This window comes from Diadema setosum, chromosome 2 (genome assembly GCF_964275005.1).
Source record: "Diadema setosum chromosome 2, eeDiaSeto1, whole genome shotgun sequence".
Taxonomy (NCBI): domain Eukaryota; kingdom Metazoa; phylum Echinodermata; class Echinoidea; order Diadematoida; family Diadematidae; genus Diadema; species Diadema setosum.
Genome location: NC_092686.1, coordinates 10101616 through 10173704, shown reverse-complemented (window position 1 = coordinate 10173704; position 72089 = coordinate 10101616). Strand labels below are relative to the sequence as shown.

Sequence of the window (72089 nt, the reverse complement as noted above, 5' to 3'; positions counted from 1 at the left end):
CAAGGGGACAAGCGTTCAGTTTCTCCATTCCCCTAGCTATCTTCAAGCCACCCCTTCCCATCCCCCCCCCCACGCACACATACCACACCAACACAGACACCACACTCACTTACTAGTATTGTTTACCTATCTTCAAAATTCATGTTTGCTGCCCCAGTTTATTGATTGTGTGTACACTTGCAACACTACCTCAAAAAGTTTAGACACAGAGAATTGAGGGGAGAGACAGACAGACAGACAGACAGACAAAGTACAACATATACACAAAGCAGAGAAACAGAGAGAGGGGTACACATAATATACACAGAAAGAGGGGGTATGTGTCTGGCTGTGCAGATGTGTATGTGTAACAAAAAGAGGGGCTTGTTAGCTTGAAAATGCAAAAATTATCAATCAATACAGACAAAACCTGTGTCAACAATGTCAACACAATAGTGCGTTCAACAGAACATTTTTTTTTCTTTTTACGAAACAGCCTTTTCCTTTCCAAATTGAGCAGCTTGTTATGCAAATAGGAGTTCCACGCAAGAAATCATGAAAATTGGCTTAAAAATACAAATTGCACACTATTTGTTATGAATCCATTTCCATGGAAACTATTCTGATTATGTCCTCATCATCAATATGATGTGGTAAATTTGATTCAAGTTAAAAATCAGCTAACCTAGTTTAGAAATTCAGGAAAACAAAAATGTCAATACTTCCAAGTTTCCTAATTGGTCAAATTTGGCCGAGTACTGTCACTCGAAAATTAAGTATATAGCTTCCCAATTATTTCATGATTCACATAATTTCACTAATATTGAACTGGTCACCAAAACTTGCCAACATTCATGACAAGTGAAGCTGTTCACTGCTAAAGAAATGGCTCACTAACCCACATAATCTGGGATTGGAATCTCTATTAAAGTCGGTCCACTTTCCAGGCGTGGATCACAAACCACTGAGCCTTGTTAACAAAATGGGCTTAATGTCAACGTGGATCAGAGTATCATCAATTTACAAAGCAAAATAGCAAACTGAAGTTTTTCTTTGATCATCCAGCACTTGGCTAAAAAAACTGTCCTTACATATCACGCACCATATGTTATTTACAGGGAAATACACTTTGTATGTAATTGACTTTACCAGTTTTTTCCTCTCTTTTGCATTTTTTTTTTTTTATTCTGGTTTTGTTTTGTTTTGTTTTGTTTTGTTTTGTTTTGTTTTGTTTTTGTTTTGTTTTTTTGTTTTTTTGCTCTTTTTGGTAACTCTTCCAAGACCATGGGGATGAATTTTCATTGCTTTCCTTCCCTGGATAAAAAAAAAAAAAAAAAAAAGAGAGAATCTAATTTGAGTGGCCATCAATATAAGCTTGGATTTGATGCACTAATAAAGATGCATGCTCACGAAAGCCATGTGGTTTCCGCCCCAGGACACACTTTCTCTGCATCACATTTTAAAGTGCACTCTACAGGACCTATTGTTTTCCCGTCTTTGTGAGGGGTGTCATAATGATGAAGAATAAAGGCAACACCTATGTGGAAATCCACTCCGTGTTGGGTAACTTTTCTTAAAGAATCAGAGACACAAGAGGTGAGGGATGTATTAAAGTTTCATTAAACTACACAAAAGAGTAAGAAAGTCATGCAAGTTTAAACTTTAATATGTTTTTCACAGAGTGGCGAGATTGGTCAATATGACACATTTATAATGCAAATTACATGAAAGGAGAGGAGAACCCGATTTTACAACACTCCCATTGATATGTACAAACATATATGGAAAAAAAAATATCAGTTATTCATCTTTGAAATACACCATTCCCTTTAAAAAGTTGTCACTTCAAAACCTAGAAAACTCCACTGTAATTTGATGTCATGGATACAATACCTTTTTTCTCTAATACAGTCAACCTCGCCTACATGTACAAGTCAACATTGTCAGGCCTGAGCAAAACACGTTGATGTACACATGTGTGGACTTGTGCATATGTTGAGATTTTGTCATCTTATGCACAATTGGATCGTGATTCAAATCACAATCAAAATCTCACTCTTTCCGTTGTTGGAACATGCTTACTCTATCTTTGTAGCAACGATCATATTTAAGTTCATGCATAATCAAGCGCGAGCTACTGGTAGCAATGCACCGCTAGTGAAATAAAGCAATTTTGAGAGAGTGGGATTGGCGACCTGGGCCCCGTTACAATAAATTTTGCATTTAAATGCAACTTAAAAAATCAAATGCAAGGCACCAAAAAAATTGCATGTTACTTTGCGTTCAAATGCAAGTCCGATGCCGAAAAGTTTTGCTTTTGACTTCATAATCAAATAGCCATGTGTGAACAGTGGCAAACAACGTTGATTTTTGCATCGTGATATGAAAACTGATACTCCTCTGTGCGAATGTAGCAACTCTTTCCCCGAGACAACTTACTACTCACTTCTTTGAGGTGCTACATACATGTAAGTGTTTGCCCAATTGCCAGGGCAAGTGAAAATCAAAGTCAGGCAAGTGTTTTGGAGCAATGAGACAAAATGCTTGTCCGAGCTGGGCAAGCAAAAAGTTTTGAAGCCACCTTTTTTTATTTTTCCCCCCTTTAAACCCATGAAGTCAAGTATACAGAAGCCCAAAGATAACGACTGTAGTGATGCAAGGCACTTAAATTTCATTTCGGCAACTTTCCATCACTTTGTATGAAGAATCACCAATGCAATGAAACACTGACACTCGATCGAACCAAGTTTGTTTCCCCAAAGTGTTTAAGTGAGTGAATCAATGCATGCTGTTTGTTTTAACAATTTTGTTTTGTCAAGTCCTTGACGTACAAGTGATTTTCTGGATCATTTTCTTATATTTTAGGACTTTCTTTTCGGACAAGTGAAATTCACGCTCGAGCAAATGTTCTGCAACAATTGAAGTTATATCTGCTTGATCGACCTGGCAAGTGGTAAAAAAAAAAAAAAAAAAAGTTATGTAGCATCCTGCTTCTCTCGTGACAACTGTAGCCAAGAGGGTCTTTGACAAAGGCTAATGTTCTGGCGTGACAAACCATCCCAAGTTGCAGTCTGCGTGTGCGCTTGGTGTGTGAACTTGTATGTTTTCCTAAGTCTACTAGCAAAACAAAAACAACAGCAAAATGAAGAAGATGAAGAAGAAAAAAAAGTCAAGCCACAAATTGACCTTTGCGAAAAATTTAAGCTCTTTCTTTGCAGCATTCCCTTCACGCATCGACTCATTCTCTGGCGGAAAAGATGAGTGCCTGCATTCTGCTCTTTTCGAGAGAGAGATTTTGCAGTTATCAAACATTCCCTGAAGAAAGGATGCCCCTGTAATCTTAACTGTGCCCTGCATCTTTAGTCATGCGGGCCAGCTCCCAGGAAAAAGGAAGAAGAAAATATCCACCTTCAGAAATAAGTATGCTGAGGAGGAGACAAAAGTCTTTCTTGGAATGTGACTTGCGGGGGGGGGGGGGGGGGGGGGTTACCCTCTATGTATATGCACAATTTTGTAGTTAGCAATGTTACATTTGAGCAAATTTTTGTATTTACTTTTACTACAAAATCACCACCTATTGCTGTAGCTTCTGACCATCCAAGCATCGAGAATTTAGGGTTTCTGGGACGAACACTGAACTAGGGCTTTCTATAGCTCAGTCAGTAGAGCACCGGGCTCGCTCTGGAGATCTCGGGTTCGAATCTCGATGGAATCCCATTTTCTTTGCTCATTTTTTTCACTTAATAAGTCATAATCACATTACAACATGTTCACCCTTCTCAGGTCTATGATATTGAAAAGAATGATCACAATTAACAAATATTAATGTTGCCATGATAACTTATAAGGTTGGGTTCTCGGGTTCGAATCCCGATGGAATCCCATTTTCTTTGCTCATTTTTTTCACTTAATAAGTCATAATTACATTACAACATGTTCACCCTTCCCAGGTCTATGATATTGAAAAGAATGATCACAATTAACAAATATTAATGTTGCCATGATAACTTATAAGGTCGGTTTAATAGTAACATTACCACAAAAAAAAAGACGTAAGAAAAAAATCATTGTCTTAAGACAAAAAGTTTGCTAAAGTGTAAGATACTTCAAACAAAGTGTCACATTAATTTCAATTATAGCATCGTGACAAATGTTCTAACAAATATTTTTAGCAGTTTGATCGATAATCTTTAGCTGTAGACCCCAAAAGCACAGCTAATCATGTTACAGTAAATAATGGCTACATTTGTCCACAGGAACTCCAATCCCACATGTACATTTTAAATGATGGTTCCAGATCTGGCAAAAATCAATGAAAATGAAAAATAAAATACTTACATTTGTAAATCAAGGTTTACATAAAGAGGCACATTTCTTTTATTGATGTCATGCCCTGCTAATTACAGAATTGCCCATATGTGGATATAGCTAGTTCAGGATTATTAGTTGAAATATCTGTGAAATTCAAGGAAAGCTGGACAATCCATTCAAACATTATGAATTTCCTAGAGTTTGGGTTTAATTCATGTGCTGTCATTGTTAGATGAGAAGGTTCAAACAGTTTGTGATGTCACATGAAGAGAATGATACAAAGAACATACACTGTATACAGAGATTTCCACATTTTTTCATTTTTCAAGCATATTGAAAGAGAGCACTTGATTTGTACCTCCTTTAGAAGGTAAGGGGTGTTTTGTTATGCTTAACATTAAATGTCAGTTACAATTTGATTAATGTGTTGTTTGTATTAAAAAAGATGAAGTATAGTTAATACAAAACATCCCAGCAAAAATTTAAGTTTGTGGCACAACATCAGCACACTTAATTGGAATGCATGCTCCAGTGTCTTTCTATCTTTTTAAGTCTTTCTATCTTTCAAAGACACAATCTGGAAGGCAGAAAAAAAAGAGAGAATTCAGATACAGACGATCTGGTCAGGGCCATCTCCAATTCGTAAGCTGCCGCATCGTTACCATGGCGATGATGCTTCAAGTAGGAATGTTCCTCATGGTACTTGACTGAGGAGGAATGGGGCCTCAAATATTGGGGAAGCTGGGTAAAATCGTTTGTATTGATGAGAAGCCAGCGGTATAGATTTAGTGTCATCTGCGAAAGCATCCTGAGGTGTCCCATGAACAACAACAAATGTATTAGGCTCTGTTTGAATTCAATACTATTGATAAGTACATGTAACTTCATTTCTCCTCTTCATACGGGGTGTACATTCTAGATGTATTCTGGCACGAATGCACGCATACACACACAAACACACACACATAATTGCTACATGCCTTCACATCAACATTCATTCTTAATTTGACTTTATTTATCTTCTTCATCTTCTGAGGGGTGTACAGTTTAGATGTATACCAGCGCACATACACACAGAAACACACACAAACACACACACACACACACAATTGCTACATGCCTTCACATCAACATTCATTCTTAATTTGACTTCATTTAAAGGGAAGGTAAACCCAAAGAGCAATGTGGATTGAGTGAAAGCAGCAACATTAGTAGAACACATCAGTGAAAGTTTGAGAAAAATCGGACAATCGATGCAAAAGTTATGAATTTTTAAAGTTTTGGTGTTGGAACCGCTGGATGAGGAGACTACTAGAGGATATGACGTATGAGTGGACAACAATACAAAGAAAATATAAAGGATATTCAACAAAAATTCACTTTTCTAGAATTATGAAAGAGCAGTGGACCAACTGCTTTCAGAAAGCAGGGGGAATAATTGCTACCCTTAACATATGTCAATATCAAGTTGATGGAATTTGTAATTTTCATGAAAAATTGATTTTTGTAGTATTTTCTTTATATTTTCTTGATATTGTAGTCCACTCATACGTCATATCCTCTAGTAGTCTCCTCATCCAGCGGTTCCAACACCAAAACTTTAAAAATTCATAACTTTTGCATCGATTGTCCGATTTTCTTCAAACTTTCACTGATGTGTTCTACTAATGTTGCTGCTTTCACTCAATCCACATTGTTCTTGGGGTTTATCTTCCCTTTAAATCTTCTTCATAGGGGTGTACATTACAGATGTATACCAGCACACATGTACACACACACACACACTCACAAACACACACACACACACACACAAACGATTGCTACATGCCTTCACATCAGCATTCATTCTTAACTATCCGCTCACTGTATACATTCATCCCCTGCAGCACACAAACAAACCGTAATGATGATCAAAGCTCACAAATGTACTGTATCATGCAGAGATCATTTCCAAGACAGCTCCCCCCCCCCCAAAAAAAAAAAACAATACCCACACAAAAAGAAGTTGATGGGACTTGTGCATTATACTTCTCACAATAATGCAACATGGAATTATTGTGCCATGCAGACAAGATAAATTATTCCAGTCACTTCCTCTTATAGATGTGCTCGGTGAAACTCAAGGACATTAGCACATCACGGACTCGCAACAGACAGTCGTTACGAGATTCTACGAGGAGTCATTTGTTATGCTCCGGGTCATTGACTTCTTGGATGAAGCCAGTTTTAGCCGTCAACCCAATCTCACTGCGTCATTCGGGCACTGCTAATGTGCAACATTGGCAGTATCTGTACCTGATGAATGGGAATATTATACTACAAAAAAAGAAAGAAAATACTGTACCTGCGTTTGTATGTGTGTGTGTGTTATCTTTCCTCACTGCCTTTACAAGTGAGAGATGTCCTGAACAAGACATCCAAAAGCCTACCTGAGCAGTCTATTCTTGTGATTTCATATCTCTACAAACAAAGGATTTTGTTTTCCACCTCAATACATGCAAGGGATGTATGTGGAATTTGGGATTAAGTGAACAAACTGGCATATGACACAGAATTTGTTTTCAGTGAAGCTGCCGTCACTGAAATCGGAGAAAAAAAAAATGTAAAGTTGAATGCTGTACACGAAGGCAGAAATTATGTTACACACAAATTATACAGAGAGAAAGAGAGCAGCATGAATATGTAATTCATACATGCCCAGATGAAACAATGTTACAAATGTAGGGATATAACTCAAATATACTTTAGCAAACGACAAAGTTTTTTCTTGTCTTTCAAAGCTTGGAGGCCAGGCTAACCCAATTTTGACAACCAGCTGTAAACAAGCTTGTTTTTGCAGTTATTTGTTATTACTACAGCGTACAGGCAATCTTTGTTAGCCTGCCACTGTGCTACGCAAAGCCAACCTGCTGATCCACTCTTGTCACAACCAGAGAACTTATTTAGAAGGATTATAATGGTAAATCTTTTGTGTCTACTAACAGACACTCCCTGGTATTCAGTAACTTCAAACACCCCTCTTTGTTCCCAGTCAGATAAAAAGATACACCAAACAAACTGCACTGGTACTAATCCTATGGGATACTCTTTGATTGTAGAAACCACAGGACTTCCAACCAGCCTCAGTTCCAAGACTCCAGAACAAAACAGTCAGGAGTGGGTCAGAGAAATGTGTGTTAGCCTTGATACAGTGTATGTAAACTCTTGTTTTAACCCCTTTCGTCTTCACTTTCCTTAACAAACAAAGCATTCAACATTAGTCCTGCCAATAATAAAATTACAAATAAAAGGAAACATTTCACTCTTTGCCAAAACCTACTTTTATAATCAACACAGTAAATTCAATCAATCTGACTGGCAGGAAACAAGTTTATTTCAATCAAACACCAGACGATAACTCTGTGGAGATTTGAGATTTCATATGTTTTTCATGAAACAGAATTATTAGTCACAAACCACATACATGTAAACGCAAAGAAGATGAGCCTATGGTATCATCACTCCATACACTTCTCACTGGTTAGACTATAAAAACAGTGAGAATTAAATTGTGGGTTACTAATCATTAGCACGTGCAGTACAATCCCTCACCTTGGAATTCATCATTGTCAAGTTACCACGATAGTCTTTGACAAGTAATCATACACAGACCAAAATATATGTCATCAGAAGTATGGAAAGACAATGCATTTACAACCACCATCCAGTTTTCTGCAAGACCTTTCTTCACTCAAATATCGCTTTGCAGTACTATCAATTTCTTAAGGCAACTCTTCAAGGTCTCCATAAGGTACGACATTCAAGATTTGTGTGCCTGCATTACAAATTGGGCCATGACATATTGAATAGTGAGATATGGTCGTTTTGATCTGTGATTCTTTTCGACAGTCACAGGAAATTCCTCACAGTTTCAGGGCCCTTTCCTCTACCTTTTTGGATATTCTATGGGAGGAACCCTCCAAGAATCTACAGAGGGTGGCACATCAAGTTTGAATTTAAATTTTAAAAAACCACTTCTCAAATTCATAACTTTTTTGCAGTCCAATTTTCCTAAAACTGTCAGCCAGTATTCCACTAATCTTTCTGCTTCCCGTGAATCCATGTGTATGGGGAAATTTCAAGTTTCTGAAGAAGGTGAAAACAAAAGAGAAATAAGAAGGCAGGTTTAAAACTAGTAGGTGGCCTAGAAGGCACTAAAGCATCTCCTCTCCTGTCTCTTGCCTCGTTCCCTTCTTCCAACCCCATCGAACCCCTTCCCCACCAATCTATCTTGCAACAAAAGGAAGAAATCTCCCCATGTCAGGATCTGAATGGTTTCTTCTCACAGAGATGTCAATGAATGAATGGTCCCACTGGAAGAGGACAGGATGAGTTAATGCAAGGGTGGCGGTATTAGACGAGTTACTCACTGCCTCCATTCCCTTTCCCAAATCCTCTCACAAAAAGGAGTTGTTTTTGTCACAAATGTTTTTGCTTGTGAGGGATATCATCGATACCAGTCAAAAGTGATTTTGAGAGACACTCGGTGTATACATAGTATGACTTGCTTTGAGAGAGGGAGATGATGATACGGAGGCTCCAGCTCTCCCACTTTGAGACCATTGTCTACAAATCTCCCGCTCGAGTTTGAATTTCTGCCACTCAAGATGTAGTTTCTCCTGCTCCTGCATAACATTCAGCTTTCTCCTACCCAACTTAAATTTTGACATAAATATGCCTTCAAAAGTAATGCTAAGATAGCCACCAAAGAGCATCTATAACCTCAGAGCTTGCACCCCAGGCACCAGCTTTGCGCTTGTGATGTGTTTGCTAGGGGGTCCAGGCCCCCAGGAGAATCTTAAGTTTCAAGGAGATGCTAGAGGTTGGAGAAGTCTCTGTATACAGTACGCCTCACTTCTGCCTTCTGATTAACCTAGTCACCACCACTGGCAACCGCTCTGTGCACAGTGTCAATGGCATTTTGAAGTCGTGGATCCGAGAGAATTAATCTTCTTTCTATTGCTCTATCACTGAGCTTGAAGGTACAATTTGTATGTGTAGGTCCCACATACCCAATCTTTCAAAAATATATCATACCTGGAGATGGCATCTCAAATTGGAAGAGTGGGAGATAAATTAAAATTCTAATTACCTGATGGTTTAGTGCCGTGTAACAGGCAGAAACAAATAAAAGGTAAAGTTTCTTTCTAACCGACAAAAACCGGACTGACAATGTCAATTTAGCCTAGAAATAAGGCCAAGTGTGTTTTGCTGCCCGAAATGAAATACACATTGATTGATTGAGAGCTTTTACTTCACGCAAAGTAAATCAGTAGTAGGAATTTACAATGTCCTTGAATATAAGGGATACCTTCTTTGTATCTTCTGTCAAAGGGGTGGGGGGGGGAGGTGAGTGTTGGGATAAGAACTACTGTAAACTCTTAGGGGGTGATTTATATAGAGCATTTTAACAAGAGAGTAAATCCCATTTGGCTGTTTGCTCACAGATCAGAATCCAGGCACAGCTTAGAGTGAGGGGGCATTTCACACCAAAATCTTCATCCAAGATTGCTCAGACTTGAGAGAGGACACTAGTATTTAATAGCACAGGAGTTTTTTGACTTGTAATAGCAATATCGACAGCTTAAACAATCCTGTCACAGCTATCAAAATCATGCAAGTGAACTAGATTAACATGGGTACATCATCAAGTGATGAAGAAGGGAGGATTGTAAGACCCCACTGCAATGATCTCTCCTGTATTACATGGCAGTTGGTCTACTCATCAAATAGCCTCCATCTAATGCATAGGTGCTCTTCACACAATGATAGTGAACTGGTCACTCACCCTCCCTGAGAGCAGTCATACACTGATCAGTGTGAACCACCCCCTCACACAGTGTTGGCAAACAATAAGTGGCTTTCACTGAAAGCTTCCTTTCCAGTTACTTTCATGGCAAAAGAATAGCGGTGGGGGGGGGGGGGAGGAGTTCTAAATACAGGAGCATCGAGGTGAATGGACACAAAGAAAGGGGTGACGACCGCCATACACCGTGATTGGACTTTAGTGGAAGAAAAGAACCACTTGCTAGTGAATAGAAGGACCTCAATTGTAGAGGAGCACCTTCTTCACAGGTATCTAGTCCTCCACCAACCCCCCCCCCCCCCCCCCCGGCTATCTCTACCGGACAGATCATCAATACTGCTAAGATCTTCTTCTGAACAACTCTCTTTCCTTGCTCCAAATTACAAGCTCCCATTGAGGACTTGCTCGTAAAGAGATTAGGGCCAAAATGGATCCTGTCTTGAACACACACTCACTCACTGGTGTTACTCCACAAACAGAAGCAGGGAGGAGGGGGGGGGGCATCTTTAAGACTTCTATGTTGACAAAAAGAACTCAACTAGGTGTGCAAAACCCCACAGACAATGTGCCCTGCCAAATATACATGCTACTTAATTTGAACCCACTTGATGTACGTCACAATCAATACAACTGTCCATTTCATGCATTAGAAAACAGGCTTGGATCCATCCATCACATTTATTGTAGGAACCAGTGCATTAATCCTCATTACGCCTTTCTTTTATATCCCATTGAATACAAGTCCCTGAGTATACTCAGGCAAGTGTCTATTGGAAATGTGTGTTGTAGCAAAATCAGCCGGTCCTCAACGGGTAAAGGCAGCTTGGCTCAACTGAGGAGGTATACCTCCTTGGCTCTACTCTCTCTGCAAATGTACTGAAGGGAAAGGGAGTGGGTATTAAACAGCAGGTTACTGTCACAAACATTGATTGTGAACAAATGAGAGACTGACGGAATCAAGGGCTCGTGAAGGAAGAGGAACTGCCGGATACAAAGTTGCGTTAGTTTATTAGAAACGGCACGACCCCGTCCCTTCGTTAATATGCAATCGAATACTGCATCCTTCGGAAGAAAAATAAATTTTGCACGAAGCAAGCTGATCTCCCACCCAAATGAACAAAGGATTGGGGCCGAATTACAGAGAACCATTCCCGAGCCTTCTGAATATTGAGAGATATCATGTTTGCCAGATGGCCTTGAAATCCTGCCTCCGTGAGTTGAATTCTTATTGATCACCCAGCGAACTGCACAGTCCGCATCCAGTAGAGGAGCTCATTGGTTCTATTCCACTGGCTCTGGGAAGCAACAATACCACAAGTTTGCACAAATACACACGGGAGTAAAGATGCCCCCCTCATCTACAGATGAAGATTTTTTTTTTCCCAAAAAGATACCTCCTCATCCACAGATGGAGGATTTTTTTTTTTCCAAAAAAGATAATCATCTCGCACATTGGAGCCAGCAATTCATTCCAAAACACAGAAGGTGTCATACTATGTTGAGCAATACCCTATTAAGTTCCCATTTCACGAAGGAGAGGGGCGAGGGGGTATGTTCATCAAGCCCCATTTGGAGGACTGGCATCAATAATTCCGCAGCATGCTCCCTGCATTACACATGCATATTTCCAAAATGATGCGGCCCTGCATCTGATGCCAGGCACCATCTTCCCGTTCATCCCCATCCATCCTGCGGCCACGAGCCAGTCGGGGGTAATCGATCCGTTGTTGGCTGCCGAGCGAAGTGGGCAACAAAAAGTGGTACAGAGGGGGGGATCAATACCGCCTCTCAGCACCACACAATTGGTAGAATGGGTGCTACATGCTCACCATTACGTGATTACAGTAAACAGATGGCCCTGTGAAAGAGACACTCGCCAAATAGATTATGCTGATGAGGGGAGGGATGTTCCCTTTTTGCTCTTACTTTGTCCCTTGTTCTGTCTGCTACTTTCTCATTTCTCTCTCTCCATCTCTCCTCTACCCCCCCCCCCCCTCTCTTTCTCTCTCACACTGGTGAATGAGGTCTAGATATCATTGATTTGTCATAAACATTACACATATTCCATGAATGAATGGCATGCTCCTGCTGTGGAAAAAGCTAGTTTGATTACAATCTGCATGGGTGCAAAATTTCTTGTTGGCTGATGTCATGGTATTGTTTTCCCCCTTCATAACTTGGAATTGAGTTTTCATCCCACCTCAAAACCATTAAAAGTCTGCAATAATGGCAGTTATAAAATCATATTAGCTACACTGATCTATATGTGCAAAGTGCTAAATAGGGGTAAGTGCTTGCCTGATTGCCCAGGACAGGTGAAAATCCAAGTCATGCAAGTGTTTTGGAACAAAATTTTAAGCCACCTTTTTTTTTTAACTTCTCCCCACCCCCACACCCTACAAGCCCACAAGTCATCCATACACAGGCCCATTTATGCATTATAATTTCATTTCAGCAACTTTCCAACACTTGCATGATGACAAAGCCCCGATGCAATGCAACGCCAACGCTCGATCAAACCGAGTTTGTTATTCCAGTGTGTTAAAGTGTGAGAGTCAATGTGTGCTGTTCATTCATATGACTGTGTTTTATAATCAAGCCCTTGACTTACACATGATTTTCTATATCATTTTATTATGATATAGAAGCCCCAAAATTATATTTTGGGGTATTTTTCCTGCCCATCTGAATGTGTCCCTAAAATGTAAACACACACACACACAAAAGAAAAACAAAAACAAAAACAAAAACAAAATCAACATTGATTTTTCAACATCTACAAGACAAAGTGCCAAGTGCCAAGTGCCAAGTGCCAAGTGTGTCAATTCAACACCAACACCACCAATGTTTCCTGTGTTCTTCCACCCCGAAGTCACTGGACTTGTCACTCACGAACATTCAGTCCTGAACATTCAGTCATGCGACCCGAACAAAGAACAAATTTGAAATTCAAAATTCAAATACGCATAATTCTGGGAGGAAATCAGCCATTCTTCAGAGTGAGAAATTCCTCATCAGAAATCTGAGCCACTTTCATTTTTCCTTCTTTTTTCGTGCGGTTTTTTTCCAGACCACGGCTCCAGTATGTGGCCGGAGATTTGAAAGGATAGTCTCTGCTCCGGAAACCGAATCTTGCCGGCTAAATCCCGACCTCAAGTCATCATCCCTCGCGCGAAACTCAAGTCCGCGTCTTTGTGTTCCACGCAATGAATATGTACATATTGCATGTCATGATGCATTTAATGTCAGATGAAGTGGACTATGGACTCTAAACTATCTAACTCCTTCCAAAGGGGGGGGGGGGGGGAGGGTGAAAGAGAGGAATATATTTCATGCCCCTCCTGTAACCAAAGGGTCCTCTTGGCAAATTAAAAGTGGTAGTCCCATTCCCCCCCCCCCCCCCACAAAAGTAGAAACAACAATTCAAAGAAAGCAGTGAAGCAAGTACAATATTCAGTGAAGATTTTTGTAAATCAGACAAAGTGTGTGTACTGAATAAATAATGTTGTGTCCAAACTGATGGGACACTGGCAACCAAATATCAAAATGGCATCCTAGTAATTAGATCATGATGTGACTGTAGAACTCTTTTGTGAGTGAGAAGTCTTTAAAGGCAATCCCCAAAACATTCATGTTTTCAACAACAACAACAAAAAAGCATGATTAAAGGGATGGTATAGTATTGGTTGAGATGAGGATTAAGCTTTTAACGTTTTGCAAGATATTTAGAAACCACTCTATGAAATGTTAAAGAGCATACAATTCTAAGAGGAATTCAAATTCTATTTGATGAAAATCCATGTTGAAATGGCTGAGATATCCAAAATCTAAGTATACAAAGCGATCGTAATAAAAGCTGGGTCCCATCTTTTATTAGGATCCCCTTGTTTTGGATATTTCAGTCATTTCAAAACCTTTGAATCCCTCTTAGAATTACATGCTCTTTCATATTTTATTTGAAGTTTCTCATTATCTTTCAAAAAAAAAAAAAAGGTTGGAAACCTGCAGCCCCATCTCAACCAAAAGTATACTATCCCTTTAAGCTTCTGTTGAATCTTTTATGTACTCCCTTGTTTAATAATTGAGTAATAAAAGAGTATTCAAAAATTTCCCAAGCAGGAATGCAGAGGTCTACTGAAGGTGACGGCATAGAAGTATAAAGCTACAAAATATGTGTACTTGAGATTTTAGAAGGATGACTTTGCTACTCCTCAAATATTGTGCAGTAATGCTTACATTAAGTGAGGACTGACTATACTGAAGATGATTTGTGTTAAGATATAAGTACTTCTTTTCCCACAGTTAACAAATCCCTTGATGGATTCTGTCTCAAGGCTTCAATATGCTCAATATGCTCCACCCCTTCCACTTCAAACACAAAATGCATTATGGATCAGATTCTTTTTTTAATCTTCTTCGCATCCAACACAGCCTATCTGTCTGCAAAAAGCACTTACCTGGGAGACACCTAATTCCGGGTAATGACAATTTTTTTGTCGTTCAAACACAGGTCTTGGATTTATCAACTCTGCGCAGTACCAAGGTAACACTAACAACACAAAGTTCCCATATCAACCACATAGTTTATAGAGATCCCCCCTCCAACCACTCCCCCCCCCCCACCCTTGATGAGGTGTAAGCAACTGATGTACTACAAAGAACACTATTCTTCTTTGTCATCAAGCCCATATGACATTTATTTCAATATGCTTATTTAAGGTTCATTTCAACACAAATTCATGAGATCGTGCCATCCAAACAAGGCATTCCCACACCTGTATGCACACTATAAACATGTATTTTCCTCCTATATTTTTTCTTCTAAGGCCACCATCCATGCTGAACACAACTAACTGCAAAGGTCTCCTGCATATTTCTGCTACAAATACTTCATAATTTATCAGTCATTGTCATGCAATATTCATGCACTTAAATAATCTATGCAGCATCAATATTGATCTGCCATTCTATGTCTCGGTTTCATTTCCACTAAATTAATATGATTTTCAAAGATGGGATGAATGGATAATGAATGCTGCGAAGTTGAAAAGCAGGATCCAACCCACACCAATTTGATTCATTTCCACAACAGCTGATCCACGTCTAGCAATATTGGCAATTTTGAGAAATGTTGAACACAAATAACCACCCCCCAGTTATTGGACAGAATTTAAACTCCACATCAGGAAAACTCTAACCCTTTGATTGCACTTGCCTGCTGGCAAAATTTGTCTGGATCACTTCACAACAAAGTGCTTCAAATCATCATTGATGATGCTTATCAATGATTTGAATAAAAATTTTATAAATGTTATGGCTCAATGTTTGGCACTGGAATACGCATTTCGCTGCATGAGATTTCCTTGAAGCTTTGCAGGAGAAGGATACTACTAATAATGTGGAACTCACCATCAAGAATTTACTCAACCACATACATAATATTCAGATTATATGCCATGATGATGTCATTGTATCTTACCACTCTTTCACTGGTTTGTGTCCAGGAATTTCATTACAAATATTGCTTTTTTTTTTTTCTAAATGATCTAGCTAACATAACCCCATCACCTCTAGAGGTCAACATGGTCAGGTACCGTACAATACAACAATGAGGAAAATTCAAAAAAACAAAACACAGAATAGTGAAGATTTGCATCGCAGGTCAATGTGTGACTTACGAAGGAATGACATAATTACATCTACTATTTGCATATTAGGTACAATGTGTATGTAGACTAAAATTTGACACCCTCAGATGTAGGCCTACATGTAGAACAAGGGATACCCTACATTGTATAATTGCAACATTAACATACAGCTGTAGCAGTTGTTGGTTTGTTTCTTTTTTAATTCACTCAGAAGTAAATAGGGAATGACTCATTTTCAAACTATGCAATGGACACTAAATACTCATTATGAGACAATGCTGGTAATGTGGTATCTTTCCTCAATATCAGAGCACATCATCCTGATCTTGAGTCAAATGTTTGATATCAATAGCCCAGAATTTTCATTCATCTTCTTTTGGGGGTGGACACTTTGATAACAACTGGCAGTGGTTAAAACTGTATTGGTGGGTCATGACTTCCACATAAATTATACTGTACTATACAATTTTATGACCATAATAATTATTATTGGTATTATTTTCAATGTTTCATTATCATCATTATCATTGTCATCATCATAGGCCTATCATAATAATTATTATCTTTATCATTACATCATCACTGATACAATACATGTACAATATGTACCTCACGGACAGCATCGTTTAAATACCAGGAGCAGGACTGGTGGCTCCCTTCTGGCAGAAGTTCAACATTCCAATTCAATTCAATTCCAATTATTTGAACCAATCATTTAAATTATTGATTACCTTATACACAGGAACAACTATGAACAGTGTTGATTGATAATTTGATGCGATAATTAAATAATCATGCATGTTCAGATGACAGTAACTGAATGATGGTTATGGACCCCAAGAAGCACAGCTTATAATTGGGGTCCATTAACATACAGTGCAGTACATTGGAGTATTCAAACACACACTACACAGATTAAAAAAGACTCACAACACAAATACTGAGGATGCAATGTAGACACCAGCTCTTTTCTTTTTTGTATTTTACAGAAACCTTTCCTAATTAATTGTTGAAGCCGAAAGTGATGAAAACATCACGGAAAACTTGATAAAATGAATAATGTGAGAAGGGTTTCTGTTTAATACACCACGACACATGTCATTCGACACCAGCAAAAGCGTGAAACCACTGCACTAAACTCACCCTCCCTCCGCCTGCCCTATTCAATACCCATCAAAAGCAGGTGGGTACGCCCGGGCGAGTAAAGGCAGGGTGTGCACAAGAAACCCGCTGAATGGCTCGTAGGGGGTAAACGCACGTAGACGAAAATGCGGTCACCCCGCCAAGTTCATGTCAAGTCGACATGATTATGATTGACATCAACAGTAATCAAAATCGCTGTACAGCACACACGTCAAACTTACCACGTGTTCTCGCAGAAAATGAAACTTTCAGACACAAGTAAGAGTAACTGTCAATGGTCTTGCTGTTCGCCTGATACCTTACCGTAGATCCTTCTCGGCTCGTTCGGTTATTACCCACACCACGGCACTTTTCTACGACCCGCCAGTAACACATACAACACGTGTAGCGCTTGAGTTAATTTGGGTGTTACGGCGCACAATACGCGTGCAGTCTGTCTACGGCTACACGCCTACCGCACAATGAAGTTGTGTAAACACTCTTTTTGTTGACATTATTGCCCCTATTACGTCCGGGCTTCGCTTGATAGACCACCATCAAAAGGGGGTATAGATTTGCGCCTACTGTCTTCATTTCCAGTGGCTTCGCTTTTGCACATCAGGTTGACTCTCGCAGAGTAGATGCCCTCCGCTTTGGGCAAGGCGGTTTAGCTATAGCGATATCATCATATAATTGTGGAATATAGAAGACTACGAACCGAAAAAAATAAAAGTAAACAACTGATTACGTTAAACCTTGGAGTAAACCGTACCCATTGTAGTGGAGATGACTTTCGAAAGGGAGGCGGGGGGGGGGGGGGAGGTTGCAGGTACAAAAAAGAAGCAAGTCGTGCTTACTAGTAAATATTGTGATGCATCCGTAAAGACACAAGCACACAAAGAATGTTAAAAAGAAAAGAAAAGAAAAGAAAAGAATGCAAGGTGAACAAATTAATAGCCTACGTTACTTTGTTTCTAATCTCCCCAACTCCCGGTGACGATGAACATCTCTTCCTCAAATCTCCGCCTATTTAATGTACATCTGTGAAGGAGGTCTGGTGTATGAATTCAGACAATTGTCTTGAAGAAAGTTGACTTGTTTATACTCCACCAATCTTGGCTGTAAGGACGGGTTATGTGTGAACTATAAATATACAATGTATCTTGCTATGGTACACTGTAAAAACATGGGTGTTAGATTTAACACCACGGGTGTTAAATCTAACACCGATCAAACTTCAATAAAGGACCACACCCACAGGTGTTAAAAATGCACTGTGATGGTGTTGAAAAGTGTTCACCTGACACTGCGTGGTGTTAATTTGACACTGTACCTGGTGTTATTTTGACACTGTACTGGTGTTAATTAAAAAATGACACCACATGGTGTTGATTTGATATTTGTTGGTGTTAATATCAATGGTTTAACACCCGTCCAGCTTCAATAAGGGACCACACCAGCTGGTGTTACTTTGGTGTAAATTTATTTTCACATTTTTTCAAAAATCTAGTATTTTAATGTAAAATTCTTGATCGTCTTGTTTAAATTAAAAATCAACAAGAAGTGCAGTTACTAAGAAACTCTTCAAAAAACAGTTTAAAATTTGGAAATGACACCCGGGGGTGTTAATTTAACACCATAAATAAGCACCGAAAATTTAACACCAGCTCGGTGTTCACTATTTAACACCGGACTTTTTGCAGTGTAGGACTAGTGAATCACTGATGGAAGCTTAACATTATCGTCTATCTTAGGTCGAAGTGAATTTTATGTTTAAAAGTTTGTTGTTGCAAATCAAGGTTTCATGAATCTCGTTTGAAACAGACAAGAGGCAGGGAAATAGAGGAGGTTATTTTTGTCCATCATATTACAGCATTCTAAAAGAAAACGAAATGACTAATACTTATTACCAACGACTGGATAGCGCTGTAACTGAGATGATATTCACAAATATCTGTTACGGATAGATGTATTGCTTCGAGTAAATTACAAAACAAGATATTGTAAACCGAAACATCAATATCCTGACCGCGTTAAAGGACCCCGCGAGTGCGATTGATATTGAGTTGCGGCTAAACGGATTTACGCCATTTTTTTTTCTCATGTCGCGCGAGAGACCGCGTCCTCCGTGCTCCGCGTGCGCAAGCTCAAATTTAGATTGAGTTACTGTACGATGCGCGCAGTAAAATCAAAACAATCTGCGCCGAGGTTTGTCGATTCAAAGGTGTGTATTACTTTTCTCTGAGCGAAACAACCTCGAAAAATCGAAGAGGTGTAGTATATGATAGCATACTCTTGTCTGACCTCGCTGTCATGTCACAAAAGGCATCACTGCGAGAGAAAATTAACCTGAATCAACGACGACTAATGAGTTCGCAAGCAATCGAGTTAATGGAATGGCTTCTGACTACAATACTTCTTTGATGAATTAATGCATCACGCAAGAACCAAGCCGCCGAAGTGATACCATCGACTTGAGTATGAGGAAATTTAAGCAAAGAAGTAAAAAAAAAAAAAAAAGGCAGGACCGCCTCGCCCATTTTACATTCTCATTGTATCACCTTGCGACTTTAATGCTCGTAAATCGAATTTTGGAATTATGAGCTCACTGTGTTTGGTATATTTAAGTTGAAATGGAAACGCTTCCATTCTACCAGCGCTCCCCGATATCTTGTAGTCATGGCAGCGGTGCACACCGCTATCTTTTATTCTTTCGTTCCCCCATCTGCGCGGTAATTGATGTACGCACATCTCGAGTCACGCCCCGTGTTTTGTTTTGTTTTGTTTCGTTCGCGCAATGACTGGGGTCTCCAGCTTCATCGAACAAACAAAAGGAATGATGTGGTCTGAGATTGATTTCGGATGGGCTGCCATGGTAACGGGGTGGAGTTTGTTTGGCATGAAATGCGTTGAATAGGGCGAGTCGAGCGATTGACAAGAGAAGTGATGAGGACAGAAGGTGTTGGCTGGATATCCACCAGTGGTGACGTGATTGATGTTCATCATACATCATTTCGACGGCCACCGAGGGGCGCTATAAGGATGAGAACCTGATGGTGGAGGTATAAAGCATGATGAGCAATTTAGGTCTCTGCAGATATTACCTGCATGACGATATAAGCGGAGGCAATAAATGATGATGATGACGATGATGATGATGTGGTGGTGGTGATGGTGGTGGTAGTAAATAAGACTAAGGTGATGCCTCGTTATGCTGAAGGTAATGTGACATGCAGTGATGAGGAGTGCGGTGGAAGGGACTGGTATATAGAAATCACAAAAATAAGGTATACAGGGTTAAATTGTGATAATGAGAGAAGGAGAAGAGAAAGAGAGAGAGAGAGAGAGAGAGGAGGAGGAGGAGGAGGAGGAGGAGGGGAGAGGATAGAGAAGGAGGGCGAGGAGGAATGAGAAAGAAAACCGACTCCCAATATTATGACGATCCTCTTCATCACACCTGATACGTGGATTTTGTATCATTTCCATTATTCACGTTGTGCTTTTTTTCTGATTAATGACGAATGTGGCAACTTGATAATGATTAAAATCGTGATGACGACGACGATGATGATGATGACGACGACGACAATGATGTTGATGATGACAATGATGATAACACTAAAATGGTATGAGTCAGGAAACTTAAAGTACAATGATGTCAATGATAGCGGTATTTATAGTAAAGATTGATGCGACAACGACAATTACGACGGTGATGGTTACCATGGCAACTCATCCTCCTAATCAATGCAGTGGTGATAATGTTGTATGGCCACGATGGTGCCAAATATAATGTATAAGTGTATTGATGATGGTGGTGGTGATGATGATGTTGATGGTGATTATGATGTTAATGGTGGTGATGATGTTGATGGTGGTGATGATTATGGTGGTGATGATGATGTTGATGATGGTAATGATGTTGATGATGATGGTGATGTTGATGGTGGTGATGATGATGTTGATGGTGGTGATGATGATGATGATGATGGTAATGATGTTGATGGTGATGATGATGATGGTGATGTTGATGGTTGGTGATGATGGTGATGATGGTAATGATGTTGATGGTGATGATGATGATGGTGATGTTGATGGTGGTGGTGGTGATGATGATGTTGATGATGGTGATGATGTTGATGGTGATGTTCGAAATTCTACGCAATTCGAAGACTTTATCTCTTTATGTTTTCAAGGATCTCTGGTATCCTTTGTTCATTGGAGGTAAATTAGACTGCAGGTACCTGGATGGAGGGAACCCCGATACAAACTAAGAACACACACACACACACACACACACACACACACACACACACAAGGCAGACAGACAAGAGATAGAATGGCGCATATACTCACACATAATACACACTCTCCCTCTCCCAACACAGCTCTCTCCCCCACCCCCTCTCTCTTCGAAATCACAAAGCTTCTCACGTCTTTCATCGTAGATAGAGGAGTCACTTCGTGCAAGTTCAGGAAAATGACTCCTTTTGCAGTTGGAGAGTTTGCATGGTTATTCGCGGTTTCTTTTTTCTCTGGCATTTTGTTTTGGTACTCTCCAGATCTTTGTCCAGTTCAGTCAGTCAATGTTTGGGAGTAGCATAAAGCATGTCACGTGAGTGTTTTGTCGTGTCCTTAACCGGTCATGTGACGGGCATTGAATGTGACGTCAGAATCTTTATGACTTTATAGTTTACTTTGTTAGTCAAACGATCCATGGAGGTCAGTGGAACGGGAAGTCAAGACGTTTTCCTGTTGCTGTTATCATGGACCTACAACATTTTTGTTGTATAGGTCCATGCTGTTATACAGCAACGACCTCGAATAGCTTTTACATGGTTCAATGGACAGCAGAACTTGACAGTATAGCGAATGAATCTATTACACCGTTGTCTGCAGAAAAGTTCTGTAACTGTGAATGGTATAATATTCCTCTTTCCTTCCATTAAATTTCGTTGTGATTTGATTCATTCGCAATTAATTTCTCTCTTGATATGAGAGGTGTCTCTGATGAAAATAATGGAACAGCTATCTTAAATTTTAGTGTAAAATGAATCTGAGTTTGAATTTGAATTTGAATGAACAACAAGGTATGATGATTATTACAGGGTCTAGAGGTAAACCATCTCTCTTTAATTTGCCTCTAGATATGTTCCATGATATTATAATGTTATATATGCATTATAGAAAATATAAACAAAGATAGATATACAAAGAGTGAGAGCTTAGCCATATAACATTTTCCGTCTGAAAGGACAAAACACACACACACACACACACACACGCAATCAATAATCGTGCAGCACCTCTCTATTGAGGTCGTAAAGAACGTAAATTACATGTACTTTCATGCGCATTTCCTTACACACACACACACACACACACACACACACACACAAACATACACACACAACTACACACACACATAAAATCCACTCACATCGAAAGTTGGATGACACCTCAGTATCTCATCTAAAAACGATGAGTTTCTGTTTTATCAGATTGTATCTACAACAGCTTCGCAGTTTGCGCACGCGCAGACCAATGTATTGTCTTGCTAAGACAGTATCGCTATACATGTAGGCCTACCTAGGTTGAAGTGGCGCCAAGGGGAAAAAAGTTCACTCAGCGAGCAGAAAGGACACGGTGGCTGCTACTTACAAGCCTGGCTGAAACCGGACTTGGTCAGCGGTAGACGACATCAAGTACTCTCCAAACTTGAGAGATATCCCTATTCTTCGCCATAAAAGTGTTCTAAAATTTAGAAAAGGAAGGAAAAAGAGTCTAGAGAGAGAAGGAGAGAGTGAAGAAGACCATAGACAAAAAAAAGCAGAATTAACTTCGAGAAGAAGATGTCCAGAAGGATGGTGACCGACATTCGCTGCCTTCTAGACGTCCTTTCACGATTGTCTCTGTTGTTTGTAATGGACACCCGTAATTAGATCGAAGCATTATCGATCCCCCCAAGATCGCCCTTCAACTTGAAATTCTGACCAAGCGCGACGAGCGTCCACTTCGGGACAACCTCCCCCAACTCTTTGGCGTCATGGAGATCTCATCGTGGGGGTCATTTTTTTTTTCTCTCTCTCTCTCGAAGAGAGGGTGCAGACAGACAGAAAGTGCGTGTGACGGTGAATGTGTATGCGTGTGTGTGTGTGTGTGTGTGTGTGTGTGACAGACAGACAGACATGAGAAACCGTTGTCTTGATATACAGCCTCGAAATAGGTCGACCAAATGAAAGTATTTCCGGTCATGATTACCCACTCGACTCGAATCTGAATAATACTCGTATTTCGTGTTCAGTCTAGCCAGTGTGGAGTTTCAGTTAAACCGTCACATAGCGACCACTTGTCTACAGTGGCCACGTGGGTGAGATGCCAGAAAATGCATCCCTATTACCATCCGGACAAAATCATGAGCGAATCAAAGAAATCTGCCATTCTGGGTGTACTTGTATGATAGCTGCGAATCGCTGGGATCTATACTGTTTGTTTATCACGAACGCTGAATGTTTTATTTTGTTCGATAGACAAACAACTGGAAAATTTTGTACGAAGGAGATATATACCAGATTTGTACACTGTTGTTCTAAAGACACACTAAGAGAACTCAATATATCAATCAATCGCTATCATTTAAGGTAATAGAATGACAAACCTCATATTAGAAAAGAAATTAGCCAGTTTACAACAGCAAATCATGCGATGTCAAGACATCAAACCCATGGTCACGTTTCAAAAAAAAAATGATAATTGTGGTTAACTTCAGCATGGTTTGAATAGTCCATGGTGCATTATTTCTGTAATGTAATAATTTTCTTCATAGAGCAGATGACGAGGATAGGATTCTCTCTAGCTGTGTCTTGTCGGAAGCCTCTCTAGTTTTGCTCTTTCTGATGATACTTCTGTAAGCCTTTTGCGCTTATCTGTCAATTCTGTCACGATTTGATTAATAATAACAATAATAATAATAATAATAATAATAATAATAATAATAATAATAATAATAATAATAATAATAATAATAATAATAATAATAATAATAATAATAATAATAACTAAATGAATAAAGCTCGACTTACAATTTTGGCCTTTCCAGAGACAGGCTGTACCCAAGACTATAAGCTCGAAATTTAATACTGCTTGAAGACCATGACATGCTCAAGGAAGGCTAATGTTATATGAAGTGGTGCGAAAGAGACGCGCCAGGGTCACGGAGAAAGGAAATATGGAGGTTGCAAATGATTATCTTCCTCACCCAATCTTGATCCCATCCTATATTCATTAACTGTAGGAATCATCGACTCTATATCGAACCGACCCAGCGTCCACGCTGCTCCGATGTGAGGTAGTAAACATTAAAATTTACAGACTAACACACTCCACATGCAGTATGTGTATAGCTCTGTTGTAGTTGCACTCTTTCGTATAAGTTTCTAGACCCATTTCTTTAATATAATCATCTCATGTATGACACACAGACTCACATATTCTGTGAACACACAGTATGTATAACTCTGTGGTTGAAAGTTACATTTTTTATCATCTCTATATAATATGTAATCTATTATTTGCAAACATAATGCACATCATCGTTATACTTTCACGTCAATTCTGGTCAAATGTGAAACTCTGCACAGTAATAATAACCTTCTGATGCCTCATCTCCCCCTCCTCCGTTTCTTGAAAATATCAGATGTAAGGATACGTGCATTATGCATTATGCAATGACAAATCTTGTACAGATACCTATCAAGTGCCAAGTGACGGTTTGTTCAGTTTGTTCTTAAAATCTCATGCATACACTGCAAAAAGTCCGGTGTTAAATATGAAACACCGAGCTGGTGTTAAATTTCCGGTGCTCATTCATGGTGTTAGATTAACACCTCCGGGTGTCATTTCAAAATATAAAATTGTTGTTTTTTTAATACTAGTAGTTTCTTAGGGACTGAGTTTCTTGTTAATTCTGAACAAGACGATGAAGAATTTTCCGATAAAGTACTTGATTTTTGAGAAAAAAAAAAGTGTAAATACATTTACACCACATTAACACCAGTTGGTGTGGTCTCCTATTGAAGCTGGACGGGTGTTATACCATTGAAATTAACACCACCAATATCAAATCAACACCATGCAGTGTCATTAATGAATTAACTCTAGCGCAGTGTCAAAAATATCACCAGCCACAGTGTCAAATTAACACCACGAAGTGCCAGGTGAACACTTTTTAACACCGTCACAATACATTTTCTACATCTGTGGGTGTGGTCCTTTATTGAAGCTTGATCGGTGTTAGATTTAACACCCATGGTGTTAAATCTAATACCGATGTTTTTACAGTGTAATACTGTGCTATCATCAGGAGCCATAGCCCTTTACAAAGTCTTAACTTCTCAATGGATTGTCCAATATTTCCCATGCAATAATAATAATAATGATGATAATAATGATGACTATGATGATGATAATGACAATAATAATAATTGAATTGAATTGAATAACTGAAACTGCACCGGTCTTACACTCGAGACACAGTAAACAGTTCCAGCATATTTATTTTCATATTTCACTTGAGATACATTTCATCGAAATACATCAAAAAAGAATACAAACAAGCAAGATACAAAATATGTTATAAATCGGGTCGTGGACAGAAAGTGTGTCAGCGTATATAATGTACATAAGACAATTCTCTATAACTTGTGAAATATGATGGAACCGCAAAAGCAAAGCTTGTAAACGCAGGTTCCAAGAAAATATACCAGTGTAAATTTGATATGCATTCAATGGAGATAGGACACAAAGTAATAATGACGAAACTATATAAAAACTAAATTATCAAGGTACACAGGAAAAAGAAAATAAAAGAGATGAAAAAGAAAAGGAAAAAAAACAAGAACCTAAGGAATAAGAACAGGGTAAAAATGTAATATAGCATGTAGATACACAAGTATATACACACACATATCTAGAATCAAATTCATAACGAGTTCAATATGTTACTACTGGTACGGATGCAGTGATTATATAATGGGAGCATAAGCCAGAAGTAAACAATCATAACTGCATAAACTGCAGGTTGATTCATCATACATTAAATGAGGATACTGCAGATAACATATCAAAGAAAAATTCTAATCAGGCAGGTTATATTCATTTATTAACTTTATTGAGAATGATAATGATAATAATAATAATAATCATAATAATAATAATAATAACAATAATAATTTTATTATTATTATCATTATTACTACTACTACTATGACTACTATTATGATTAGTATCATTATTTTCATAGACATTTAGAACACGCAACATATCCACTCATGGGTGCTTAAAGCACTCACAATTAATGTTCATGACAAAACACACAATCTGACAGTATATTAAGTAGGTTCCTACAGCTACAACACAACATAATAATATAGCTGCAATATAATCCATATGTATCATCCTTGAGGTAAATTCATCCTTTAAAGGGACTGTACAGTACATACTGCTTGGTTGAGGTGGGGATTCATGTTTTGAACATTCCTAGGTGAGATAATGAAAAGCCTCTTATGAAATATGAAAGGGCATGTAATTTTAAGAAGGATTCAACGTTTATTTGATGAAAATTGGTTTTCAAATGGCTGAGATATCCCCAAAAGTGCTAATAATAAAAGGCGACATGCCACAACTTTATTAGGATCTCTTTGTTTCACCTTGTTTTTGGATATCTCAGCCATTTCAAAACCGATTTTCATCGAATAAACTTTTGATACCCCTTAGAACTGCATGCTCTTTGACATCTCATAGAGTGGTTTCTGAATACCTTGCAAAACGTTAAAAGCTAAATCCTCACCTCGACCAGAACTGTACACACCCTTTAAGTCCCCCGCTGAGGTACAGATATTAACCTTTATTCGCCATATTTCAACTTTTGACATAAAATCAATACGTATCAGTTGTATCCTTCGAATCAAATTATCTTATTCTTATAATAACCTGGCAACGAAGACTACTGTGTAACGGAGTTGTAGCTGAGAATTTATTGATTAAAAGAATATGATATTTTTGTGGTCAAGTAAATGAAAATGTTTGTTAGGCGATGATATCATCACTTCTGATATGCGAGTGTGGTTTCGAGTAATATCACATTGGTGAAAACACGTGAAATTTTCAAGTAATTTTCATGAATTTCCTATTTCATGTCGGCTAATTTTGTAATTTCATTTTCATTTCATCTCATTTATTTCTATATCCAAATAATACAAATTTATTGCTACGTAGGATTAACAATTTGTACAAGAAGGTGGGAGTGTCATTAAGCAAATACAAACAATAATACATACACACCTGCAACTAGAAGCACATATGAACCTACGTAATATACAAATAATTTGATCTTCATGAAATCACTTTATCGAAATAGCACTAGCGTTAGTAACGAACATGGAGGGAACTTGCATAAGAAGCGAAGCTTGTACAATTAGCAAATTTCCCGAGTAAAAAAAAAAGGAAGAAAGTCTACACATAATAATGTGCGAATATATTCAAATAAACGAATGGGCATTCCGATTGAGAAGAGATACAAATATAAGAAGAAGAGGTACAAGTAAAGTAATGGGATCAGGGCCCCGTTGCAAGAAAGTTGCAATCAATTGTTATATTATGTTATATTTTTGGAACCCACATCCTACAAGCCTTGCTTTTTAGTGGGTTCCTCATATTACACGTTAATTATGTCCTTATACATTTGTGCATTATTGGTTAAAACTGACCATTGTGTGAAAAAAAAAACTTTTCTGCTTCAAATCAAATGGAATATAAAACTTGTACGAAATGTGGAATATGGAACGTGAATAAAAAAAAAAAATTGCAAATAATTGCTAATTTTGAAACAACCATGCTGATTGGCTCAGGGTCTGCCCTATTAAGAAGACATGCATGCAACAATGATTTTGATTGGCCAGTGACAATCAGTTGCAAGTTGCGTTTAAACGCAAAGTTTCTAGCAACGGGGCCCCAGATGACACATACACACACACACACACACACACACACACACACACACACACACACACACACACATCCAAACAAACACACACTGACACAGAAACATCCATGCAAACAAATAAACAACACATTTTGTTAATGCTAGTCATACATCGTAGTATAATCTATATCTGTGTATAGATTATTATACTGTGTTGTGTATAATGCCCGAGTGCGGCCTCACAAGTACATTCACACACTAGCACCACATGCACTTTACTACACTTTACAACCTCAAGCAGCATTTATGATTCATAATACAGCCCTCTTGTACGTGACTATATGCCAAATAAGGTCGACCATTTCTTCAAGTTATGCTTAATATGGCGACCATCTATACTTTTTCTAGCTGTTATATACCGATTCTATGTCCCCTCATAATGCAGGATCACACTTCAGGTTATTATTTTAACCGTTTATTTCTGTATTCAGTCGCTTTTGTCATTTCGGTACTTTGTTACATTGGTACAATATAAAATATTGTTTACAAGAAAGCGCATGAATAAAGTCCTTCTTGGAATAAAGAAGCACGCCATAACACAATAATTCTGATCGTTTGATTGTATTTACTTTTTTGTTTTATTTTGCTGTGATTTGATTTTGTTTGTTTGTTTCTGTTGTGTGGGTTTTTTTTTTATTCTCTTTTTAAGCAATGCCAATCTGAGGTGAAAAAAAGTAGGCTCCTAGTTCATTATCCCAAGCTATTATTGAACTCGCTGAGCAGATTCCTGAAACTCTGGAGGACGGGCTGGACTGCTAGCGGGAAAGTTGTGATGGCTTGATTGACAGTACTTGATCTAACTTCGATAAACCGCTTTGGTCATGCTGAACATGGGATTCCCCTCATATTTGAGTCAAATATTCTCAACTTAAATGCTAATAAAGAAACAAAAACAAAACAACTTGTCATTGTGGCCGACGATGTGCCTATGAGTTGTTTTTGTGCACGTTTTTGCATAATCTGCTAATCTAAAATAGATTGCTGGCTAAATTTCCTGAAAGAGCAATTCTCATTTTCGGAAGCCGTGTGACGTGCCGTGTGGTTGTCACGTAGATACACCTAATCACGACATCGTTTGGCCTGCTAGAAGCGGTGCGGGATAGCGAACGTATGAAATCTGTGAATGTCGGCCACAAAATTCGAAGTACTAGTAGATCGCTGGCATTTACTGAGTATGGCAGAGCAGGGTTTTCGGTTAACAGAGGGCGCTATTTCATCAAGGTCAATGGGCTTTGAACGCTATCCAGTCACTCTGGCACAATGCTGTGCAACTGTTTAGGCCAGTTACCGGGTAATAGCAGAATTCTCGAGGCAACGTTCCAGCTGAGCAATGGCATAACGTTTTAATTCTAAGATAAGAGAGTGGAATATTTATCATTCATTATACGGACATGCAACCAGGGTACAAGTGAAGTTATTGATAAAAGACACTAAAAGACACCTATTATTCTTTGTTTGATTTTTATCAATATAAGTAATTATTTTTGCACTTCAATTTCGTATCTTCCTTCCTGGTTATAATCGAACTTTTGAAATCCCGAAGTATGTGAATAAATGAGACTGTACACTCAATCAATGTGTATTACCAAACCCCAGACATTGAAGTCGCGTGGTGTGTGAGGACGAATGAATGCCAGTAACAACGCAGACATAGGAAAATATCACTTTTGCTCAAACAGAAAAAAAAAAAGATACTTAATCTTAAAATGAGTGGCAAAATAAAAAAAAATAATGTCTTGCTTTCATGTAGTATTCTCCTCATCCAGTGATGACGAAGCCGAAACCGGAACCGAAAAATTCATAACTCTTGTGGTTCTCGTTTTCCTCAAACTTTCCAATAATGTGTTTTCCTCATATTGCTGCTTTCACTCAATCCACATCTATTTTTGCTTTTTGGTTTCCCTGATCCACCGGTCTATTGGCGAAGCAATGTAGATTGTAACAATTTATATAGGGCGCCCTCAGTGCCTGAATATGACGTATACCGTCCAAAGCTCTTACCACCGAATTTTGCAGTTTTTCTTTTAATTTAACGGGTAATCTCTGTCTCAAACCATTGGGTCAATGTTTAGATTCTTTCCCTTGTTTACATACTTCGATGGATTACGAATCGTGAAAACCGTTAAAGTGGCGTGTTGACTGAAAAAATGGGGGTCGGACTCTCGAGGTCCGTATCCCGTTGTCTGTCACAGTTACAAACTTGCGCTCAAACCTCACTATGTTATTGTATGTGATATCTCATTGCTGTGTTGGAAATAAAATGGAAAAATCTCTAAATGGTACCAAAGATTTAAAACAATTCATGTTTGATAGAACCATCTTGTTTCAGATTGATGAAAATTTTTGGAAAGTTTGTTTTTTTCGTTCATACCTAGACCAGACGTCCGTAATGACAGTTTACGGTTTCACCATTCAAATATATTCCCCTCCCTAAATCTGAAGGAAAGAATGTCAAGCCTCCAAATGGGAGAGGGATTCACCTTCATTAACCTACAGCTAACTGCTATTGTTGTATATGTTGTAGTAGTAGGTAGCTGTTGTTGCTGTCAAGTTCACATTTCTTATCTTACAATGCTTGTTTGCTTTTTCCTCCTCCAATTTATGATATTTCTGGAAGTATAAAGTGAAGGGGCTCGGGATGGTACGATTCAAATGTATTATATCTCTTATTATATCACCCTTTTCCATCGCTGTTAGTTTTTGTCACCAGTGCAAAGTGTTCACTATTTTCTCTTCGTATAATCATTTGTTCTTTATGACTTGTACTTCTTTCAAATTGTCGAACAATATGAAATCATAGATGCATTTTTTGTATTATGTATTACTTTTTGTTTGATGGAAATAAAGTATACTTGAATTGAATTAAATTGAACTGAATGCGCTGTCCTTCCCATCTTGCCACAAAATACTAGTAAACGAGATGAGAGCAGCAGGTTATTCCTTCCCCCTCCACTTGAAGACTACAGCTCCCTCTGTTGTCAATAACACTGCAGGCTGGAGACCTTGACAACATTCGTCTACCTGGGACGCTCCTCATTATAATGATGATTAAAATTCTTTAAATAACTACAAATACATCGTTCATTTTCAAACCCCAACCTACAATGAACAACATTCGAGACTGTAACTCCCTCAAGGTAACTGTTATTTGCAGCGTTTTGAAAGCGTCTGTATCATGGAATTTGATAGCTTTGATCAAATCTTTTGTTTGTTAGTTTGTTTATTTTTACATTATCATTATAATATTAATAACTTTTGATAAGTATTGATATTTTGACAAACACCGCACAGAGGTTAGAATCGGCTTTTGAATGAATTTCACGAATGTCATTTAACTTTCAGTCGGTCCATTTGCACATGTTTTGCCTGAAGTAAACGGGTTATTGTATGATAACAAGGGTTTTCTGTTTGTTGTCATCACACGTGAAATATTTCCTTTCTTTGTACGGTCTATTTGTGAAGAACTCTCCAGCAAGCACAGAGATTAAATCAAAAACTAACAGTTGCTCTCATTGCGTGCTGTGGTAAATGATAAATGATATATATAAATATAATTCTGATTGTGTTTGTGTTGTTGCCAATATCAGGATTAGGTACAAATTTAACGAGCTAGAGGTTGTTGATGATTCTGTAACCACAGGTATATTACCTCAAATGAAAGTGAAGTGTTTCCGTTAGATTTTTCAAATGATACATAAATCATACCATATATATATATATATATATATATTCTTTCATGTTATCATAAATAAATGACAAATTATAAAACGTATAACGCTTTGCTCACAAGAAAGTTCACAGACTCACAATCACCCATAGACAGTCAAAATTAGGTAAAATAATTTATTCTTGATACAAAAAAGCGACGTATTATGAAATTGGCAATTTACACATAAGGACAAAGAAAAGTAATGCATATCATTTGGATGTAATATGTACATAAACCATATACATGTACAGTATAATGTCGCATAATGCTTCGCGTATGCAGAATTCTGTTAAGGCGAGAAGCATTTATTATGCAGATATAGATATGATTTATTCTATCAAATTAAGCATTTCACTAATAGTAAGCACGTATAGCTAAAATGAGCAAGCACTTAGCTACAAAGAGAGACAATATTTCTATCTGTCAAGCTAATAATATTATCAGAAAGCAACAACATTAACAAGCACAAGCTCTTGGAGGGAAAAAAGGCAAAGAAACCTTGATAGTAACTCTGACTAGATGTCTTGTCAGTTTATACGAAAGCTCTACTCTGATACGTTACATCGTCAACCCTCTCACTCTAACACAGCATTTTCTTTGCCAACATAAAGCGCGAGCACAGGACAAAACGAGTTAAGGATAAGTCACATGTATATGCATATTGAGAAAGAGAGAGAGAGAAAAAAAATGTGGATGATATATTGAAGTTGACACACGATCAATATATCTGGTATGTTTCACACGACATCAAGCGTAAACGAATAAAAGGAAAATACGCGATTACAAACGGGTAATCAAAGAGTACAATAATTACCTTTTTCGTTCAGCAGGTACTCCCTGAATGGTCATACCTACTCAAACATTGGCAATGCACATTTGGCAGTAAATACTTAAAAAAGAATGTTCCATATCTCCCCATTCCTCTAGAATTGGATCACTACTTTCCGTTTTCTTTACAAAGATAGTAAAACAACACAAGTATGTGACAAATATATTATTAGTTTTATCATACTATCAATTTGACACTGCATTATGAAGTACTTTCCCAATCTGCATAAAGCACCGTGTTACATGTGTCATACAAAGCATTAGTCAAATATCACTAGTAGCGTTTGAACTATAATGCTGAACGGATTAAAATAATATTTTAAAGTAACAAAAGGCTATATCATCTCACACGGGTACCTCATACACACCTAGAATATACGTCGTATTGTCAATGTGGATAAGTAATGACAGTTCCTTTTCCATCATGTTATATTCGCTATGCAACATTCATTTGATTACCGCGTAAACGAACGTCATTTACGCATGCTCTCACTACAGGGGAATAGTCCCATCTTAGAATTTAATTATTCAGCCCATTTTTGTTTTGTATTTGTAATCCCATATCACATTGCCTTATAACTGTTATACCTCACACCCCTGACCGCTTTACCAGCATTCAGGGTAGAAAGGAAGCTTGCATCACTAGTATTGTGATATCCATCAAGAAATCAGGAAGTAGATGAGAATTAGAATAATAATCGTGTAATGTATCCGTTGCATTTCATTACGGTTTTTGTGGACGAATGGACATAAATGTCAACTGAATTATGTCTCTCCTTATATGACTTGAGATTTGATAAGGTTTATCATTTTGTTTGCTGTTATTTTTCACGAAGGCGAGAAATAAAACGAAACTACAAACGAAACGAAACTACACGACGACTGCGTAAGTGGTATTCATTGCTTGTTACTTTTTTCTTGCGATGAATGATAATATTTTGCGGTTTATTCATCATTTTTTGTGATATGTACAATTGTATGTTGTACTGGCTGTATATTTCATATATTTGAAAAAGAGAAAGTGAAACTGCTGAAACTCAACTTATCTTATTTTGAATGAAAAACCATCTGTTGAACAACACTAATCAACGATTGATCGATATCCATCGATATCTGCAGAGGGCATTGTAATAATATCGATAGTGTAGCCGATTGTTCTTTCAAATAGCATGCTGTCGAGGTCAGAATCGTTTTAGATGTTAGTTGTCGTCACACAAAATTTGACCCCTTCGTCACCTCTGCAACCTTAGCGTAGCATAGTAATCTACCATCGAGTGATCGTTTGCAAAGGTTGTCAGACAGTGTACGAGTTTTCATCCAACAAGCAGGCGTGATATGTCTTTGTCACACTGCTCTGCATATTGTTTGTTATTCATTCACTTGTAGAAACATGGACAAAAAGTTCCAATCGATTTATCACTAATGGCATCTTTCCATTTCTTCAATGTGGACTACCGACTGTCGGCAAACAACATGACCCATATTACGGCAGTGATATGATAACGCAAATGAAATGAAAATTTACCGAATGAATACTCTTCTGCAGTGTTCTTGTTTCACGGACAAGAAAGATTCATCTTTCAAGAATAATTGTGTGTGACGGTTGGTGATGTCATATCAATGATTAAAGGAGAACGCAAAACCAAAATAACTTTAGGACAAAAACTCAAAGCTGGAAGTGTGTGTTTTTAACACAATATACATAAGTAAATGTCTAGGACAATATAGATTCGACTATGGAATATGCCTATTAGTGTTTATTCCACCATCATGCCCAGTACTTGCAGATTTGCCCCTGGAGTGCAAACGCTTTACTTGTGTGGCTCTCCTTTTACTCACGAGTCAACGCGACGAGTTTACACAAAATGTTCCATGGCTTCCCATGCAGCGTATAACAGCAGTCACTGAGTGTTGGATAGCAGGTTAATTGCCAGTGTAAAAAGGTGTAACAGATTTTGTGATGGGCGCGCGCGTAGTTTGCGCGTCTCATTTACACGTGTAGATGTCCTGCACCGTCTCGCACACCCTACACTTGACTTTGCAACACCAGACGAACTTGCAGTCGCAGCGCTCCACTCGCCGGATCTCCTGCGTGTTGTAGCCTCGGCCGCAGCAGAGCAGGTCGCAGCTGTCAGACCCCATCGAGGTGCGGTTGCACTCTCGGGCCGTCGTCCCGACGATGCCCCGCTCCTGGTCGTAGCGGCAGTAGTTGGGCGAGCGCTGCATGTACACCAGGTCGTCGTCGGCGATGGGGAATCGTCGATTGCGCTTGGCCTTATGTCGGAGTTGGGAGCGCTTCTTCTTCTTCCGGATGATGACCTCGACGCTATAGCGGTATTTTTCTTTAATGATGTCGCCGACTTCACTGAAAGTGGGCATCGTCTGCCAACAAGTCTTGATCGAGCACGAGGCCGACACGCCGTGACACCGACACTGCGTTCTCATGTTGATCTTCATTATCTGTGCAAATAGAGTGAGTAAACGAACAAACAAACATGACGTGAATATGATTGCCATGTTATCATAACTACAGACAAAGACAACATGAAACGCACACAAAATGCAAGTGTTATTTATGGCTGTCACTTGTATATGACATAAATATCCCAATACTCTGATCGGACAGTATCTTTAAGTGGACTTGCAATATAGTACAATACTCTTTGCCAAACCTCCAAAATTCTATCATAATTTTCCTATAGCTTTACCGAAAAGGTCACTCAAGGTTTAAACAAAGCTTTGAGTGAATTTCATTGTTCATAGATTGACGTCACGGTCATGCCAATTCTATCGACAACCAGTTCTCGATTTCCAGGCACCCAACAAACATTAGTCGGCAACTCGGGTACTTCTGACTGTTGCAATTTACGCTAGAGAGCGCCACCTATCTTGCTGATGGTATTAATCAAACGTCTGAGGGCGTCCTGACGTTATCACCGTCAGTGCCGTATATTAAGAGAGTCTGGCCAACTCATAAATTGGACGCCATGTCGTTACCCAGCGTACAGTGCGCTTATCATGGCGCTTATGGTTTTAGCGTGTGCGCTTGGAGGGTTAAGTGTGTACGCGCAGGCGTCCCAAAGGCACGGTGTTGCTGGACTTTTCTTTCTTTTAGAGAGAGAGAGAGAGAGAGAGGGGGGGGGGGGGGGGAGAAAGGGGGTAGGTTGAGGGAGGGACATTCTTTCATTCCATCCATGTTGAACAAAGCCAACAATCAATCATTTTTACACATTCAAATAGACACAGCCGTATAAATAATAGGGAAGGTGTCTAAAGGACATTCCTGAATATATGATGAATTATTGCTGTGAAAATAAAAGAAGAATTCACAGTAAGTCGTATCGTAAACTTTCACTAGACTGTATGCTATGTATATTGTATTTAGCAAGTTGTCCAGGGAACAAGAATATTGTATAACAACATGATATATAAATTTACAATTCTAGCTGTGCACAGGATAGACGAATTCCACAGTATTACTGTTTCGCACGTAAATACATTGTAATCATCAATTACCATCCTATTTAGTCCCATATAATATGTATGAAACTGACATGAAGGCCGATTAATATGTAATTCAAAAGGAATACACCTATGTACAATGTACAACATGAAAAAGTGACGTCACCGATATTAAGGTATGTAAAATGATTTAAATTGTTTAAAAATAATATTTAAAAAAGACATGTTGAACGAAAGCACAAGTTCTTTACCTGGATAACATAATATGAGTGACATCTGTACCAAATAATAATAATAATAAAAAAAACACAAATAAAGATGTCCTAATGGCGACCGGTATTCCTCCGCCATATTACGTTGTTCTCTTAGCAGGTGTAGAGTGCGTCTTGACAATGTTACACGACAGTTTCACATAATTGGCAGAAAAAATGGCAAATTTGTCACTAAATTTAATGCGTCGAATGTTTACTTTCCTTGAACTATAGGTATGAATGGATGTCTTTTATTGTTTAAGAGAGCAAGTATTAAGGAATTTGAGCATTTTTACTTTTGCTTACTTCTTCTCACTACTTTTTACTTACTACTATTTTCATGGCAATACTTTCAACGGTTATTTTAAAAATGTATAGAAAATTCTGTCATTTCAGTATTTTCACCTACCTTTGACCATCATGGCCAAAAATCTTTCCCTATCACGCGTCATTGTGTAGTAATGATGGTATGCAAATACGTGTACCATTTGGTTTTAAGTTTGTGAATTGGGTAATTTCCAAGGTACAATATTTAGGAACTGCATGGGTAATAGTATTTCAACAATAGAGAGTAGAATCTTAACATTACATTTTACCTGACATTGATCCTTGACCCATACCCCCCCCCCCCCATACCCCCGCCCCCCCCCCCTCCCCCCCCCAAAAAAAATAATAAATAAAATAAAATAAAATAAAATCACGAGAAAATCACGGTCAGGCAGTAAGTTTCGTTTGGAAATACCTGTACTTATACTTCCAGATTTTGCATATAGATATGGGGCAAATAGTGATATTTTAAGAATTTAACCATTATATACATGATTTTGACCTTTCACTTTGAGCGTGTTTACACAAAAGTTTAGGCCCTATAAGCTAAAAACAAAACTTCGTCCACTCACACAAGCATACATGTCAAATTTCATTACCTCAAACGGTGTCCACAATATTGATTGCGATATGAAGGACAGACGGAAGGAAGGACGGACGACCAAAACAAATGCCTCAGGCGACACTTTCGTATGTTATGGCGGAGACATACAAATGTGAATCAAAACTTGGATAGTCTCAAAGACACTGCGAGGAATCCAAAGAAAACAAATCAGATATATATTATTTTTCCCGTCGCACTCTGATTTCCCACTTTTTCCTTCTTCTTATTCTTCTTCTTCTGGTTAAGTCTGCCTCCTTCAATAGCCTGAAGATTCTTGCAGACTGGTGCTATTTACATTATAATACAATTTATTTACAGATATTTACAAGCACAGAGAAAATTTGACGAAAACAACTAGCCACTGTGATCAACCGTTAGACGGTTTCGAAATGATCCCACAGATGGCGCAGAAACAATGTCTGACGACAGGGAATTCCAGTTCCTTACAGAAAACATTACAATGTTTTCAATGTTTACAATGTTTTCATTGTTTTCAAAATTATCAATGTTCCTTACAGAATTCCAGTTCCTTTGTTTTGGATCTGTCGGAAAGCGGTGCATCATTACACTAAGAGCCAGGTCGGTTCGCGCAACGCCATGCTGCGCAGGAAGGCATGACGAATCTTCAGTTTATGGCAATAAGATATCAAAATATCTTTCGTGTTGTACATTTTACTTCAATTAAGTTGACAACCTTACGGCAATGACATATCCCCACTGCACCATGACTGATATTCAGGGGAAGTCCCTAAGGCAAGCAATATTAGCGCGTAGCTGCGCGTAATGAACAATGGGCACTGCGTATGAGCTCTGCTCGCGCCCGCGTGATTGACTTTGGTAACAACATGGCGCCTGTAGGTCACGGGACCAGCTTTTGACCAATCACAGGCTTCAAAACACCTCAGCCGAAAACCGAGTTGGCCAGACTCTCTTAATATACGGCACTGATCACCGTTGTGACCAGACGCCAAGTGCGCGTGTTGTCGGTACAACGCGGGGGGGGGGGGGGGGGGGGGGAGGGGGTGGGAGTGACTGTCATTTTCCGAGAGGTGAGAGAGGCTCAACCTACAATACAGAGAAATTTAAAAGACAGTTCCTTTATCAGTGTCAACTAATAGAATGACGTAAATATCTAATGCACTATAAATTTTATACCTAAACATTTCAGTCAAAGTCAATGAAACTTTAATGTTAATTCCACATGTAACAATATTCGCAATTTCATTTTGTTGATAGTGAAATAATTCTAACGATAAAGAACAAAAAAAAAATAGTAGTGAAAAAATTACCAAAGAAAATGGGATTCCATCAGGATATGTTAGAAATTAAGACATTTGAGTCACTGTCTCAAACAATGAAACATCTCATCGCCAAGACACAAGTTAAACAATACAGATCGAGTGTGTACCGACAGTCTTTGTTTTATTCGATTACCTTCACAGATTGGAATTATATGTGTCACGCAACTTTTTAGACATGTCTTTACGCGACACGTACTCCTTAATGCAGTTATCTATCTAAAATAATGATGAATTTAACTTAATTAATTAAAAATACCAGTGACTCATTACAAGCTGTGCCATCATGGAGGAGGGTCTCGTCACCAGATAACCAGCACTGTAACGATGCGTTCGTGGGAGGTCGGAACATAAAATGCATCTCTTTCGAGTTCTCCATCTTCGTCATCGTTTGGCAAGGAGGTGTTGAGAATTTACTCTAACTAAGTTGTCGTTCGTTCCTACTCTCTTCTTTTACATCACACTTGAGCATCCAATTTACGAGGAACGTTAGCTCTCTACATCTTGTTGTATAAGAGGATTTGCACACGCTATTAAACTTCGCCGCTGTTTACCCTTCCCGACACAAGGCGTTTAATGACTCGCTACGTCAGCGGGTCCCACGCCTTTGAATTGGCGTTGGGCCGAAACGGGGACACCTCACTGTTTGCTTGCATGGCATTGTTTTGCTCCGGTGTTTTGCTTTGCTTTGTTTTTCTTTCACGCGACCGTTCGACCAACAAAGGACAAACAATGAAAATTCTATGATTAATTGAACGGACGCTGTCCAAAGCCGAGATTAATCAAGTCAAGAGATGGGCAGCGGTATTCTCTTTTCAATGAAATAACCCTCATTATAGGTTAGCACGTAAGAGGATCATGACTGAAGAATTGTCGAGATTTACAAATAATCTTGACACTCCTGCCCTTCATCGACAAGAATGCCACTACATGATGTAGCTACTGATACACATGTAGGTCAGTCTCATCGCTTCCGACAAACTGCTAGTTTGAAAATCCTGTGATCAAATAGTTATCACGGAGATCGATATGTAGACAGATAGAGATACAGATTGTAACGATGACTGGATTAAAACAAACACACAAAAAAAACAAACAAAAAAAAAAGCACAAAAACAAAACAAAGCAAAACTTCCCAGAACCCAGTCATCGTCATGACTATTTTCCAATCGTGTAATCTCGCGGGAATATTCCAGACCTGTATCTTTCACAGGCATTGTATCAATTGAGTTTGACAGTCAATTATTGTAAATGGGGGTAGGCACTCGGTTAACCACAAAGTTACGATTGATATCAGTCATACAATCAGTTTCAGTTTGTACTATATATTGGACCATCAACCCTCTTGCAGATGACAATTCATTTGTTCCGTTAGTCTTCTTCAACATTAACTTTAATCATTCGGGTCTCTAATGCAAATTAGAGATTATAACGGCATTATTTAGTAGCCCATGCATTATATGTACAACTCACCAAAACGCTGAAAGAAACACCCGTTTCCCGTAATAACCATCAATAATTCGTCCTCTTTTTTCCCATTTTTTTTTTTTGTCTCTGCTTTTTTTTTTTGTCTTTTTTTGGGGGGGGGGGGAAGGGGTCGTTTCTCTTACTGTAAGAGGAAGCGGAATGCTAAAATAGGTTCTAAACGTGACACGGTTCCCTAACATGCGATAACCTTCTTATTCGGTGCAAAGCTGTAGCTAACGGCAAGGGTAACCAGAAAATGGCGCGATGGTAGCAAGAAAGATGCATGAGTAGAATATTTCATAAACGTGTCGTCTGCAAGCTGTTCTCTTCGGGCACGCTTGGCCTTCGTCGCACGTTTAACGGCCTCACCCGCTATCCTGTTTATGCGCAATTGGCGGCAAAAGCCTTTGATCCAAACAAACCCTAGTTCTTGCCGTGTTATTACATGCAGCGAAATGACATAGAAAAAAAAAATGAACATTAATGGATAGAACTGGGATACCGTAGACTAGTATGTCAATTGCGACTTTAAAATCGGCATGGGGCATCCGGTGCAAAAAAACTCGCCTGTAGGTCCCCGGCCGTGCAGCGCAAAAGATATCCTCGCGCAGATGCTAAACGAAACTGGATTAACAGTGGTTTTTTTTTTTTTGTGTGTGTGTTGTTTGCTTTGTATTGCATTGTTTGGTCTCTTCCATTTTTTTTTTTGTAGGGGGGGGGAGGGGGCTTGTTCAATATCTAAACACAGATTCAAACTTATTTGCCTACTCTTTCCCATAAGATAGGGACGCAATGTTGCTGTGTCGCGACTGTGGCATCGAATATCGGAAGAGGAATTGAATATACAATGACTAAAATATGCGATGAAATAGTTTTGGTACGGTTCCTACAAATTTCCGCGAAACAATTAATATCCCTACAACTATAACTGAAACAAATCATCACCGGAAGTGGGACAGTCAGAATGACGTCATGACCGCTCCCCTTCACCCAGCTGTTTATGAAATCTGAAAATGATACTATAATACAGAACTTCATCCGTGACGCGACTGCTCCACAATAAGTCAACCACAACAAACACATTGGAGATTCCAACGCCGTTGGTTGCCGCATCGGCAACATCTGAGCGAGCGTTTAGTCACGCCGTAAAACCGGCGGATGGTGCAACTGTCCAAACCGAAATCAAATTTTATCTTCACGCGAATCAGACGATATTTTTGAGAACTTGTTATAGAGGTATTCCCTTACCCCCTCTCCCCACCCCCTCTTTCTCTCCCACGATCTTTATCAATTCTTCTTTTTAAATATTCCGGAAGTCCACCTAAGCGTCCATCACTACACACCGCATGGTGTAGATTAAAATTTGTAATATTCCGGTCATTTCAAACACGTGAAAAACGGCCCGCCTATACTGCAGTAAATAACAGCACATGGGGTCATCCAAGTAAGTAAATATTCGTGTATGTCGTAAATGACACAGAAGATTTCTTATGAAAATGTCGAGGAAGCGAAGGAAAAACACGGCTATCTTGCATTCCCGCGTCACCATGCAGGTGTTCTTACATAATCACCTGAGTCTTAAAATGACGTTTTATTGGCCTGTGACGTGCAGCTTAGAGACGAGGGTGTAAGCATGATTGTCGTGGCTCGAATCCAACCATCGTCCACTTTTTGCCGACTTTGTTTCGAAATGATGTTCTGATGAGGAAGAACCCTTCAACATGCAAGAGTTTAACATAGTATGCTGTCGTCATAATATCTATGTTGTCGTTAAGATATCTGGGAACAAACATCAACATCGTGCAAGTAGACCGTTTCCGAAATAGTTTACTCTAACACCGCTATCAATGAGAGAAGAAAATAAAGTACGGTAAATCTTGTCGGTTACAGTTCCTTATTCCGAAGGTTCGTTAATCCGAAAAAAAGGTTCGTTACTCCAAAGGTTCGTTGATCGGACAACGAAATAAGGTTCAGAATTCCGAAGGTTTGTGAGTACGCACCTTGTCTTCATTTTTAGATGAACGAACCATCGGAATAACAGACCTCATTTTCATTTTGGAATTAACGAACCTTCGGTATAATACGATAAACCCTATTCCAATTCCAGATGCACTGAACGAATATCTAGGTAAATAATTATGGAATTTATGTGTTTCGGAATAGCGAGTCTTATTTCATTTTTGGATAAACGAACCTATGGAATAACAAACATCACCCAATTGTGTCACTCAGAAATTTTTGACTTGTTTTGCCGGCAATCAGTCCATGGTCTCACTCCTACACAGACAATGGGTGTTATGTAAGGTCATGCAGCTAAGATTGTTTACATTAATATAAACATTATTCGATAAACTTCAGTTCAATTTCATGTTCATTCAAGGCCTTTTAAGAAAAGCTCATAAGAATTTGCGCTCCCTCTCGCATCGTTTCGTCAAAACGAGGCAAGAACTGAATCAAAGGCATGATATAAGATTTCAATAAAACATTTATGAATTTTGGCTGCGGGCATTAGGCAAAATGAGTTTAAAAAACATCAAAAATCTATTCATTCGAGTTAGTAAATTTCCATGCCAAACTTCTGAAGCAGTTTTTCATAAAAACTAAACACATGCTATAATATGATGAAAGTTACTTTTACACTGCTACACATCATGTTTTGTTTCAACATGCTTTTTTTTTGCCTTCAAAGAAGCATTTGCGAAAGATACTGAAATAATCTGTTCATCATACCCAAGAAGATTCTAATTCGACTTAAGAGTCCTTAAGGTATTCCCCACTTAAACCATGTTCTCAATTAATAAACATCCAGTACTTACTAAAAATTGTAACACACACAAACGAACAGCACAGAGACATAACAGTAGTAGACACATACGCACGGACTAAACCGTCTTAAACTGGTATGACTAATCACTTTACGGCGTAAAACCGCTTGTGCACGGCAAACAGCGAGCACGTGCTCCGTTTGTTTCCGTCAATTACGCGCGATCCAGTACAAGCCGCAAATTGTCTTTGACAATGAGTTCGTGAGTGCATTATGAGGTCACGAAATTCGGCTAAAACGCCAATTTATTACGTTTACATCATCCTTTGTTGGCCCGCAACTGATCACACTTATCCCCCATCATCAAGAAATAGAGCCAGGAATAAAAGAAGGAAAGAGGACAGAAAGGGGAAGAAGAAGAAGAAGAAGAAGAAGAAGAAGAAGAAGAAGAAGAAGAGTTAGGAGAAACAGTTGAGGAAAAGAAAATATAAAAAGTAGAAGAGGGATGAGAATATGAAAAAGATAACAATAAAAGAAGAAAAAAAAAGAGAAGGTTAGTACACAAATCTTAGTGGATACGGTAAAGGAAAAAGAAAGAAAAGAGAACTTGAGAAAAGAAGGAAAAGAAGCGGCAGAAGAAGACGCAAGAGACGAAAGAAGTGCCACATCATAGAAGAAGGAAAAGAATTTAAGAGGAAAAAGAATATGAATTAGGAGAATATAATAATCGGAAGCTATATTTAGAGAAAAGACAATGTCAGCAATGTCAGACACATTGAAACTGTTACGCTGTATGCAAGAGCACTATAAACACAACAGCACAACCACTCCGGGGATGATACTAGATGCCACGCATGTTTTATCTCTGCTTTATCCTTGCCATCAGTACACTGCACATAAATATCTCTCATTCTTTCCAAAATCACTTGTCAGCGTTGAAAACATTCATGTGACTTTTAGTCCCTGTTAATATTAACCTTTGACCTTACCTGTCTACCCGCCTCGTTATTGTGGAGATTCATGACACGCTTTTCGGATTCTCTCGTCAGCTTCCGACTGTTTGTGGGCGCGGCCGGCGGCCCCGACGTCGACAAGGAAGACGACCTGGATGACGACGACGAAGAAGATGATCGGTCGGCGGCATCAACAAATTTCTTTGAGAGAGCGATTCCATAATCGACGTTGTCGCTACAGCCGCCCCACCTCCACTCCTCGGCATTGTCCAGGACGTCGTCACCCGGATGACCACGAGCGACAGTGCACCCGCACTCCGTCAGGTTGCCGAGGCTACAAGAGCGGGTGACGGAGTAGACGACGCCGGCGGAAGTGATGGCGTAGATGAACGCGGTCTCCTTGTTACCTGCGAAGTAAGAGAGTGGAGTTCAAGGTACAATTTTACACGATGTTCGAGTTGCTTTAACAACCGATAGAATAAAATCATACGAAACGTATATGGTAGAACTTGAAACGAAGTCGATCATAGAATAAGAAAGTTCTTGAATGTTAAAATAAAATCATGTAATGGGCCCTAATATAACAGTATTGTCTTCTTTATCCAGGGTAGCCTCTTCAGTGTTACCACTGCTCTACCAGAGGGCCCTGCCATTATTATTACCCTAGCATTATCGGGTACCCATTTATACACCTGGGTCGAGAGCCGGGGTCAAAAGGGACTTAGTGGGTTAAAAACATCTTGTCCAAGGACGTATAAAAGCGCTGAACGGGATTCGAACTGCGGTCCTCCGATTGGGAGTCAGGAGACTTATCCACCATGCCACAGCGCCCCACATTTTTCACCGAATACATGCAAACTGAACTAGGCGATGATGTCTTCAACTTACATTATTTTTTTAAAACCTGCGAAATAATCCGTTTCTAATATCGACATTGGTTACTTTTGTTGTTCTTAACATAAAGCAAAATTACACTTCATGTTATGTTGACTTTACCGAACAAAACAATCTACAATTTCTTTTAAATCAGGAACGATATGAGAAAGTTTTTCTTTTCTTCATAAGACGGTAATTTCGGTCACAACGGCACGTGTATATAACGTTCATGAGCTCCTGATTTCTCAACATTACAATTCCATAACTTGATATTTTTTTTTCTTCGTTTTAATGGATGTTTCTTTGTTTATAATATGTCTGATATTCATATTGAATCATCAAAGTTCAAAATGGACATGAAATAGATTGCGCTTTTAAAACAGAACCATTTCGGAGTCATCCGGACCAGAAAGGAACACGTGTACGAAGACATGAACCAAATACGTGTATGTAATCATCAAGACATCGTGGATTAGCAGAAGCACACAAAATATTGCCCAGGACTTCATAGCGCATTTTATCTCGCATCAAAGGCCACGGAGTCATCGACAGTACTAGTATGTTTCAATTTCCTTGTCGCCCGAGTCCAGACATCAAATAGGTCGGGTTAGTGCGCCCTCCACGAACTTTGATGACCGTCAAGATGGCGGCCTTGGGCTTCGGACTCTCTCCAATTCGACAAAATCAACATTCCCGAAGCTATATAACCCGTGAGCTTCGCAATTACTCCAGAGTAGGTTGTCGTTTTAATTCATCATATTATAAAGTTATAACCGCACTTTACGACAAAGACATATCCATTTCCAGTCTTAGGCGACCTTGTTCCCGATCAATATTTATCATTTGGTTTCACAACATCGGTTGACTCTGCAATATGTCAGAATTATAATCGCCGCATAAGGAAATCATAGCCGGCGGTGTTGGTTTAGAATTAGCACTAACAAACACTGGGTTCCGAAAAAAAGGAGAAAAAAATTGTGGTATATACCTAATAAAGCAAACGAGGAATGCAAAGTGCACGATTAGCTATGAAAAATTGTAACCAGCGGCGCTGTTTACCTTAAATTTCCTCGAGAGAAGGGAAGAGCAGAGTAAAGAAAAAGAAGAGAAGAGAAAAGTTGACGAGAGGGAGTGTGTAAGTGTGAGAAGAAAGGGGGGGGGGGGGGAGAGTGATAGTGATGATGGCGCGTTATACTGAGGAACGTAGGCCACACAACTTTGTGGATCAAGGTGTAAAAATCTATTGGTCCTGACAACGAATTCCTGCGGACTTCCACCAATAGAACGCAAGCCGATGGAACACGAGGAGTCTAATTCTTCAAAGACAATTCAGCTTTCAGCTATGAGTCAGCTATTCAGACGGTCACATTATTATTACGAGACGCGCAATTTATTTCATCACCAATTCAATGTATTATTTTCCCTTCATCGTTGCGGAGCATGCGGCAATATTCTGTTCAAGGACTGTTTTTCAGTTCTGCTTCGTTGGTTTATCTTCTATGCATGAAAGATAAATCAACTCATCTGTTTTAAAGCAAGCACAGACATCCTCACTCATTAATATTATTCATTTGCAGCTCACTGACATATTACATGGTTGTCGCTGTCAATACTTTGTCACTGTTGCCTTAAAACATGTGAAACTTTCAAAATTTTGTAAGCTCAAATCTTCCTCACTCGGGTTCGATAAAGAAGAAATCTGTACAACATGTTTGGACTTTATTCATTAAAGCTAATTGTAACTTTGTATGGCTCGAATTGCACTCTAAGTGGTACATCGGGACCATCACCGTGCACCATCACCTCAAAACTTCCTGAACCTTGTCCTTTCAAATTGTAAATCTTTTAAATCGACCACGTAAGGGTACTTAAAGGTGTTACAATCACACATGTATGATAAAAATAGCGTACAGACACGCTTCACCACTTATATGGGGGTTCTTCTCGTGAGTCATCCTCTTCAATTTGAGTGGGATTAGAGGCGAAAAACAAAATCCGTTCGCAACTTGAGATTTTCAAAGCCTTGCAAGTTACCAGGGTAACGAAACTCGACCGCTCTCGCCCGTTACCTGGCGCAGACGACATGGTTGTTTGCTCGATGTCTGCGCGCGTCTCAAGATCGGGTTTTGATAAAGGTTACCAGCTGAAAGCGTACGCTTAATCCTTCCACATCCAGGACAAGACATTCAGGTGCAATAGCGATGACATTTCTATAAACAAAGTTTTGTAAAGGGTTAAATAGAGAGGGGGTTTCTTCTGCTGCTAACGTTCGACACGTCTTCACTCTTTGGCACGTAAGCTTGCAGGGTCGGGCGGGTCTCCATAATTATCTGTGAATGTTGCAACTGTCTACACTAGGCTTGGAGCAGCCACAGATTACATAATAATTCTGAAATCTACGGCGGTACAGTGTGGTGTGCATTTGAAACAAAGACTGTAAGAATATTCCTTGAAGATCCGGAAAAGGGAAAACTGGAAGTGCACTGCACCTTATAACTATCACAAACTTTTTCTCCCCAAAACGAAATCATGGAAAACTTAACAGATCTGCACATGCTTTTGTGTTTTGTTCCTCTAGGAGAAAGAAGTGTGATATTCCTCCGCATTCTACAAGTCAAAATATCTAACATTTCACTTTTTTTTTTTTGTTAGGGGCGGGGGGGGGGGGGGGAGAGATTCTTAATTTTTTGTTTGCATGAAGCAAGACATGTCAGAGTCACCTGATTAAGTTCTCAGGACCACTTGAAATTCTAACGACGTTGCCAGAAACAGGTTGCCTTTTATTTATTTTTTATTTCTTCTCCTTCTTCTTTTTTTTCTGCTGTTGTTGTTTTTGCAATTAGGTATGTTCCAATCATTTAACATCGCATGTAAATCTTGTTCATTTAAATTGATTTCAATAAAACATGCAAAAAACAACAACAAACAAGCAAAAAGCATGGTTGCCGATGAAGAGGTTAAGATGAAAAATCTATGACAACCTGTAGAGCTGCATAGGGCATATCTTTATATAAAGTACAGACATTCAAACGGTCATGAATAAATTATATTTGTCTGCCTGCACCCCCCTATTTTCACTACCCTTCAGCAGTAATATGAGTTCTTTCTTCAAAATCTTTCCCCTATACAGAGTATTTTTCCACTCTCTCTCTCTCTCTCTTATAAGACAACATATGCAACCAGTTAAAGGGATCGTATAGTTTTGGTTGAGATCTAATTTCAAGTTTCTAACATTTTTTTGGTGAGATAATGAGAAACCTCTTATGAAATATGAAAGAGCATGGTAATTCTATGAGGAATTCAATGCTTACGGCCTATTTGATGAAAATTGGTTTTGAAATTGCTGAGATATCCAAAAAAGAGCGATTCTAATAAAGTGTGGGACCCACACTTTATTACGACCGCTTTGTTTTACTTTGTTTTTGGATGTTTCAGTCATTCCAAACGCGATTTTCATCAAATAAACTTTAAATTCCTCTTAGAATGGTATGCTCTGTACTATATCATAAGTGTTTTCTTGGTATCTCGCAAAAAGTTAAAAGCCCAATTCTCATCTCTACCAATACTGTACCATCCCTTTAACAAAAGCAGTCAAGGACGTTTAATAACTACAATGCCGATTTTTTCTTCTCTTACTGGTCGCCATTACAGCTTGTATTTCCCTGTCAGCGCCACAAAAATGGCGACGTCTGTGTGTGCAGGTTTATGGTGGAGCCTACTCTATATAACCACTTCGCAGCATAGTGCGAACAAGATCTAATCAGTATGGAGTCAACCATTCTCAACCTCACTCGTCTTGTATCATTTTCTTTTTGCTCTGCACAAAATTTTTCTTATATCGCTGTAAATTCTAAAAGGTTAAACCCTCGTTCCCTTCACTGCTCTCTTATATTCGTCTTAAACAAAAGAAAAAAAACACATTGCCTTAAAAATCGTAATCTAGGCATCTATTTTAATAAGTTCACGTTTAATGTGTAATACTTTGTTTCAATGTATCAAATTATGCATGTATTGTTTTGTTCTTGTTTGTACGTTATGCCTTTTTTCAATAAAAACATTAAAAAAGAAGAAAAAAAAGACCTAGCCAGTATAGAGCTCGAGGTGATTTATTTTCTTCCCATTCTCAAATCGGGGAAAATTATAGGCTGAGGGTCTCATCGTCTGACACAAGTCTTCTTTGATGTGTCCCTTCAATGTTCAAAATAATATATGAATGTTATCAGCTCATGCAACTCCAACTGTTATATACCGTGTATATGTATACAGGAATACATATAAAGCCTACATGACAATGATATTACTTTGACACTGTTCTGTCATCTGCTCACATGGAATCCAGAAGGGACTTGGGGAAAGTGCAATTCAGTTCTATTTCATAATCACGATGAATTTGATAGACAGACGGAAACCAAACGAACGGAATGGTAAAAGCTTCCGAAAAAATATGACACGAGGAGGTCATGGAATCGAAAAGTTTCACATGTTTTCATGGATGGGATATTATGCCAATCAAAATGTGATAGTTTCATCGCCATAGATCAGTTTCACACAGATCTGCACGCTATAATATTCCCTCAATTTCCGTATTTTTTTTTTCATGAAATCATAACAAAACTTGTATCATTCACAACAAATTATGGTAGAGTATAGACATGATTTAAACACGATGACACTACAGGGTAGAAGTTCCTAAATCATCGAATTTGATTGTGTGAGTTTGTGTGTGTGTGTTTGTCTGCCTGTCTGTGTGTATGTACAGCTGTATGTATGTGTCAGTATGTCTGTCTGTCCATCTGTACAAACCCATGAGAGAATTGTGCGGTTGCAACTGACCTCACGTGTTATTGGTACGATGTGAAACTTGGGAGACATTACTGTGATCATTAAGTTTCATGTCCAGTTTAATGACCCGTCTTCCATTCTGTTTATTCTTGATAACGTCAACTTGAACATTATTTAGTACTGCATTTAAAGCGTAGCGTGTCCGTAAAAGAGAAACGAGGAAGAAACCATAACGGATTACCAGGTACATTGTACCAATAAATCTCGTAAGTGCAGTTAAGTTCGCTTTTCATCGATGTGGTTACATATACGGACGTATACATTGTATAACACCAGTCTGAGCCGAAGAACAAAGCCCCACTTGTGTGGATACAGCACATTCAATAACGTTGACTCTCGACGAAAATCGTCGAAATCTAAACCCGAAACAACAAATCCGGTCGTACAGTGTGAATACAATCCGTGTCACATCGCTCAAGAATCGTAAATTGCCCTCCAAAAATGTTCTACAATATCAGTTTTTCCTTGTTGACGATGCTTATTCCAGAATTTAAGGAGAAGAATTTAAAAAAAAGGGGGTGAGGAATTTTCACCGGCCGCTTTGATACATTCTGCAGCGACGCCGCAACTCCCCGGCGAAGGAGGATTTCAAAAAAAAATGCCTGGAGATATTTTTAATTCCAAGAGCATATATTGAAACATGATAATCGTTTCCTTTTTTGGTAGTGTAGCAAACTGCTCTTAGGTCTGAACCGAAGTGTAACGCCTCATTTAGCTCCTATCGCATGACAAATAATATCACACCGATATTCACGAAATCAAATTCCTCACCGACCAATAATCGATCTGAATCAATGTCAGGCCTCAAGGCAACCACATTTTTTCGAGAGATTTTAAACCTCTTTCTGCACAGAAGGGAGGGGGAAGTAGACGTGGAACAATGAACCATTATTCTGCACATGTTTGCACGTCACGTTACATGTCTTTTGTGTGTGTGTGTGTGATATTTTCGACGTGCAAGGTGTTACATTGTGGTGATTTTCATTGTGCGTGTAATACCACATAATATACACGCACATGGTATAAATATAATCTCAGCACTGAAGGTTTAAGACTCATGAGCATGATGTTCATAAACATGTATGGCAATACGGTATGGTGACAGTTGGTAGTGAGTGTGGAAAAAATGTCCTCACAGGGAGTTATCTGGAGTTGATTGTGAAGCCACCTCTCAATCGAACATCGATAACCCTTCGATACGATAATATCGTCTCGCGATTGCGCGGTTAAACTGTCGTCATCCAGACGATATACAGGTACACGGTGGCATTGTTTTATGTATTGATGAAGTGTCGCGACATGGGCTTGTGATATCCACGGTACAGAGCAAAGGTTACCAGGTTCCGACCGAATTCGAACGATCTGGGCAAACGGGATGGGTCATAAACTGAAATATGCAAATCTCTGGCATCCAATAAAATGACCTTGCTTGTCTGATTTCATCGGGTGCACCTCACTGACCCGTGACTGTTAAATAAGAATCATTGCTCCTTACATACCTCGTCGATCTGTGCAAAAACATCAATGAAAATTGTGTAAATCAAGGATAACATTCTCAGCACGGACATCAAGTACTAGTAATAACTATAATAGCTTCGCTTGTATTGTAAACATTTTTAGGTAATAATTTTGTCGCGCAATATTTTTCATTTGTAATACTTATTCAGTGCAACTTGCACATTTTGTTCTTTCTCGTTTCGATAAGATAACAGTAGATGCCAGTATTTGATGCCCCCGTCACCCAGTGAGCTTTTGTAATTAGCCTTAAGATAGGCGGAGTTTTTATAACCGTAATTAGATGACATCGGTGGGAAAAGAAAAGACAAAAAAAAAAAAACAAGAACTAAGGACGAGTGTATGTACTCGTCAGAATCGAAGGAATGCTGGCTGGCTGGTCTTGGATGGACAGGTGAAGGCAAATTTGAAATAATATAAATAACAAACGGCTTTTTGTTGAACATAGAGGTAATTCTAATTCTAATTTCCAATTGAATTCAAATCATCTCTTATTTGTAGTATCATAAATTCTTTCAGATATAATCACAACTAAACGTAATACTAAATACATAAATATACATTAAAGCGGAAGAAAACTGGCATTCTAAATTTCGAAAACTCTAGACAAGTCAACCGCATGTCAACCGATGTCTATATCTATAGTAGATAGAAAGACATTTCTAGCGAGACATCAGCTAACTTTGTTTTTCAAGACTGCATCACAAATTTCACAGTTTTTCCTCGATTGTCAAGGAGTTACAATAACTCTTTGGTGACGCTGATTTACATACAAACACACACACACACACGCGCACGCACACACACGTAATTATGCATGCATATTATGAATAACGCATTATGAAATTAGCAACTATCTTTAGAGGCATTTTATGTGAGGGACATAATACATTTCTTCTTCGTAAGGTTAGTCTTTACGAAAAAAAAAAAGAGAGAAAGAAATGTAAAATATCAATGATTCATTTGCAAGTCACTGGGTAGCACGTCAGGTGATGACGTCATCAACTACAATGTGACTATGCCTGTGCATCAATGTTTAATAGAAAAAGATGTGAAACCTTGAAATTCTGTAACTTTCGTATAATATTTCGTCCGATTGCCATAAGACCTTCACTTCTTTGATTTGAGTGACGTTACTTTAAGTCAAAAATCAAAATCAACTCGAACATGGACTGAGTGGAGTGAGGGAGTGTGTCTGTTGGAGAGTGCATTGAACTTGGACGCACCTGTGCTGATTATTGGCCCGAACGGATTCCTCGCATCACCGATCACGGAACAGTTCCACCGCTCGGTGCTGAACTGACGCTGACACTCGATGATGCCGACTTTGGCCCCCTCGCTGATGATGTTGATGATGTCGGGCGTGGATTCGCAGACTCTGATCTGTTGTGGAAGAGATGAGAATGTAGGATTAGATGAAGGCAGACAAAGAATTCAGAAGTTTGCAATAAAATACGGTATTTGATATAACGAGTGAAGGGCAACATTTGTCTGTAGCCATGACTGCCTTTTATTATGAAGAGTTGATTAATTCATTAATGTGATGTGCTTTTCTGATTGACGATGATAATTTGACATGTTCCAGAACGGCGAAATCTCCCTCTACGGGGCTCGTCATCATCTTCATAATAGTCACCAGCATCATCATCATCATTTCGACGCAGCAGTGATGTGAGAACTGATTTCAATTATCATAGTCATCATCGTCACCATCATCGTCATTACCATATCATAGTCACCATCTTCATCATCAATATCATTATCATTATCATCGTCATTGGGTCGTTGGTGTTGTTGTCACTGTTCATTGTTTCATTGCTCCGCTAAGCTGCCTATAACCATTCTGTAGTAGACACAAAAATATCACGCCATCATTGTTACCATCTGTATCATCATAACATTGGCCGTTGCCATAGTGATTTGATTACATCACTATGTTGCCATAGTGATTTGATTACATCACTATGATGACCATCTCCAGAATCGTTCAACCCTTTATCACCACCGCCATCATCACACTGTTCTCCTGTCAACGTACTGTGAAGAGGACATCAATATCATTGTCATTCTCGTCATCTTCGTTACAATTGTTTTCAAACGTCACAAACGTTGTCAACGTCGTTTTCGTAGTGACTATTTTCTTATCATCTCACTTGCTATACTTTCGCTACCTCCTCATCAAGGACTGTTGTTTTCTTTCGACCTTTTTCTTCCTTCTGTCCCTTCTTCCTTTCTTTCTTTCGAATTATTCATTCACCTATCTGCATTCATTCATTCATCTATCTGCGTTGCGTTGTACCTACCGATTTGTACATATCTATCTGTCAAAAGTGTGTATTTACTATAATGATGATCATATTATGATGATTTTCCCATGTCTGTCAGAAATATATCCATATTGATGAGAACTTTTGATGCTATTTTTTTTTAATCGTCAGCGGTAATCATCCACAATTCTCAAGGTCTTAGATGTCTGTAAACTAGTAATCTTTTTGATTTCTACAAAATTACGCTAGGTCACATAACCATTCTCTGTCATTCAAAATTCCTTAATTGGATAATCAAACGGTCAGTTCCGAGTGTCCAAACCTGTTCTGTGGTGAGACCAGGGACCTGTCTGCAGAGCGTGCCGGGGTCAACCATGATGTTGGTGACTGGTGGGGAGGTGACCGGGCGCTGCTGGGGACTCGAACCTGGTCCAACGCTCACTGTACCCAGGGACGCAGCGCCAAGCCACCTGAAAGGGAGAAGAGTGTTGGGAGGGGTTGTAAAAACAAGTTGGCAGAACGTTAATCAGTGATTCAATCCTCAAAAACACGTAGAAGTACAATGTGCAATCTCTCATAACAGTGACAACAAGTCAATACTAACGCCAGTAAAGCAAATAATGACAGTGTAGCAAGAATAAGCAAGAAGAACTACATTTAGTAAAAGTATCATAATAAGAACTAATAATGTCTTATTTATCCAGGGTAGCCTCCTCAGTGTTGCCTCTGCTCTACCAGAGGGCACTGCCATTATTATTACCCTAGCGTTGTCCGGTACCCATTTATACACCTGGGTCGAGAGGGACATGGTGGGTAAAAACATTTTGTCCACGGAAGTAAACACTGGGCGGGATTCGAACTCGGGTCCTCTGAATGGGAATCGGAAATCTTATCCACTATGCCACAGCGCCCCCACAGGATCATTATAAAAATAAAAATAAAAATAACGGTCTTCTATGCACAAGGTAGCTCTCGGTGTAAGCACTGGCCTCCCAGAGGCCCTTGCCATTTATTGTCACCCAACATTGCCAGGTACATATTGTACACCTGGGTCAAAAGGGGACAAAAGATGGGTAGAACATTTCGTCCAACGATGTACAAGCCGGGAAGAAGCTGCTGCTCTAAATGTGGATGTTAACGGTTTGTACATATGTGCAACGCGGAGACTCGTTGAAACACTTCTCAGCGCCTTGTTCAGGTCGAGAAGGTGATAACTAACCTAGACGCCTTCTTCAGGACAAGAAGGCGCTAGCTTAACTAGACGCCTTCGTTTGGACATGGGAGGGAAAACTCTTCTCTTCTAGACTTCTTCTTTTGGACAAGAAGGCGAAAACTCTTCAAGACGCCTTTAATGGAACAAGAAGGCAAGAAGGCGACTTGTTCACACTCGCCAGGGCGTTTGATCAGGACAAGAAAGTCAGAAGGCGACTTGCTTGCCAAGGCACCTTCTTGAGAGAAAAGGCAAGACGGCACCTTTCTTAAAACTCACCTTGGAGCCTTGAGGAGTGTAAACAAGTCGCCTTCTTGTACTAAATTTAGCCCCTATATATTCGAGTTTTAAAATTTAAGTACATAGTCGCTATTTTGCCCCATGAGTTAGAGCAAGTCACCTTCAGACTATAATCTAGTATGCACTTTCAGACACAAAGACACAAGGGGGGGGGTCTAAACAAAAGAATTCAACCCTGTCGAAACTTGGAATAACTGGGTGTATGATGAACGCTGGACAGCGGTCGATTTATGATCATGAAACAATATTTTATACGAGAAATTAAACATTGAACTTAACAGTCTAATGGAGGCAGGAATTCATATGCATAAACGCTCAAGGAAAACGCATGGATATTTCTTTGAACAGTTTAATCTTCTCCATCGCTCCGTCGAGAGTTCATATTAGTTCAAAATTTAAGACCATCATGCGACCAACTGGCATTTAGAACGCCGATGTTTTGTGCAAATTGGGAGGGCTCGCTAAAAAGAGAGATATACAGCCTCGCGGGGCGGAATATGACGGAGCGACTACCTGTGTGCGAGGTCGCTGCAGCGTCGACAACTCTTGCTACCCTCTTCTTTCAGTAAAAGACAACGAAAAGAAAAGTTCTTTGGAGTCGATACACATTGTCAACGCGATACACCTGTCGAAGAACATTCTGAAGCATGGGTGGAGGGGGGAAAAACATCCCCCAATCCCACGGTGATGATTAACTGTCGATGTGCGTTGCACCCTTGTCCCGTGATACAGGGACCCGAGAGGTGGTTGACAGAAGAGGACGCAGTGAACTCTCCACAGGGAGATGCTCCGCTGAGAGACCGGGCCAGCGAGATGGGAGTCGAATCATTATCCTTCGATTTGAGGCTCTCGAAGGCCGCCGATGGGACGCACAACCACAGTTTATGACCCCCAGGACTAATATTCTACACACAACATATAGGCCTATACCTACAGACCGAGTACACTTTTGATCATGGAGCTGTATTTGAAAGTTTCCATGGCGAGGACAGCTGCAGCATTTTCCTCATTTCTCTCGAATAACTGCTTTAATAAACCCGTTCAATCGTATCTCTTTGCATCTCTTGGTGCATATAAATGGAGATTAGAGATTACAAAGTTTGCATACTGCCTCTGGCTGTCTCCCACGATTCTCGACCATAAAGTGCACTCTTCTTGGTCAACGGAAACATTACATTCTTTTTAACAATTATGTACACTATCTCCACCTGCTAAAGAGTGTTTATTGCCTTCTCGTGTGGGCCATATCATAGTCATGTATTTACGTTTGTGGAAAGAGTCAAATATAGAAAACAACGGAAAATTACGATGTGCTTCATCAATGAAAGCAGACAGTGATAAAGGTACTACAAAATGTATATTGTACCAACGATATTGAATACATTAGACATAACGCAGAACACCATTAACAGCTCCCAGTTAAAGATAATAGCCAATTCATGTTAATGTCATTCGAATACTTGTAACTGCGATGGCCTCGACTTTACTATGTGTGCGCCCAGTATCAACAAACCACGAAATGACATTAATCGCTTGCTGTTATTGTTCCAGATTTGGCGATATTATTATGGTTACTCCAATGAAACATGCAATGACTGCCTTATAGGATATTCACTGTACACGGATTAAACAGGCAGAGAGAAAGATATAAAAAGCAAGAAAATGAATGTGATACACCTAGAAGAGCATGACCCACTGGATCATATTGGTGAATAGTGGTGGTTCGCCTTGCTTTAACCATGCTTTAATAAGCTGGTCATGCCTCCTTATCGCAGCCGCAGGAATAATTATGACTGTAGTCCTTTCCGTGCCTCGCACGCGCCAAACTGCAGAAGCGACTCTGTGGATCCAGGGAGGTGAGTCTCACCTCCCTGGTGGTGGATCCCATTTTCTGGTCGGAGTCAAGTGTGTCAAGTGAGGGGCACAGCATCAGCAACGAGTGGGAACGCAGTTTCCCCCACCCTCTCTCTCCTTCCTCGTTAACCCCAAAAGAATAGTCCCGAGTATAATCAGGCAGGTGTCATGCGGGATATGCATGTTATAGCAAAGTCAACCCGTCCTCAACGGGTTAATGGGTGTTGGAACACTTATATCATTTTGGGAAAGAAAATAGTATTTTCGCAAACCAAACTTTTCAATTTTGACTTTTCTTGTCCCGGAAGAATTTTGTTGCAGAAATCATCGCCATTGAATCGGCACCGCGGAATTCCACTGTATAATATCTTTATCGGAGAGCGATTAGAAAGAATTGATGTCAGCCATTAAGTAAATCTGCACCAAAGTCAGAAAGAAATTTATAAACATTTGCAAGTTTGAGAGACAAACAGAAAACTCAGTCTTCGAAACTCTGCTTTTCGTTTAGTTCTGCGTCCCAATGAAAATCTAGAATGAATGGTAAATAAAATATTACAAAAAAAGATACGACAGAAAACCACAAAAATGTAGCTCTTTGGATCTGTTGGGTTAAACAAGATCATAATCGTCTCCATTTCATAATATAGCTTTTTATGATAACTATTTCAGTGATAGACCATGTTGACGGGACATGGTATGCCAAGAAACCAACGCAACGAAGCAATTATCAAAACCAGAATCAACATCGACAAAAAATTACAGTTGGTGAAAATTCAACAAATAGAAGGTTAATTAAATACACATTTATGATGACTGTTAACCCCATTTTCATAGAACCGAAGGCAGTTTAGCAATATTATTTGACAGAAATCCCTTTCAAAAATTTAAACCAAATGACGGGGAAATACAGTCATAAAGTTATTGAGTTTCGATTACGAATAAACGATACTAGGAGTATAAAGTACTATTCAGAATTCAATGGAGGATATTTATCTAAATTTGCATCTAATAAATACCTCTGGAATGAAAGAAACTCAAATGAAAAAGAAAAGTTATTGTGAAAGCGTGTTTGCTCAATGAAACGGGGGGGGGGGGGGGAGGGGAATCACAAAACGCCTGAGGGGTTCGACAAAACCGTGAGCTCTTGAGGTAACTTTGTCAGAAACTATTAACAGTACTAATATAGTCATCAAGAGGCAGTGTCTAGGAAATAGGCCTAGGTCTGAGTTAACCACATATTTTGACTAAACTTGTTTACAAGTCTTGAGAGTCAGTTGGACTATTATGACCATTGTTCAAAAAAGCAAGAACACATAGACACTCACAAACAGTGAATTACACACTGGGTAGCGTTTGTTCATTCATACACAACAAACTGGGTGACTTTGCAAGTGAGCTTATAAGGCGGGGAAAGAGGTTAGTGCGAAGGAGTTGAGGAAGGGATTCGCAGATTCCACTCTGCATGTACTTGTGTACTCAGCAAGGAGGATTGCATCATATTCAGAATGTTGGTGAATGTGTGTGTGTGCCAAACCCAAAACGCAACGTTTGAAATAATTCAGAGAAACAAGTTTTCCCTTATCTGCCCCAGAAGTTAAGTCACGTCTTGTTCAATTTAGTTGACAAGATCTGTTTCCATTATACATTTCATCATAACTTTCCTGCTACATGACTATTCGATTCTTGTTAACTTCATGATTGTCGATGGGATGTTCAGCCAGACAATCCACGTACATTATCTATATATATAGAGATAGATCTGTTTAGATAGCGTTTTAGTGTGGATGCCGATTTCCACCCCCCACCCCGACCTCGTCTTGTCTGCTCAAATTTATGAGCTCCATGCCTCATTAAAGTCTCTATAACATCTGTCAAATTAGCAACATTTACGATTCGATCGGGTATTAATGGATGTTACTTGTATACATACACGGGCAGACAATCGCCTGACAAATTTCATCGGGTGCCACATGTACTTTTTCACAAGCGAATTGCTCACAGGCGAATCTCTCTATCTCAAAAAAAGAGATGATATTTACGAAGGCGAAATACCTCGGGGCTAAAAGGCAAGGGCGTCGTTTAGCCTCTGGTCTCACCACAATGCACACGCATACCAGCAGATATTCCCCCCTTGCATGAGCGGAGGGGTGCAGAAATCCACCCCCGCTCAATGGCGGGGACTGGTGTTCTTAAACGCGCTGTGCGGTGCGAGGAATTCATTCAGTCGATCAAAGGTACAGGTTGTTCACGAGACAACAATTATGACAAAGGACAGTCAATTTTGAGCAGATATTTGGACGTAAATAGGGTCGACTGTATCATATCATCGTCCTCGCTGGTATTGTCGGAACAACCCTTAATGTGGTTCCGCTCAATTTCACGTAATTAAGCATAAAGCGGAAACAAATCTAAGCCCCCACCCTTTTATGAAATCGCATTTTTCTTATCCCTTGAATTTTTTCCCCATTTGTTCGTGTTGCAACGGATGCTTGTTAAAACTTAAAAAAAAATATCAGAGTTTCGTGACTGCGGGGCCCCTTCGGATTAGCACGCGCACTAACAGTGAGTCTTCTTCGTCTTTTCCCTAATATTTCTATGCGATGAATAAACAGGAGGAGAAGAAAAAAAAAAACCCCGCACACACACAGATGCCTGAATTCATCTTATAATTTGTGGATGTTAGGATTGCGTGTTATTTACCCATTTGATAAATGAGCACGAAGTATTAACAAATTGCAAGTTGCATGACGCAAGATGGACTCTTTGAGTTTCACGCACCTGTTCGTACATGTAAGGCGATTCTCCGAAATCACTTGACAAAATGGCTCCAATGATTAGGATATACAATCGAGAATATAAAACAACCCTGACCAATTGTATCCATTAAGTATGCAGGTACATGTTTTCTATCTCAATGATGTAGGGGTGGGGTGTGGGCTATACGACGAAAGATTATCGGTATCTATACTGGCTGGTAATGGGAAGACATCAACACTGCAGTTAGAGAAAAGGCATGTTATTAGAGAAAAGGCATGTTATATAGGAGATGAAGGGAGAACGTTTTTAGAGTAGGAGGGTGCACGTGCTGCGACTGGTATCTGACGAACTTTCGTTATACACCACAGTTAAAACCCAGAGATTAGTGTGGTGTCTAGAGAAAAAAGTGGTGTCCCAAGTGCGAGATGCTGTTCAGAAAGGAAGACGGTGTCGTACAGCTCTGGTCGAGGTGAGGATTTAGCTTTTAACGTTTTGCGAGATATTCAGAAACCACTCTATGAGATGTCAAAGAGCATGCAGTTATAAGGGGTATCAAAAGTTGATTTGATGAAATTCGGTTTTGAAATGGCTGAGATCTCCAAAAACATGGTGAAACAAAGAGATCCTAATAAAGTTGTGGCATGTCGCCTTTTATTATTAGCACTTTTTTGGATATCTCAGCCATTCAAAAACCAATTTTCATTAAATAAACGTTGAATCCTTTTTAAAATTACATGCTCTTTCATATTCTATAAGCGGCTTTTCATTATCTCACTTAGGAATGTTCAAAACATGAATCCCCACCTCAACCAGTACTGTACAGTCCCTTTGTTGAATTAGATGGAAGTGTTCCCAGAAGGTACACTTGTATTATCATGTGGATAACAAGACTCTTAGAACGTATAGTTACAAAAGTAGCATCTGGGAGTCCGTTAAAAATGTCACCTTATTGTATAAAATAATAGATAAAATTCATTGTTTATAATGAAAGTGCACATTTCCCCAACTTACAGGTCCTAACAGAGACATGTGAGGACATTTTTTCTCCCCACTATACTTTCTGGAGGAGGTTCGGAGTTTTTGCTTGTGAAATTATGTCATATTAACGTAGCGTTACCATGGGACTGCATTTGGATTTAATAAGAACTTATAAAAATCACAGGGATTGTCAAATTCTCATCAAACATTCACAGCCAGTGTATCCTTTATCTTTTTCTACATTCGCTGAATCCACATACATGTAGCCTAAATGTTTGGGGAAAACTTTTCTCTTTAAAAACAAACAAACAAACAAACAAACAAATCTGGATGAAAATTATTGTGATAATTATATCATGGTCTGTACTGGAATGCGCTCTGCGCTTTCAACATGAAGGTGCAGAGTATCAGGACACCTGTATTCTTCAGAGAGACATCTCGTATTCGCAACAGTTCCCATCACGTCGATGTATAAATGCTATGGGCACCCAATGGGTAACTAATCACATGATTATTGAGGTGGGATCAGGGTTGTACCAGCATGGTTAGATTGAGCACTGAACTGCCGCCAAAGGAGAGAAGTTGAGTGCACTATGTAGGAACTATATGTGCAGGTATGATCCCAGTGACAAGGATAATAAGATGTCATGACGCGTCTTTAGACCTTTGACCTTTGACCTTGTGACATTGCGTTACATTACAATGACAGCGACGACAGCAACATCAATATCAACACGCGTTGAAGAAAATATGACTTCTACGAGACAGTGTAATGAGCTTTCCTGGAGCAAGATGGAGAAATATATGGTGTTGGTACAGATTACTGCAGAGAAGTCTCTCTTGTGAGATGCAACTCGATAACTGATGTGGATAGAGACGTGGTAAACGTATTCCTTCAGAGACCTGAAATTACAACAAGGGAATCGTGTTCTGGAGTGGAGCGTTCTTTCCAACGGCATGGTGTGTTATGAAAGTATCCCCAGAGTATGGCAGTCGGATGTGGTCTCTTGCTGGTACAACGAGACTGGTATCTTTGGGAGCGTTACCTGGTGGTCCCTTTGGAAGGGGTAGAATTCCGGAAGTCAGTTGGTATCTAATAATGATAATAATAATGTCTTATTTACCCAGGGTAGCCTCTTCAGTGTTGCCACTGCTCTACCAGAGGGCCCTGTCATTATTAGGCGTATTACCCTAGCGTTGCCAAGTACCAATTTATACACCTCGGTCGAGAGGGACATGGTGGGTAAAAGCATCTTGTCCAAGGACTTAAGCACTGGGCGGGATTCGAACTCGAGTCCTCCGATCGGGAGTCGGGAGTCTTATCCACTATGCCACAGCTCCCCCATCCAAGGGGGAGATATTACCCCCAAGGGTGACGGTAACTTGATGATGAGATGTTGTCTCTCCAGGATGGACGAGATGGTTATCCTTCATATGACGTGGCAGTCCGTGGATGAGGTGGTTGAGTTGGTGTATCCGTGAGGGAAAAATATTGCGTTTCCCAAGCAGGAGGCGCTGTGCCGTGTGTGTTGTAAGGAGGTATATCCCTGGTGGAAAAGGAGGCATGTATCGTAGAAGATGGTAACCATGGTGTACCCAGGGAGGTGGAAAGAGAACCCACCTCCCTGGTGTAACTTGGTATCCAGGGCCAGTAGTGATCTCTCAGGTCAGATCTTGACCCATTGGGAGTATTGATATTCCAAGTCTGTTAAGGTATCCCGAGAAAAATATTGCAAATCGAGCAAATTAGGAGGTGTTGCGAAACGAAGAAGCGAAGTGGATGTCCTAACGAACATATTCCAACTCGGTTAAATGTAAGGAGATGAAAAGACGAACGATCTGGAGGTTGAGGTAGTATGGGGGAAGATGAGGTTACTGAGTAAAATTGAGCGTGTGGTTGATGCCGTGTTCCGTGTCATTCAGTGGTAATGAGCAATGAGAAATGAGAACTTTTCAATGATATTGCACTCATTAATAACAAGAATACAAAAAAAAAATATTATTTAAGTTATTACATAATATGCCAATATTGAGATATCGCTGCAGAAAGAAAGAAAATAATCAAAATATAATTTATAGATAATTGTATAAATTGTATTTTGACTATTTTCTTTGTTTCCCTGCAGCTTTAATCTCAAATATCTCAAATTGATAGAAATGAATATAACTGGTTTTACATTCAAACACTTCATAGTATATCTACATATAATTTAACAACGACGCGCTATGTGCAAAAATTTCTCAGGACTCGATTCAGCTGATTGTGGGTCGCCATTTCGCGTTCTACTCGAATATTCAGTCGAACATTCCGGAAATATCGTTTCTGAAAAGAATTTGAAAAGGCCCATCAGAGATCAAGACGAATGAAAGAGAAAGGAAATAAAGGCAGAGAGAGAGAGGGAGGGGGGGGGGGGAGGAGAGAGAGAAAGATTATTTTGAAACAATCCGGAAAGAAGGTGACATTTCGCAAATTGGCGGAAACGTCCGTCACAGAAAGCATGAGGTAATGAGATGCAACAAGAGTCCGGGGGGGGGGGGGCTGTCCGCCTCATTAATGCTCCCAAAGATGAAGGGTGCGTCACTACTTAGATAACAATGGAGTGAGAGGAGATGAGGGTGTGAGAGACCAATAACGTTTACCACGTAATTAATACAAAAAAGAGGATCTTTATGACTTATTTATACGTGCGCGGAAAGGGAGTAATAACGACTTTCAGTGATGTTGATCATTGATAGATTGAATAATAGAGTAGACGATTCGATTTAAGGATTATAAGAGGTTCGAGCTGCACGTTGGCGGGTATGAGTAACGGGAACAACAACTGAGAGAGGGTGAACTGTAGATAATGAGCTGATGAAATTAGATGGTAGGAGAAACAAAATATACAACAGAATGAGAGATCAAAGGAAGGGGGTGTATGGGGTGGGTGAGAGGCGAGGTAAAAACAAAACATGAGAATGACAACAGCTTGTCAACACTAGCGGAAAATCCTGGCATAAAATGTGTCAACAGGCAAGAAAAAGTGTGCCAAAAACCGGCAAAGTGATGACTCAAAGCAATAAAAAGCTCCCATGCAGGACGATGTTTCTGGAGCAGACGAGAAAGATGAATAGCAAATTGTCAGGTCAGACACGTCCCATCTTCAAATCACTTTGGGACGACCACCTCCCCCACCACCCCCCCCCCCCCAAAAAAAAAGGAGAAAAACTCCAGGAAGTCATAAACTTATGGCATCACCTGCTGGAAGCATCATTGTATCTATCATATCGACATCAAGGTTCCACAGTTGCAATCTCACAGGCCTGCTCATCCCCAGACTTGCTTGCTTTCAAAGTCATCGTCGTTCTGATCGTGTGCACGTGCTTGTAATTTTTTTTTTTTCGAAACAACGATAAGCACTTCCGGTCGCAAGATGACAAATGTGAAGAGATAACAAAAGGAGATAATAAAATATTATTCTGGTATCATTCTCTCAGAATCTGGTGCCAGACACACACACAAGGGCCAAGACATCCCCCTTAAAGGGATGGTATAGTGTTGGTTGAGATGGGGATTCAGGTTTTAACTTTTTGTGAGATAATTAGAAACCACTTATATGAAATATTCGATAGAGCATACGATTCTATCAGGAAGTAAAAGTTTATTTGATGAAAAATCGATTTTGAAATGGCTGAGATATCATAAGATAAAGAGGTTCTAATAAAAGGTTAGTCCCACCTTTTATTAGAACCACCTTGTTTTTCTTTGTTTTTGGATATCTCAGCCATTTCGTAACCGATTCTTATCAAATACATTTTTCATTCCTGTTAGAATCGTATGCTCTTTAATATTTCATATTTCATATAAATGGTTTCTAATGATTTCACAAAAAGTTAGAACCTGAATCGCCATCTTAACCGAATCTATACCATCCCTTTAATTGCTTACGATCTGGGAAAATCTTCATTGTGCCGGGATGCATGACTCGACATCACGGTTGGAAGAGTGGATGACGTCGCGTTTCCATGGTGACTGCAACATCACACGATATTTCACGAAGACAGTCGCAGAAGTTTCCCTTGGGAAGGTCGAGTAAATTCGGAATCTACTACTTATTTGTGTGGGGTCGATAAAATTTTCAGACGTTCGTACGTGTATGCGTTTTCTTTCTCTAATCCCACTGAGTGTGTCGTATAATTTAGGTGAGCTGAGGATCTTGGTATCGTTTCGGGCGAATTGTGATGTAAAAAATCATGAATAATCATAGTAGGGTGTGGTTTATACGTGTGTACAATAGTTCTTTCTCTGTAAGAATCACCTGCTGTAGTATTATGTCTTTAAAGGGGAATTCCGGACCACTTAAAAGTTAGTCTGAAAAGAAAGCATACAACATGTGCATTTTTACAAGCACAACAGTGCCAATTCGATGAAAATCGCATCAAAAGTAGGGAGTTACAAATGTATAGAATTCTTCAAGATTGTGCTGATATTCGCAGAACACTTCGTGAACAGTTGATATGAATATGCATGAGTGAGCTGATGTTGTCATCACCTCACAATTTTTTTATTGCTTATGTGCCCCCCCCCCCCCCAAAAAAATGAAAATTCAATTCTTCTGCTGTGAACGTGTAAAACATGTTATTCCTAACTGATTTATAACTTCAAAAAATAATAATGAGTCACGTAAATTAGGAATTGAGACTGGGGTGTAATGCACTTGAACAACATCAAAAACAACTGGAAATGTCAAAATCTTATTTACAAACTATAATGACAAGTTGTGTGACGATAAGATCAACTCACTCTTTACATATTCGTGTTGACTATTCAAGAAATGTTTCGTGAAAATTAGCACAATTTCAACTTCACAATATTTCAAACTTCTCTAATCAAAGTCAGATTTTGATCAAATTTTCAGTGTTGTACTTATAAATTTTATTTTTCCTTTCCTGAATAATGTCATGAATATGCATTTGTACAAAGTGGGTGTGGCCTGTTCGGCCCACGTTGAAAAGAATATGGCTCGAGACTGGGACGATGCCGTGTGAGGCGAGGGAAGAATAAAGTTTTTGTTACTTTAAGTTTGATATCATTGTTGGTGGTGATTTGTTTTGGTGTCAGAATGTGTGACATGTTGTTGTGCCACCGATATTTCCCTCCCTTTCGTACTAATAACTTTTAGCTGGTCCGGAATTCCTCTTGTAAGGATACTCCTGTATAGGGCGGGCTTGAAAAGCCTCTGCCTTATTTTCTTCTCACTGTCGACAATGAAAGATGACCAACTGTCAAGCAACTCGTCATATTATTTCGTCAACAAGATGTCTTCATACCCGGGATGCCAAATGTGAAAATGAAGGAGGGTGACGAATGGATGTGTATATTTGTTTGAGTACGTATGTTTGCGTGGGGAAAAGGGGAAGGGGCTCCTGGAATGTACGTGCGTGTACGAGATTGGCGTGCGTATTGGCATATGCGTGTTATGACATGATGACGTGAGCTGAGGGCGTTTACCTATAATTTACTATATAAAAGTATAAACGGATGCCAATGCCATAATCATGCATACCGGTAATCGGACGGATGCGCCGTGCTGTAACAGCCACGGCCACAAACACGCGCCGGCTGTGCGAATTTATCACAAATTTTGCAAGAAATATTTCGCCTTGCGTAAATAGTGGCTTACTGGGCTTATTGGAATTCTATACACGCCTACAACCTACGGTATTTTCATTTTAGAAGCATATAGAGTGACCACGATCCGTGACTCATCCTAGGAGGGATAAAATAAGATTAATGTAATTTGGCTTAGTAATGATAGCGAGGAAAAAAAAAACACGAAACAGAACAAAACAAAGAGCGACAACTTTAATCTGCTGCCATGAACGGCCATCGACATCACCAAGCCACAGATTGGCTGGGCACAAACGCAACGGCGTGTCAGCGGTCATGCGCTTTCTGGCAGCGACGGGCATTTCATTTACCGAGATGAGCGGAACAAACAAAGACAAGGCCACATAGCAAAACATCTGATATTTTGAGTAAATTATAAAGACAGCCAGTGCCTGTTGACGAAAAGAATCAATTTCGAACGATCTGTAAGAGGTTATCCCCGATCTATAAGAGATTATCCCCATTAATTTTCATCAAATAATAGGGAGCGACCGTGCTTTGCTCTAGACACCCTTACCATGGACCCTACCATCCATGCCCTTACACAACGGGAGAAGCGTATATGTAAGTCTGTCACCCACGGAAACGAAAGAATCAATCGCTCATGTCTCATTAAATACTCATAAGCTTCACTCACAAAACATAGTGGAGTGTATACCCGTCAAAATACTAACTATTAATGCGGCCGAGAGGGATACGGCGGGCAAAACATCTTTTCCAAGAACGTACACGCGAGGCAGGGACTTGAACCCAAGACTTTCTGTTTTGGCGTTATGACGCTTATCCACTTGTTAGAATAGATAATCTCAGTGACCACACCATTGTATTTTTGCTTTTTTGTGTTGGTGTTATGGTAAATATGGAACGTGAGTTTTCGTGAGGACCTTTAAGGTATTGATGCCATAATCTTTGTTGCATTGATGTTTAAACAGCTTATGACATTTCACTCGAGCAACTTCACTGTGCCTTTAAACCGCCATGACACCAAAAGGTGCTGTTATTACTGCATTTTTTTCTTTCCTCATTTTTAAATGTGATAATGCTCAAAATAGATATGGAGGGATGTAGTAATGTGGAAAAGGACTTCCATTAAAAACAAAACAAAACAAAAATCTCTCTCTTATGAGATCTACATCCTTGATTTTCCCTACATGGCGAAGGAAAAGAAGACCATTACCAATTTCCTGCGCAGCTGAATATCCTTAATCCTAGCCCTGATGTTCATGCCACAGGTGTGACGAGGGCGTATAGGTAGGGTTTGACACCATAAATCGCCCAATTTAAGACCAGTTTATGCCTGTCAGGAATTTCAGTATAACTTATCTCAATGTCATTGGCATTAGTGGACGTGAAGAGTGCCCCCCCCCCCCCCCGCCTCTCCCATAGGACAATGAAAATCAGCGCGGGGCGTAACGTTCATAAATTAGGTCTTAAATGGTATGATTGACAGTGTGTGTTTGTCTCAAAAATTGGTAATTTTCGTCGCGTCGGTCCTTTTAGTTTGATTGTGTGGAGTGAAAAAAAAAACCCAACAAACTCTTTTTGAATGACAAGTTATCCAGAAACGTGTTTACGTTGAGGAATGACTTTTTGCATATTATACTTTTATATTTCTATATTCTCACTCAGAACAAAAGGCTAGGGTAGGCCCCTATTTCCTCGTGACTAATTACATCACACGGACAAATTGGGTTTCTATTCTTTTTATTAACCATGACCGCAATTGCAATAATTTCCACAATTCTACTGACTATCAAAGTAAAATGTCATAGCCATTTATCGCCATAGAAACTGGTTCTAAAGTCAACCTTCCTGGCCCTGTTTGTGAACACTATTGTAACTAACCATGCTCGCATCTGGTTTCAACCCAAGCTATGACAAAAGACTGTGACATCATCTCTTCGGTACTCTTATAATTCTAAATTCGCCTCTTTCCCTAAAGACTCATCGGTTGTTGAGTATCGGCGCAGTCACTACTGAACAATGCGTTACGCACTGTCCAGTGAACGCCGCGGGAGCACGGATGTGTAGTAGGTGCGGCTTTGCATGCGTGAACAGGAGATCGGAGGTTCGAGTCCCGCTAGGTGGTACAGGAGATTGGAGGTTCGAGTCCCGCTAGGTGGTACATGTAGGCCTATCTAGGCCCATACTGTAGTATGCTAATCCTTAGGCAAATTATTTGTGCACGTTGTCCTTCTTGACCCAAGCGAATAGATGGGTAGGCCTACTTGGCAATGCTAAAGTAGTGATGATAGAGCTCTATATACAGGGACATCGGATAGAATACCTCAAAGAGAAGAGGCTACCCTGAGAAGATGCAATAAGACGATTAGTATCAATGTAATTAACATCAGTAGTCCCGTCGCAGTCAAGTGAGAGAAGTACATTCCAAGATGTAGTGATGTTCGGTCCTTTAATGCTACAGGAATTCCTAGTACATATTTACGTTTAATCTATAGGTACACCCTACCGTCTTTCTCTTAGCTGGGTTCTTCCTGTTAGTCTTCGGGCGAACGTTCGTCCCGTACATTCCATGATATGCAGGTATGAAAGCGAACAATCGCATTATTTTGTTGATTACACTTCCGGTTCGCCTTTTGTCGTCACTTCCTGTCTATGTATACCCCTCCCCCTTCGCTGATCGTTCCTGCAAAGTTACTGCAGTGTTCCGTGAGTACATGTATTTTCTCATTAAATTGGAACAGACTGGTCAATATATCTGCCAGCATTAATGTCAGTTCAAGACTCCTTAGACAAGCATCGGCGAAAGGAAATAAAACCAAAAACACAAAAACAAACCCGCCCCCCCCCAGCCTGATAAAAGGAAATGGAACATTATTTGCTGAGTGTTTTAAGACAGACATGTATTAATATATAAACACAGCCACTTTTGTATGCTCAGCGCAAGCGTGTCTCCACCGACCCCCCTTATCTTGTTTGACAGATAGTAGTTCGAAAATCACACCTAGATTGCTACCCTGTCATCGGTTTATCGATAAAACAAAAGTTACAGTTTACACATATTGCGGAATTTAGATAAGCATTTTCAAATTGTGCGTTTACATTGTGTCCAAGTGTGGGTATGTAAACAGGAACGTTCCTTAATTGTGCAAAGTTCACGGCAAATATAGCAATGTATGTACAGTTTCACCCCGTTACAATGTTGGCTTTATACACAGAGTCAGAGTACCATGGAAGTTGTGTCTGCCTTGATGTGCACTGCTTGATACGCTACCAGAAACTACGAAAACTCGGGATGAAGAATTGAGGAGACGCTGTCTTGGGGTTACATCATTCCTCCCCGTCAGATCCAATCGAATCATTTTTACCTGACAATAATAACGGGAGCAATGGAATCATTTCTGCATGATGATAGCCTCGTCTCAAGGCGTCTTTCCATATGTCCTTTTTTTTTTCATGCGTCTTGATATTCAAACAATCCAGGTGGTAAACTTTTAGTCCTTTGTGTGCTTTGAGTACCGATTGACACAGAAAATTCCACCGTATTGTATATGTACACACTGTCCAAAGTCCCTGACTCAGAAAAGGTTAAAAGGTTCTTATCAGGGTTCTTTAAAAAAAAACACACACACAACCATGGATCACATTTTACCGACTTATACTCGGCATTCGCTAGAAATGTACTTGGAAGAAGAAATATTAAACCACAGATTATTCAAAACGTTCACTTCTTACAAGCAGCATGCCTTGTTCACATCCAGTGGAAAAAATAAACGAACAAAAACAAACTTAGTACATCAAACATGGTTCTTAGCTTGATGCCAGAACCATGGAAGAAGACGTTTTAATATTCGTATTTCAAAGATAGTAGTGTTTACTGTTATATGAGTGTCAAAAATTACGGTTTATCTTATTACTTAACGATGCTTAAAAGCTTTAAAGGTGTATAAGATTTTATAAGATTTTCCGGATTAAAGGTGCATAATTCCATGAACGGCACACCGCTTGTTGTCAAGAATCATTTTCGTTACCTAAGGACAAATTACTTATCGGGGTATCATTTATATCTGCACGAAACTCATTTCCCAACCGTCAGTTTTGTTAAGTGGCAGCTGAAGTTAGACTACATTATTACTCCCTTTTTTTTGTCACCAGTCCTTCAGCTCTTCTTAGCTGCAGGATTAGCGGGAGAAAAACGCACGGACCACGATGGGGGAGAAATTCTCACGTTGTCACGGACGAAGTGGCGAGATACTTCGCTTCGAGCAAATCTCCCCAAACGCTGAAGCGGAACTGCCCGGCTCTTCGCTCCGTGGCAGACTTCTCCGTCCGTCCACAAAACTTCAACTTCGAGTCAAGTATCTCATTCGTCTTCCCCCGCAGAGCACAGCGTCATCTGTGTGACTGACGGGGAGTAGGTGTATCACAGATGAAAACAGCAACCCCCTTCCGTCCAGTACCCCCCCCCAAAAAAAAAGGTTAACAAGAATGACAACAACATCAACAACGACAACAACAACTACATCAACCTATCACTATAGCGATGACCTCTTTATGATCAGGAGAGAAGAGAAGTAAATAAAATCTGGGAATGGGGAACTTCAAAATATACTGTATGGTGTATATCGATGCACACAAGACGTGGCAGAGGATAACGTAATCTTAACCACAATATTTTGCTGCATCATCCCGCATGGGAAAGGAACATCGATCTCAATAAGTTGGGGGAAATTGAGAGGAAAAACAAATGACCAGCAGCTGTTTGGGGAAAGAAGAGTAGAAGGATTGTACCAGCAGTCACTCGACTGCTGATAAACATATCGAGATGTGTTGTAAAGTGTGGTTGCAATACTGACCCGGATATAAGGTAAATAATATATTATTTACCTTATATCCGGGTCAGTATTGCAACCACATATATATATCATATATGATCAATGAACGAGCGTGGGCATGTCTTTCAAAATGGCAGAGTTACATTATGTAGTTCAGGAAAAGGAGTTCGTTTATTCCGCACAAGCTGCAATTTGACGACATGAAAGAGAGAGAGAGAGAGAGAGAGAAAAAACCCAAACAAACATACAGTCAGATAGGTGCTATCGTTGTGTCTTACTGAACATTAATGCGATATTTATGATATTTGGAACAGCAGAGCAGAAGCTTGTAGGAAACAAATCATGTAAAATGGAGGGTGGACTTTAAGATAAGGTGAAGTATTTGTTAGGACTAAATTTAATGATGATAAAATCCCCATCAGTCCATTACGGTCGTCATGAAATACAGGCACCCCCTCTCTCTTATAAGTAGCTTTGACATCGCCAAAGCAACATACATTTTCGTGAGAAAACGAGCATAATGTGAGTGGCAGTATTGCATTGCTTTCACAGTGTGACGGTGTACCGTTTCTCGACAAAATTCGTTCCCTGCGAGGAAAGGACACATCCCTAAATGTAGCTACTTACATCCATGTGGCATGCACGTCTGTCGGCGCCGAGAGAAAGGTACAAATCCACAAGAGGCAGACGGCACAAACGCGACAAGCAAACTTGTGGACCTCTCTTCCGTTTCCACAGTAACCAGTCCTTCGCTTCGAGCTCTCATTCAGTCTTGTCGAGGATGCTTCCACCGAATTATCCATGATATTTCCTCGTAATGTATCCTCGGAAAATCTGATAATGTCGTGGTCGTCACTAATTCCAAACAAGGATATTTTTGTCCACGTCTGCGACAGCAGTTCAGTTCACTTAACACTTGTCAGCAATTATTGTGTGAAAACGAAAATATTATCCTCCCTTTCTTCTCTCAAAAGTGCGACATTGTTATCGTGCACAAATGAAGTAAGGTGACTTCAAAACGATGAAGAAAGAGTTTGGGCCGAAGATGTATTTGCAACCGATATCCCTGGACGATTGTGTCAAATAATCGCTTTGAGCTGGCCGCCTGCGCACTATGCCGCCGTGTACACAACACCACAAACACTACCAATCCTTCCGAGCATGTTCAAATACGAATATGCGTACGAGACAAACACTTCATGCAAACTTACGAAGTCTCGTGTGATTGGTCGACTGGGGGATAAGTATCGACCAATGAGCGATGACTAACGACTCGCTCGTCACAAAAGTATTCATTGCTGCGTGTGGATGTACCCGTAATGTGTCTCTGAACGGAGGTCATGAGAACTCGCTTCAAAAGAGCAATAATTAGGGAACATCGTTATTATGGATTATCGAGCGCGAAACAAGAACAAAACAAATGATCAAGACAGTA

At 39.5% G+C, this 72089-nt stretch overlaps 1 protein-coding gene across 1 annotated transcript; it reads right to left on the bottom strand.

The window, feature by feature from the left end:
- Positions 1–34469: 34469 nt before the first annotated feature.
- On the bottom strand, positions 34470–71457 carry LOC140238271 (protein Wnt-16-like). The gene is made up of 5 exons (XM_072318210.1): positions 71282–71457; positions 53432–53579; positions 52069–52225; positions 43646–44016; positions 34470–34943 (listed from the first exon to the last, which is right to left on the bottom strand). The coding sequence occupies exons 1-5, from the start codon at positions 71455–71457 to the stop codon at positions 34470–34472; spliced, it is 1326 nt and encodes a 441-aa protein (XP_072174311.1).
- Positions 71458–72089: the final 632 nt, after the last annotated feature.

What these genes read in the sequence shown, in the direction of transcription:
- LOC140238271 (XM_072318210.1), bottom strand. Translation starts at nt 71,457, where the DNA reads ATGGATAATTCGGTGGAAGCATCCTCGACAAGACTGAATGAGAGCTCG. An exon ending in CGGGCCAATAATCAGCACAG is followed by an intron (nt 44,017 to 52,068) that starts GTGCGTCCAAGT and finishes CTTACTTCGCAG; the next exon opens with GTAACAAGGAGACCGCGTTC. An exon ending in ATAACGAGGCGGGTAGACAG is followed by an intron (nt 34,944 to 43,645) that starts GTAAGGTCAAAG and finishes CTATTTGCACAG; the next exon opens with ATAATGAAGATCAACATGAG.